This window comes from Balaenoptera acutorostrata, chromosome 2, assembly GCF_949987535.1.
Source record: "Balaenoptera acutorostrata chromosome 2, mBalAcu1.1, whole genome shotgun sequence".
NCBI classification, from domain to species: Eukaryota; Metazoa; Chordata; class Mammalia; order Artiodactyla; family Balaenopteridae; genus Balaenoptera; species Balaenoptera acutorostrata.
Window position 1 is genome coordinate 111,548,412 of NC_080065.1, and position 72,089 is coordinate 111,620,500.

The 72,089-nt window shown below is 39.4% G+C and overlaps 1 pseudogene; it reads left to right on the top strand.

Moving 5' to 3' along the window:
• Positions 1-11,771: 11,771 nt before the first annotated feature.
• Positions 11,772-43,499, top strand: LOC103016931 (40S ribosomal protein S6-like; annotated as a pseudogene).
• Positions 43,500-72,089: the final 28,590 nt, after the last annotated feature.

The window sequence follows — 72,089 nt, forward strand, 5'->3', positions numbered from 1 at the left end:
TGAAATAGCTTCTTAATCGGTCTCACTGTTGCTTCTCTTGCCCACCTATAACCTATTCTTAACATAGCAGATGGCATGACCCTTTTAAACAGAAATCATGTCCTGTCAGGTTTTTGTTCTGACCCCTCTAATGATTTCCCATCTCATCTAAAATAAAACACAAAGTCCTTATAGTGTTCTACGTACCATACAGAATCCTTCAACTCAGCTCATTAGAAAGGCCTTCAGTGGCCGCCGTTTACAAAATGGTATCTCACCATGACCTTGCCCTATCACTCTGTAACTTCATATTTTTCTTTATAGCACTTATCATCACCTGACATAGAATTACCCCTATTGGAAAGTAAGTACCAAGAAGGCAGGGATTTTATTTGTATAGTTTACTATTTTAAAAAACAGCTTTATTGAGATATAATTCACATGTTATATAATTCACCCACTTAAAGTGCACAATTCAATGGCTTTTAGTATATTCACAGAGCTGTGCACCCATCATTACAAATTTAGAACACTGTCGTTTCCCCTAAAAGAAATCCCATTTATCCTAGCCATCACCCCCATTCTTCCTGTTTCCTCCAGCCCAAGGCAACCACTCAACTGGCTGTATAGATTTGCCTATTCTGGACATTTCTTGTAAATGGAATCATACATGGTTCTTTGTGACTAGCTTCTTTGACTTAACACAGTGATTTTTTAAAAAACAAATTTATTTATTTATTTATTTTTGGCTGCATTGGGTCTTCGTTGCTGTGCATGGGCTTTCTGTAGTTGCAGCGAGCGGGAGCTACTCTTCGTTGTGGTGCGCGGGCTGCTCATTGCAGTGGCTTCTCTTTGTTGCAAAGCAGGGGCTCTAGGTGCATGGGCCTTCAGTAGTTGTGGCACGTGGGCTCAGTAGTTGTGGTGCACGGGCTTATTTGCTCCGCGGCATGTGGGATCTTCCAGGACCAGGGCTCGAACCCTTGTCCCCTCCATTGGCAGGCAGATTCTTAACCACTGCACCACCTGCAAAGTCCCTAACACAGTGTTTTAAAATTTCATCTATGTTACAGCATGTATCAATACTTCATTTTTTTGTGTGTGTGCCAAACAATATTCCACTGTAAGGATAAACCACACTTTGTTTATTCATCAGTTGATGAACATTTGGGTTGTTTCCACTTTGGGTTCTTTTGCTATTATGAATAGTGCTGCTATGAACATTCATGTACCAGTTTTTGTGTGGCCATTTTTAAAAATTCTTGTAGGTATATACCTAGGAGTAGAATTGTTAGATCATATGGCAACTTTATACTTAACTGTTTGAGAAACTGCTAGACTGTTTTCCAAAGCAGTGGCAACATTTTACATTCCCAACAGCACTGTGTGAGAGTTCTGGTTTCTTCTCATCCTTGCCAACATATTTTAAAAAATTCTCGCCATCCTAATGAGTGTGAAATGGTATATCATTGTGGTTTTGATTTGAATTTCTCTGATGGATAATCATGTCAAGTATTTTTTTCATGAGCTTATTGACCACTTGAATATCTTTTTCAGAGAAATGTCTATTCAGATCCCTTGCTCCTTTTAATTGGATTATTTGTCTTATTATTGAGCTGTAAGAGCTCCTTATATATTCTAGATATAAGCCCCTTATCAGAAATATGATTTGCAAATATCTTCTTCCATTTGGTGAACTGTCTTTACACTTTCTTAATGTTGTCATTTGAAACAAAATTTTTAATTTTGATGATGTCCAGATTATCTATTTTTTTCTTTTGTTACTTGTGCCTTGTTGTCATATCTAAGAAAATCATCAACTAATCCAAGGTCATGAAGGTTTACATCTATGCTTTCAACCAAGAGTTTCATAGTTTAGCCTTTATATTAGGTCTTTCATCTATTTGGGGTTAATTTCTGTATGTGGTGTGAACTATGAGGTAGGGGTCCAACTTCATTCTTTTGCATGTGGATATCCAGTTGTCCTGGCACCATTTTTTGAAAAGACCATTCTTTCCCTAGTGAATTGTCTTGATACCTTGTTGAAAATCAGTTGACTAATTATGAGGGTTTATTTCTATATCTCAAGTCTGTTCCATTGGTCTACATGCTTATCCTTATGCCATTTCCATACTGTCTTGATAGCTGCAGGTTTGTAGTTAAGTTTGACATCAAGAAGTGTGAGTCTTCCAACTTTATTCTTTTTCAAGATTGTTTTGCTATTGTTTAGAGAGTACTGCAGAGCTGTTATTAAAATACCATCTTGGCTTGGTTAAGACCCCAAAATTGTTGCAAACCTTTACTTTTGGTTTAGGATACAAATTAAAGGAAAAATAATGATCGAAATAGAGAATCAGTAATATTACCAGTATTACCTCTCAGGTGGAAATTCAATTTGAAGTGAATGAATCAACACTCATCTGCACCAGAAAGCACAGGATTTTAGATTTGCATCTCATCTAATAAGATGTATAATACAAGGAGATTGAAGAAATAGGTAGTGTGAATGTCTTGGCTATTATATATATTGGTCAATCCATTTCAAATTCTTTGGGACTCCTCATTTAACATCCCTTAAGAAGAAAAAAATCTCCTTACTTAGCATCCTTAAAGAAAGAGGCAAGAGGTGGTGTAGTATATTGGTTAAGAGGATCAACTCTAGGCTAATGTTTCCTGGGCTCAAGTCCTAACTCTGTTGCTTCTTAGCTCTATAAGTTTTGTGGCCCAGTTCATCCCCTTTAAGGATAAGTGATAATACCCGTTTCATAGAGTTGTTTGTTTACTATATTTATAAAATGCCTTGAATAGTGCCTATATTTTTGCATGAAATGAGATAAATAAAATTCAATAAAAACTGTAAAGTAAATGCAAGTCATGCCATTACAAAATACTCAGCTTATCTAGTTTCCTTTACCTTTTGCATGATCTCCCTTCAATCTCAAACAGTTATCAATCAATAATCATGGTTTTTCCACTCCTACCCAGAAAAGTCCTATTTAGGTTGTTACGGAAAAATTGCCAGATGAATGGACATGTACTTATTCTGCAGAATACCTACTACGCGCAAGAAAAATGTGCTAACGACCCAGATTTAAGTGTGCTTCAGTTTGGTGCCATCTACTTTAAAAATAAGGGCTCTTTGCTTTTGTTTCAGTTTATAGACTCAGTGGTGAATCAGCTCATTTAATGAGCTATAGATGAGAGCAAGTACTCAGGGAACATCAAGTGCTAAAAGTTCGGAGGATCTGATTTTTTTTCAGTCCAGTAACCAAAAGCATTTGATCTTTTATTGACTGAATATGGTTGCTGTAAAAAAGAAATGAAATGTCCTAAGTATTCAGGGTTGAATAACTACAAATGCTTTCCATTTCCACTGTCCAAACACCCTTAACTTTATGCTGTGTATAATAATATATTAGCATGTTCAGGCTTTATTAAGAAAATAGACTTTTTTTCCTGACCGTATTAAAACGGTCTCTTTAAAATGTAGATTTCAAAGGAATGAAATTCTCTCCAGGCTGTAGTTCTTTGTATTAGCAATTATTTTTCCAGATTAGTCTTCTGTTTTACCTGGGTAAAACAAGTCAAGGGAAAGTAACATAGACGGATGCTTCTTATTTGAAAGAGTAGGGAATGCAGTTTTCTTCCGAATTGTGATTTCCTTTGGTAAATGTGCTGTAACTAGATCCTGGGGGCTACTCGAAGTGCACTAAGGAACAACATAGAGTTCGTTGGGCAAATCCTCCCAGGAGGCCCTGGGGACAGTCCCACTGGGCTAGAATAACAGTTCCATTATTCAGCCCAGCAAGTCTATCACCCTACTTATTAGCATAGTTTGGAGGTTAAACAATGGTATCTCCTCCTACTTATTCATTATCAAATTACTTCACGATGTTTATTTAGACTACTATCACTGAATCAATGTCACCAGTTATAAAAACACGACTTTCTGAGAAGACTTCATTAAAGTGAACACTCCAACAGAAAAGGTCTCTGGGTAGGAACACAGGAAATGTGTTCCTCTGCACTCAACGAAAACAATTCCGATATGTTTCAACTATCTCAAAATTACTATGGGGGACATATCAGTTACTTTAATAAAAAAATAATACTTAGAATAATATCATTTAAATATTAATGTAATTAATGCCACATCACAGTTAATTGAAAATCACTAACACTTGTTAATAATAAATGGAAAAATATGCTTCACAGCCAATGCCAGCGAGTAAAATGCGTATTTTGCACATGGCCGTTTAGAAATACATAAGCAAACCAAGAGGTGTCAGTTTTTAGCGGGTAAGACTGAATTGGTCTCTTTTACATTTATATTTGAAAGCAACACTTATTTAATTTTTATAAAGTCTTTGTGATGAATCAGAGGAGGAAGGATGATCTGTGGGTTAAGTCTGGGGGTTTGGAACAGAGAACTCACTTTTCACTTTCAGTCACTGAAAAACCGATAAACTGGTTAATCTTTTACTAGGAAAATGTCCACTGATTAGGTAACTTGGAAACATGCTCGTATTTCCTAGCTAGGAGGGTAGATCTGCCAGGTCAATTTACACGTTAAGTCTGGGAAGTGGAAACTGTTGATCCTGGATGTAGGTCTACCCAAAGCTATTTGGTGTCCAGCCCTCCTTCCTTCGCCCCCAGACATGGTTTCCCTAGAGGAAGCAGCCGTTGGGGCGGGTATGTGAGGGGGCGCCCTGCTCACCAGCACACACGGACAGTCCGCTCTCTCAGCACCATCTGATAATGAAGTGAGCACCTAGGCAAGCCCAGATCCTGAGCAAATTCTGTTTGAAACGCAAGCAGCTGTGTAATCATTCACCTAGGCTTGGGAGGAAATGGCTTATTTTCCATCATTTTTTCAAAAGCAAACTTGAAGTTCTCGTTGTAATGTGACACCTTGCCTATCCTCAAAGTGGAGTGAGGAAAGGAAAATTTAATATGGGTGTCAGCTTTCCCCCTCTCCCCCTTACTAACAGTATGCTAAAATTTGGGAAGAGCTGAGGTCACCTTTTTTGGGTATTTTCATATTACAGTTGGTTGTCAGCGCTAAACTGAATTACATTAAGCTCCATGAAGTTAAGGAAGATAAGAATTGTGTTAACTGCAGAATAAACCCACCAACCATTAGATTGTTTACAGTGAAAAGGACCCTCAGTTTTTTCATAGACCCTTGATATTTACAGCCTTCTAACCATCCACCTTCTCCAATTATAAATGTTAAGGCAATTTCAAAATCGGAAGGACTATAGTCAATCCGTGAATTTAGGAAGAGAAAAATTTCTTTACGTGCTTACTTTGCATTTCAAGTCTTCCAGAAAGAAGGCTCTGGCACATCTGAAAATATCTTGGGAGTTAGTTACACAAAGGTATGCAAGGCATCTCAGATTTATCTTCGGCATCTCTGCCATTTATTTAGAAGCTGCACACAAACAGAATTCCTCCTGTCCTGGCAGCCCTTGCATCACACTAGGAATACATCAGCGTGCTTCTGTTTCTCATGCAGAAGGGAGCAACAGATATGGTCCAGTTATACTTTTATAGCCTCCAGTTTACATTTGAGCACTATGCCTTTTTAGGGCTGACTAGGAAATAAGATTGGATGAATCTGGGAACACAGCTTCACAATGTGCATAATCCTGACTGCAATGGAGGAAAATCAATGAGGGGAAGGAAGCATTGATCTCCTTGCAGAGTGCAAATGTAGTTGGCTCAGAAACACTCTGCCCAGGGATTTTGTTATTCAAGTCATTCCGTTGCACATGTTTCAAACCAAGCTCTTATCATGCAGCAGCTCTCTGGATTCAGCTTAGCTCCAGTTATACATGCATAAAACCCACGGCTTCTAGAAGGGAAAGGAACTCTGCGTATCCACAGTTCAGCTTCTGTGTTTGCTCAAGGCTAAACGAAATAGCCTTCACTTCAGTGACATTTCACGATGTCACTCTGTCACTGGGTGGAGAAAACTCCTGCAGGAAGGTGAGAGTATGAATCACTTCAAGAAAATATTATCTTCAGCTATGATGAATTTGATGTGCGTCTGGGCTGCTTGGCCAATTTGTTTTCCTGTTTTTATTAAAGAAGTAAATGTGACCAAGAAATTACCTGGAGGGCCTACTAGAGAGATGCATATGTGTGCAAATACACACAAAAATGAAACTTATTATATACCCACATGCAGTATGTATAAAAATATATATTGCAATATTTCATACTTGTTAGTGAAAATATTTTTACAACATAGTGCCTCCCAAGTGCAGGAAATAAATCAAGCCTCTTAAAAGTGATTGTAGTTGATTCATTTAGTGCTGTCATAATATAGCGTTTTCTTTAACGAAAATTTATACCGTTTTTTTCCTGGACTCAGTGGAATAAACTTATACTGAAAGATGGAAGGGATCAATGTATTCACTATTAAACACACCCAATTCCTGACAATAAACAGGAGCTTGATCAAGTGAGGTACAGACGGACATAGCTTAAATGCACCTTTTCTGCTCTGAGCTTTTCCACATCAAAATTGTCATATAAACGTAGTAGAAACCAGTGGCTTTTGGCAATGAGACACAGCACTTTCAGATCAACCTTGTGCCGGTATCACAGTGAACTACCAACAGACTGATTCAGATTCAGATAATAGACTTATGTTTAAAGCAATTTGCAGTTGTGAACATCTGCAGTAAGAAAGAAAGGAAGTTAGCAGCTCTAGCTTAAGAGCATTTAAAAATGCAGACAGATGTAAAAAATAGTACTAGAGAAGGATGACCAATATAAAATCAGCAGGAAAAGAGAGCAGCTGAAAGATTCATATACATGCATGCCTTGTTTTACTGTGCATGTTGCTTTTTTTTTTTTTTTTAAACAAATTGAAGGTTTGTGGCAACCCTGCGCGGAGCAAGTCTATTGGTGCCATTTCCTCTAGTAGCATTCGCTCACTTTGTGTCTCTGTGTCACATATTGGTAATTCTATGTACATTGTTTTTTTTTTAGACATATTGCTATTGCACACTTAATAGACTACAGTGTAGTGTAAACATAATCTTCATATGCATTGGGAAAGCAAAAAATTTGTGTGACTTACTTCACTGTGATATTTGCTTTATTATTGTGGTCTGGAACCAAACCTACAATATCTCTGAGGTATGCCTGTGTGTGTGTATGTATGTATATATAATTTTATAGTCCTAGAATATGAAGCAAGGACTCATGATAAACAAAGAGTGGGGGCCATAAATTAGGACTGAAGATAAAAAAAATCCTTCCTGGTGTAGTAAAGGTAATCACAGAAAAGAATGTAGTTCAGGAGATAACAATCTTTTCAAGTTTTAATGATGAAATAAAAGGCTCTCCTGCCTAGGGGTGGGGGCAGGGATGGGGGAGGTTTGAAGTCGGGCTGGGTGGGAAGTGGGAGAAATGGGGTGAACCATCAGGACTGGGGTTTCACCTCAGTGTTTTGGAACATCAACTTCATAAACACTGTGAGCTGTGGTCCACCATGGACGACCAACCGTGTGCTGCAGAGTACAGAAAACAAGCCAGGCAAGGAACCCATGGTCCTGTGCTAATATTCTCCAGGACTACCAGTGTGAGAGGGAGGGTGACTTTTTATTGCCCTTGAAGTAAAAAGTGATGTTAAAATTTGATTCTTGCTCTTATGATAATCTAACTTGGAACATCAAACAAAACCTTAAGTACTGTATCAGTCAGGGTCCAATCAGGAGAGAGAATCCACACAAGAATCTCAACAGGGAAAGTTTAATATAAAAACTATTAATTTGGGGCTTCCCTGGTGGCGCAGTGGTTGAGAATCTGCCTGCTAATGCAGGGGACATGGGTTCGAGCCCTGGTCTGGGAAGATCCCACATGCCAAGGAGCAACTGGGCCCGTGAGCCACAACTACTGAGCCTGCGCGTCTGGAGCCTGTGCTCCGCAACAAGAGAGGCCGCGACAGTGAGAGGCCCGCGCACCGCGATGAAGAGTGGCCCCCACTTGCCGCAACTAGAGAAAGCCGTCGCACAGAAACAAAGACCCAACACAGCCATAAATAAATAAATAAATAAATAAATAATTAAAAAAACAAAACAAAACAAAACATTAATTTAAGAGGGGATTGGAGTAATGAAGTATTGGCTAGTAGGAAATAAGGAGAACTCTAAAGACTGTAGGAATGGCAGATAGAATAGCATGTAGTAATATATGATATGATATAATATAAAACATATAACAGAATATAATATAATATGTTACTACCCCTATGGCTGAGAGAGAAAAACCAAGGAAGAGGCCCCCAGAGCTCAGGTCTATAACTTGTTGGAGAGGGCGTAGCCATGGCTCACTCACTGGATGGAAGAAAAAGTTGCTAGTGGAATTTTCTGGAAATCCACCCTCTCAGAGGCCAGAGAAAGCTGTTCATAGGAAAGTGTCTCACTGGAGTCACTCTAGTGCAGAACCACCTGAGGCAGGTGTCGGAGGAGGTTGTAAGGACCGTGCACTGGAGAATCCGTGGGCACGTCAGGAGTCAGGTGCTGGAAAAGCCAGCCGTGCTGCAGGAGCTGGGCACTGAGGGGGCAGTGTGCCCTGCAGGCACCGGACCTGAAGAATCCACCTGTGCTGCAGTTGCCAGATGCTGAGAAAACATCTGGAGAAAATGTCCACGCTCAGGAGCGTGAGGAGCAAAGACACCTGAACAAGGAAGAACACCCTTCTCCTCCTGCAATGCCTCTCCAGTGCTCGCTACTGACCAAGCTTAATATCACGCCTGTCAGCAAAGGGAACATAGTTAAAGGGCCCAGATCCATTTTCCAAGAGCAGGCAAAAAGGTTTAATTTGGAGCTGAGAAGCAACAAATCACAACTGGCACAAGCATACACGTAGAATCATCATAATCTTTTAAGTTGAAAATTTGAACACATTGAGAGTCTTTGTACAGTGAGATGATTCTTATACTGTGAGGTGTTTTTTGTTCTCTTTTACATCTTCATGAGATGATTACTCAGAGGAATAGCACAAAGGGTAGCTGTGTAGGCAGCACAAATCACCCAACTTACAAAAGTCTAAATCAGTCCTCCTATATCATTAACATCGTATTTTGATTACAGACAATAAAGAAATAGAGCATTATCGATGCTTCTTTTTAAAATTCTTGTATACTGCAGAGCTAAATACATAAATAAGTGATCTGGGCTCAAGCCAATTCTTTTTTCTTTTCATAACATTGCTGTTAAACGAATGTTCTTCATCTCTTTTCTGTTAGCCTCGTAGGATGGTGTATTAGTTTGCTAGGGCTGCCGTAACAAATACCAGAGATTTCTTTTCTCATAGTTCTGGAAGTTCTCAAGAAGTCTGAGATCAAGGCATCAGCAGGACTGGTTTCTTCTGAGGCTTTTCTCCTTGGCTTGTAGATGGTTGTCAGCTCCCTGTATCTTCACATGGTCTTCCCTCTGTGTGTTTCTGTGTCCAAATTTCTTCTTTTTATAGGGATACCAGTCATATTGGATTAAGGCCCACCCAATTCCCTCATTTTAACATAATCACCTCTTTAAAGACCCTATCTCCCAATACAGTTAGATTCTGAAATACTGGGGGTTAGAGGCTCAACATATGAGGTTTGGGAGGAACAGAGTTCAGTCCATAACAGATGGTTAACTGCGGGGGTCGCTACCTTCAAAAACCTGGGTTCAAACTCCAGATCAGCCAGTTTGATACGTCAGTTGTGTAACATGGGGCAACTTATTCACCCACCTTGGATCTCAGTTTTCTCATCTACTTTGTAAAGCTGTTGTGAGAATTAAATTAAGTAATATAGGCAAAGTATTTAGAATAGATTCTGGAGTATACTATGAGCAAAAGTTGTTAACTATTAGTAATGGTGATATTATTTTTATCTTCACTTATTTATTTGATTATAAACACATAATGGCTACTTCCCAGATGACATAATACCTTTGCTGGTAATATGATAAGGAGGCACACAAACTAATAATTACCAAGTTAAATTTGTGCTTTCCTCAGGACCTTTGCACTTGCTGTTCCTGGTGCCTGGACCTCTGCTTTGCTGGCTTCTTCCAGCCTCTGCCCAGATGGTACCCACCCAGAGAGGCCTTCATGGACACTCTATGTAAAGTAAATGCTCACTCCTGCTCTGTGTCCATCCTATCGCCTTCTCTTTTTGTCATCATCGCCCTGAGTGCAATCTCAGATTCTCATTTATTTTCCTATTTGTTCTCTGTCTCTCCCACCATAGTGTAAACCGTCTTAGACACTGCTACATCTCAACTTCCTAGTGTACTAAACCTGGCACACAGAGCCATTCAAAAATGTTGTTTACATGAATAAAATACAAAAGACTGTGTAACACCCTATTTTGAGGTAAGTATATGGTGAAAAAAAACACACAGCCATGGGCTCAAGATCATAAATAAAAGATCTCAAAAAGGAGAAAGGGATATATTAAACACATTTTGAATACTTTTATTTTTCTAGTTCAGTGATACAATATTAATTGTTTTTATTGCTGAAAAACCTTTTGTTCCTTTCCAGGACACTAGCATTCGTGTTACTCTAACAATAAGTTGGTATCTTAAAATGTTAACTTTTAAATCTATGAATGGAGAGCTAGAAGTCTTTCAACAATCATTGTCATCCACTGAAAATGATCTAAAAATGGGAGCACTTAATGAGCTGTCTTCTCCTTTCCTTCCCAACCCACTCCAATGCATTTGTTCTGATCTTAGGGTTACCATAGACTTCAAAGGGGGCTACGGTCAGCTCCGCAGGAAGGAGAAGAAAAGTCCCAACAAACACAAAGGCCATCAAGTCTGAATACACATTTCTTTGACTGAGTCCACAGTGCATGAGTATTGCGACAATGATTGGTTCTGGCTGAGGATTGTTTTGTCAGGCCTATATGGTTAGGTAGGCCATTTAAATGGTCATATTTTATTCTGGTAGCACGAAAGAGTTATAATCAACTCAAATATATTTTGGGTACGCACAAATGAGCCTCTGTATATCTTTTTGCATGAAAATTTGAATGCAATCCTTATTCAAAATTCTAGCTAAATTATTAGATGATTTGGATTGGGAAATATTACACTTACGGACCTTTGTCTGCCATGAACCTCTTGTCTGTTGTAGTTTTATTATCAACACTTTAACGACACTGACGGAAATTTAAGCCTGTTTAAATTTGATGCCACATCTTCGTGGTGCTTTTCAAATATAAACTGAGATAATCTGAGTTTGTTAATATAGTTAGTGAAAACTTTGACTTTTAAAAATTAACTTTAAAGTGAATAAGGAAAAGACAAATTCTCTGCAATCAGTATGCCAGTCCTGGTACAACAAAGTCTACAGTCTAGCATGAATCACTGTTGGGCATGGGTCAGTATGGGACCCAGAGGGATCAGGGGGCAGCCAACAAACAAGCTTATTTTCCCCTAAACAATAGGTGGCTAAGGATTTCACCATTTTACAAGTGACATACTGACATTAATGCTAAAACCACGTACCATAGACTAAGATAAAAGTTGGGTCAACTACGTTTAGTTTATTTCACATTATGAAATTAATTCTTCCTGGCTCCTAAGTTTTGCTGCCCTTTAAAAGATATTTGTAAGGAACAACTTCATAGGCATATTAAGGGGACTTTATCTGAGTGAGTTGGACTCAGATGATTACTGCAATCATGATTCTGATGTCCAGAAACATCAGGTCCGTTGATTAGCTCCTGAATACTCAGCTTGGCAAAAAGTAGAGCCTTAGCGGCTGGTTACTCAGAAAGCATGGCGATTATTGATGCGGGTAGGGGGTAGCAGAAGTAAAATGAGAACACTTGCTTTGCCTGTCTTAGAGAATAATGTCTAAATGTGAGGTGCCATGGAGAAGCTTTTCTGCTATTATGCAATACACATGTTCCTGAAAGACTTTCTTGTTCGGAAAAATTATGCATTGAAAATAATAGGGTTCTCTGGCTAAACAGGGTTGGGTCAGATCATTCAAACATATGCAACTTCGTAACCAGAGCACCAAGAACACAACAGTAATCTTAAAATACTGACACAGTTAAAAAGATATGTCAAATTCCTACTAAATAAATATCTTAGCAAACACAGGATTTTATCTTTTGTTAAAAAAAGTAGACTACGTAAGAAAGAGGGTACAAAGAAGAGCCAAGGTTGCTAAATTACAGAGATAAGGAAAAATACACAAAGACTGAGGAAGAATCAAGCCCAAAGCACCTACATGAAGTTCAGAGTAAAGTGAGCCAAGAGGAAGACCATGCAGCAGGTGTGCACCACTGGGAGAGTTGGTGGTTTGCCGCATTCAGTGCCTAATGCTTGGTGACATAAAACAGTCAGGTGAGGAACGGTTCTTTTGTGCGCCAAATCAACTGGGCTAAGGCGTGCCCAGATAGCTGGTAAAACATCATTTCTGGGTGTGTCTGTGAGGGTGTTTCTGGAAGAGATTAGCATCTGAATCAGTAGAGGAGAAGAGAAGATGGCCCTCACCCATGTGGGTGGGCACCGGACAATCAACTGAGGGCCCGGATAGAACACAATATCAGAGGAAGGGTGGATTCATTCTCTGCTTGAGCTATCTATCTTCTCCTGCCCTCGGACATCCACACTCCTAGTTCACAGGGTTTTGAACTTGGACTGAATTACACCACTGGCTTTCCTGGGTCTCCAGCTTGTACACGGCAAACTATGGGACTTCTCACCCTACGTAATGACATGAGCCAATTCCTATAATAAATCTCTTTCTACAAAATATAAGTATAAATTAAACAGATATTTCCTATTGGTTCTGTTTCTCTAGAGAACCCTGACGAACACAATGCAGTGGGAAAAACTCACGTAAGAACTAATAGGACATCCTAGTTATGTTAGCATTGCTTTCCTACTTACAATTGCATATGAACTTGTGTCCTTCAGAGAGGCGTGTGTGGTACCAGAACAGACTGTATTTCACTTTGAAGTGTGTGTACTTATTTCTATCATCATTTACTGATTTGGATCACTGCCTTTCAAACAGATTTTACTAAATTTAGCTTAAAACTCTGTATTTGTTTATCGGATATTGAGATCACTGCTATCCTGGTTTCCCTTTTTTTCTTGACTATGGTTTTCTTCTCAACTTCTCTGGTTTGTTCCAGGTGGGGTTTTCAGGTAAATTTTTTCTTCTTCCTTTCTTTTTTTGTTATTGCCCTTTTGTCTTATTCTTTGTTAATCATCCTTGTTCTTAAAGTACCTGTGTTTCGATGGTAAGATACCTCATATACCTATTTGAAGCAAACAGCGCATAAACAAGCAGTAACACATATTTAAAGAAGTTGATACTACAGACACACCTCATGCAACATATCACCAGTCCACTTTTCCACCAGCTTGTTCTCTCCTCTCTCACACAAGCATAATGCTCTCAGTCAAGCATATTACTGTCCCAGGACTGCTTCGACACGTTACCACAACCTGAGTGACAGTTTTATACTCTCACAGCTCAGGATCCCAGAAGTCCAAACTCAAGGTGTTCAGAGTGGGTTCCTTCTGGGGGCTTTGAGGGAGAATCCATTTCATTCCTCTCTCTTAGCTTCTGGTGGCTACCGGCAACCTTTGGCACTCCTTGGCCTGTAGACACATCCCTGCAACCTCTGTCTCAGTCTTCAAGCTGACTTCTTTGTGCAAGGCTGTCTTCTCCCTTCCTCTCATAAGGATACCCGTCATTGGTTTTAGGAACCACACTAATCCAGGATAACCTCATCTTGAGATACTTAGCTAAAGTACATCTTCAAATAAGGCCACATTCACAGGTATCAGAGGACAAAACTTTTCAAGGGGCACCACTCAAACCACTACAGGCATAATCAGAGCTATTGTGGGTTCAGTTCCAGACCACAACGAAGTGAATATCAAAATAAAGCAAGTCACATGAATTTTTTTGTTTCCCAGTGCATATAAAAGTTATGTTTACACTATACTATAGTCTATTAAGTGTGCAGTAGCATTGTGTTGAAAAAAAAAAACAATGTATGTACCTTAATTTAAAAATACTTTATTGCTAAAAATTGCTAACCATCATCTGAACTTTCAGTGAGTGGTGATATTTTTTTTTGCTTGTGGAGGGTGTTGCCTTGAAGTTGATGGCTGCTGACAAACCAGGGTGGTGGTTCCTGAAGGTTGGGGTGTGTGGCAATTTCTTAGAATAAGACAACAATGAAGTTTGCCACATTGATGAATTCCTCCTTTCATGAATGATTTCTCTGCAGCATGCCATGGTCTTTGATAGTATTTTATCCGTGGTGGAACTTCTTTCAGAACTGGTGCCAATCCCCTCAAACCCTGCTGCTGCTTTATCAACTAAATTTATGTCATATTCTAAATCCTTTGTTGTTATTTCAACAATCTTCATAGTATCTTCACTGGAGTAGATTTCTCTCAAGAAACCACTTTCTTTGCTCATCCATAAGAAACAACTGCTCATCCATTAAAGTTTTCTCATGACATTGAAGCAATTCAGTCACATCTTCAGGCCCCACTTCTAATTCTAGTTCTCTTCCTATTTCCACCACATCTGCAGTGACTTCCTCCACTGAATTCTTTAACCCCTCGATGTCATCCATGAGGGTTGGAATCAACTTCTTCCAAACTCCTGCTAAGGTGGATATTTGGACCTCTTCCCATGAATCATGAATGTTCTTAATGGCATCCAGAATGGTAAATCTTTTCCATAAGGTTTTCAATTTACTTTGCCAGATTCATCAGAGGAATCACCATCTATGGCCATCTATCCATCCAGAGGTGGATATTTGGACCTCTTCCCATGAATCATGAATGTTCTTAATGGCATCCAGAATGGTAAATCTTTTCCATAAGGTTTTCAATTTACTTTGCCAGATTCATCAGAGGAATCACCATTTATGGCAGCTATAGATTTATGAAGCGTGTTTCTTAAAGAATAAGACTTGAAAGTTGAAATGACTCCTTGATCCATGCCCTGCAGAATGGATGCTGTGTCAGCAGGCATGGAAACAACGTGAATCTCGTACCTCTCCATGAGAGCTCCTTGGTGACCAGGTGTATCATCAGTGAGCAGTAATATTTTGAAAGCCATCTTTTTCTGAGCAGTAGGTCTCAACAATGGGCTTAAAATATCCAGTAAACCAACAGATGTACCGCCATCCAGGCTTTGTTGTCCCATTGAGAGAGCACAGGCTGAGAAGTTTTAGCTTAATTCTTAAGGGCCCTAGGATTTTCAGAGTGGTAAAGGAGCATTGGCTTGAACTTAAAGTCAACAACTGTGTTAGCCCCTAACAAGAGGGTCAGCCTGTCTTTTGAAGCTTTGAAGCCAGGCATCGACTTCTTCTCTCTAGCTATGAAAGTCCTAGATGACATCTTCTTCCAAGATAAGGCTATTTTGTCTACATTGAAACCCTGTTGTGTAGTGAAGGCACCTTCATTCATCATCTTAGCTAGATCTTCTGGATAACTTATTACAGCTTCTACATCAGCACTTGCGGCTTCACCTTGCATTTTGATGTTTTGGAGACAACTTCTTTCCTAAAACCTCATGAATCAACCTCTGCTAGCTTCCAACTTTTGTTCTACAGCTTCTCCTCCTCTCTCGGCCTTCACAGAATTGAAGAGAGTTAGGGTCTTGCTCTGGATTAGGTTTGACTTAAGGGAATGTTATGGCTGGTTTGATCTTCTATCCAGACGACTAAAAGTTTCTCCACCTCGGCAATAAAGCAATTTTGCTTTCTTAGCATTCATATATTCACTGGAGGAGCACTTTTAATTTCCTTCAAGAACTTATCCTTTGCAATCACAACTTGGTTAACTGGCTCAAGAGGCCTACCTTTCGGCCTATCTTGGCTTTCCACATGCCTTCCTCACGAAGCTTAATCATTTCTAGCTTTTGATTTAAAGTGAGAGACGTGCAACTCTTCCCCTCACTTGAGCACCTAGAGCTGACTGTAGTGTTATTAATTGGCCTAATTATAATATTGTTGTGTCTCAGGGAATAGGGAGGCCCAAGGAGAGGGAGAGAGACGGGAACAGCCGACAGTGGAGCAGTCAGAACACACGCAATGTTTATGGATTACATGAGCCGTCTTATACGGGCATGGTACATGGTGCCCCCAAACAATTACAAACGTAACATTAAAAATCACTGATCACAGATCATCACAGCAAACTTAGTAATAATGAAAAAGTTTGAAATATTGTGAAAATTACCAAAATGTGACAGAGACACAAAGTGAGCAAATGCTGTTGGAAAAATGGCCCCGACAGACTTGCTGTACGTGGGGTCGTCGCCAATTTTCAGTTTATAAGAAACACAGTATCTGTGAAGTGCAATAAAGTGAAGCACAAGAAAACAAGGTATGTCTGGAGAGTACGGTTTAGGCAATTTTTGTTGTCTGTCATGGAATGATGATGATAGATTTTACTTAATTGTTGATAATCTCGTGTTAAATAACTGGCTTGGTTAGGACTGTGGACAGTGGCTGCGAGAGTTTTGCTCTGCTTGAAATTAACTTATTTTTATTGAATCTGTGACCTTGGCTGTGTTAGTTGAATACCCCATGAGAAAGTGCTTTGATTAGACAGGCAAGTTCAGGAAAAAATGACTCTAAAGGCCCAACAGTATTAATGTGGGCTCTCCCTCACAGGCAGTATAACTCTTAACAAGTCAATTGCTTTACAGCAACCAGAGTGTGAGATCATTCATAAATTATACAAATTCTCACCGTGGCAAAGTGAAATTTACCTGTAGGGAAAAATACAAATGTAAAAACGTTTCCTGTAGTCTAATTCTGTTTGTAGCAAGATAGAATGATTGCCCTCACCTTCTACCACTATTATACAACCCCACACCAACACACACACACGCAATACTTTGACTAAATACCCAAAGTGATTTCAAGCAACTCACAGAGTATAGACTCAGTAAGCAGTAATTAAGAGCAATGAATTTATTTCCTTTATTTCTTCCTTTTAGTACATTCTAGACTCTGTTTTTAACCTTTCAATATCGCTCACTTAATTAAGAAAAACGACCCCACACCACTCCTCAGCAAATATAAGGGGATCTTGGCATACAAGGCTATTGTTTTCCTTTTCACTGATCTTCCTCTCTAGAACCAAGGAACATGAATCGCAATTATTTTATCCACTGAGAAAGGAAAGTTTATATCAGTGGCTACATGAGGCTTTTAGATCACTATATGAAACTAAATGCCTGACTTAAAAAATAAATGAGTTTACAGATACTACCAGAATTTTACTAGCGTTTCTGTTTATCTGTGGTTTAAAAAAAAATAATGCCAGGGCTTCTGGTGAAATATAGATGACCGTTCGTAGACCTGAGTCAATGTCAAATATCTTATTTTCTCTGGAGCTTCTTGTGTGGTCAACTGTAATTGCTATTCATAGACCCACAGGGCAGGCTTCCAGGTCCAAAATGTACACATTCTACAGTTTGACCCTTCAAGGTGCTGTAAAAACATAAAATACATTTCTTTGGAGAAAACTCTCTGCTACAGCATGGTCCCTTGAACTGTCCAATTTGATCTGCGATTCCTGCTGAGATATGCATTACATCATGGTCTATTTTCGGCTTGTTACATTAATCAAAACCTATGCCATTTATTAAACAGCTTCCTGCAGCTCAGGCATTTGAAATGCAGAGCGCCAGCAAGCAGCTGCCAAACACCATGAAGGAAAGAGGTGGGCTGGATTTAAGTAATGTACAAATTGAATTTCAAGTGACTGAGCAGCCTCTTTATCTCTTGGTGACACAACCAGGGACTGTAGCAGCGTTCTTAAGGAAATGAAACCCAGAGCCATGGTTCAATCATGGGGTGGTTACCAAGCCTCTGCCCAGCAGTCTTTCCGGAACTGCTGATGAATGTGACCTTTGCAAAAATGCACAAAGCCTTGATTTCTGCACGGTTAACCTTTACAAGCTGGAACCCCTCTGTGAAACCTACCCACAGCAGAGGGAAGCTTCAGAATCAAAACAGACACATACACATTTCATGAAAGAGCGACTACAAACACGCACATGCTCACATGTATTCTCAGAGGATGAAGACATTGAACCATTTTCAATTATTCTCTCAACTGTGTGTTTCCAAGCATTTACATTCCTCTTCCTTATGAGCAGGAAAGTACCAGGACTCAATGCAGTGTCAACTCTGTACTTAAATGCATTCGCTCCATTTTAGAACTGCCTTGACCGGAATTGGTGGTGGGAATGGAAATTATATGTGTTCAGGTTTGCCAAGAGTCACTGAGACCCTTTGTTCACCATTAAATAATGATCACGTGCACATGTTGAGGAGAAGGGGGTGGGTATTAAATGGACAGCCTCGATTTCCACTGTTGGTCTACCTAGGAAAACAATTTTGCTGTGATAGCATCTCACCATGTTGTTTATTCCAAACGTATTGGATATTCATTGTGAGGATGAGGAGCACAGAGCATTATGAGAGTGACTACGGCAATATTCTTAACCTGTTACAGAAATGAATCAGACTTCCTTTCTATGGCTTCTTCCTGATTTTAATAGAATTTTGTTTTTAAACAAATCTATTTTTTCTCATTATTAATAAGTTGATTCAGATGACATTAATCATTAAGGAAAAGTAAGTTACACTAGCTTATCTAATCCTCTTTTAATGTCTAGTTCTAGTGGTAATATTTTTTATATCATACTTTTCTCTCAACTAAGCTCTTTACTACCTTATCATGTGATTTGCCTAGCAAGCCTATGAAGTAATTAGAATAGGGTAAGCTGTTATTATTGATGAGAAAACTAAAGTCCAAAGAGGTTAAAGAGCATGCCAAAGGTCAGCATGGCAAATCACTAGTAATCCTGGAACCTTAACCTCTCCTTTCTGTGATTTCTACGAACCATGAGGGCTATGGCAATAAGGATATGGGGAAACCAGTGACTTCAAAAGACACCTTGATTCATCTTTATAGGGTCTCAACCTGCAGCTTCCTGCCCACCGTATTCACTTTAGAATCCTTGTCAAAGTGCAGGAAACCCCTGATCCGCAAACACCCAGCTTAGAAATGACCCAGCCATGCAAACGCCCGCTTTCTGGCTGGCTTTTTACTGTCAACTGATCAACCGTGGGGAAATAGTGGGGAGGGTGTAGGGCCAACTTCTAGAGACGTCGTTTAGAAGTGAAAAAAAAAAAAAAAAAAAGTGGGAGGGAGGATACACTGTAAAAGAATGAAGAAAGAGCAGGTGACCTCCAAAGTCATTCATTCATTCACTCAGCCACCATGGGTCAGGCAGGAAAAATGCAAGTTACTGAAATTCATGAACGCTTTTTAGTCCTTGTGCATTGCACTAAGTATTGAGAACACAGATCCAAGATCTGCCTACAAGTAACTCTAAGCAAAGAATGAGCGAGAAGAATGGTATTTGAAAAGTACAAAGCAAATTCGAACACAGAGGTTGGAAGGTTTATTTCTGGCTGAGGTAACCAGGGAAGGCTTTGTGTCCAATGATGGGGCTGTGATGGATGAGCTGGACTCAGTAAAATCCCAGTTCTCGGAAGTCACACTAACGTGTTATTACTCCCTTGAGTCCAATTTTCAACCCAAAAGGTTTTGTGGGGATTCTAGTTACTTTCATAAAATGTAAAATACATAAAGCAATGGAAATTGTATAAGGCAAAGTCATACCAGTATGTGTTAGGCCCCTCTGTATACCAGGTGTATATTATCACTCATCTTTACAACTGTTTCCCAAGGTAGATATTCTAATATCATTTTACAGATGGAGAAACTGAGGCTCAGAAAGGCTAAGACTCTTGCCATCACCAGTAAGTGGGAAATGAATGCAGTTATTTTCGAGCAAAGTGTCAAACACACAAATGGTCTTATAGTCCTAATGTGTGCAGGTAACCTAGCCCTACCGGTTACTTAGCTGGCTACAGTGTGCTGAATCTTCCACAAAAATATTTTGAGATGGTGAGCTACCGTCAGTGTACTTGACCCCTTTAAAGCTTTCATGTATAACGCAAACCTTTCCAAAATACATGTTCTTTTCTGTAAGACAATGTCCCTTTTATTTTGGCTAAGTATGGTTTCCCTCCTTCCCTGTTCAATACGGGGGCAGCTGTCTCAAAGACATGATTTAGCTGAAGTTAAAACTAAGGGGGGAAAGGGTATAAGTAAATGTGAAGGCTGATCCTACTTGAACGAGAGGTGATTGTCCCAGGGAAAAGTAGGCGATTCTTTTTTTATTTTACGCTGTCAACTCTGGCCTATGTCTTTAGAGGCACCTAAGGCCTTAGTGTATTAACTGTTCAGACTTTTGATTTCAAAAGATTACTTCTTCCTAAAGGCTGACCCAGGGCTTGGCTGTGCTGCTTTAAATTCGGGTCTCTAAGAACTGAGCAACTTTCTTTGAGCCTTCAAAGTAAAGCCAAATGCTCCATCCTCAGCGGGAAAGTGACTTTAATTAATTCTGGACGACCTTTCCGTTGAAAAGCGAAACCCTGCCCCGAGGCTTTTTAGAAAGGTTAGGTTGTACCTTTTCCCTCTTATTGTGATGAGTTTTGAGAAACACATGTGTGTTTCTCACACAAGTCTCCGCTTCCTGCATTCTTGTGGATGAACATGTTCTTTAATAAAGGAAAAACAAAATAAAACAAACAAACGAGCCCAAAAGCCCTGTTTGTAGCCAATTAACTTCTCAATTCTAGCTAGAACTAAACCACAGTATAAAATCTTCAGTAACAATAAAATATGACTAAAGACCTCATCAATTCTCATTTAGCAGATGCTTCGTACTGGACCATCTTTTTCTAATACTTAGGAATTCCATTATTTCTTATTTCAGTGAACACGTTAGGAAAAAAAATTAAGTGAAATGGGATTAGGTTTGCCATTTGTCATTTACTCAGAGAGGAATTCTGGTCTGACATGTGGGCAACTCATACCCAGAGCTTAATGCTTTTAGTAATTATAAGGATCATGTAGAGTATGTTGATTGGTGGGGGGGGGGGGAATCTTTATTAACTGCTCAGAAATAGTTAATTCTTCATTAGTCAGAGCACTGCACTACAGGCTGCTGCCTGTGAACCATGGATTAGAGTTTATGATAGTAATAACCTCCCTGAAAAAACATTTGTTACTATACTTAATGACCAGATTTTAGTGCATTAACCTTCCTTGGGAGGTCAACTAACAAAATGGATGTTAACTGCTGGTAACAACCAATTCCTCTGAAATTAATATTTAGATGCCTTTGGTGTCAAAAAACCTTCCTTCCATATCAGGGCATTCAAAACACTTCTAAATTATTAATAGCGGGCAGGATTCAACGCCTCAAAGATTTCCATGCCAATGTTCTTTATCCTCAGCCTCTTTCTATTTTCTCAAACAGAGTTCTCTTCTGCAGGAACAAGGAAGGCATTCAGGGAAATTAGGTCTCAGAAATGCATGTGGGTCAACAATGCACTGCAGTTTGGAAAAGGTCACTCTTTAAGTTCAACAGAAATAAACATAACAGGAGTGTGAAAGGCGATGTTGAGAGCACTGGGAACCCGACGGGGACAAACTCCCCACCGGGGACAAACTCCCCACCAGGTCTGGGCTCCAGAGCCACGGCCCTCTCACCACCTGTCAGGAACTCCCTGCCGACGCATTTTTTGCATCCCTTCTGTGACTGACCTCCTGGCTCATCTCTCCAGCCCCTCCCCCTGCCCTCAAATTGGAAACAAACCACACTTATGTCAAAACAACTTCTGAACTATTTCCTTCCCAAGCAACCCCAGAATATAAAACATGTTCTGAAAAGCTGCACCATTCCCTGGAGAAATTTTATGATTTGGTTACTGCAGCGTGTGCTGCTCGTTGGCCGGGGTAGCCTTGAGTCCTTGCCAAACAATGAAGCATTGCTATTATTAGCCTTCCTATTCAATGGCCACAAAACAGTCCCTGTTGCTATTTTCAGACTGTCTTCTTCTGGTGCAATAGGGCCAACGTTGCACCAGGAGGGCAGAGTAGCTGTCTATTGCCAAAACCTGCACAGTGGCATGAACGTGAAAATGTTTTCACGGGGTTATTTTTTAGGCAGAGGTGAAATACAGATAGAGAGCCAAAGCCCAGCCTGCTGAAAGCTCTGCTAGTTTCAACAGAGACATACCTACTGGCGTTGGGAGAGCGCCCCTGGGACCTCAGTGATGAAGCTGCTGTGTTTAATAATTTCCTCAAATCCCACAAAGGCGGTGACAGTCCTGACTCAGTCATTTACATCAGCCCAGGTACAGGCACAAAATGATAAACCAATATCATACAGAGCTGCGAGGGGGATGATAAGGGTGACCATGTAAAATGCATGTACGTTATAAAAGGGCCTTTTCCGCATGGCATGGTCAGTTACAAACCCAGCAGCAGTGTTTCCAGAGGAGCCAGGCAACTTGTGGGCGTTACTCTTCTAAAAAATGAGCTGTAATTGATATACCATTGTATCAGTGTCAGGTGTACAACGTAATCATTCAATATATATTTGTGAAATGATTACCACAGTAAGTCTAGTTAATATCCATCCCCGTACAGGGTTACAATTCTTTATCCCTTGTGATGAGAACTTTTAAGATTTATTCTCTTAGCATCCCACTTCACCCATTTTGCTTACCCCCAACCCTGCCTCTGACAACCACTAATCTGTTCTCTGTATCTATGAGTTCTTCTTTTTTTTTTTAAAGACACCACATATAAGTGTGATCATACAGTATTTGTCTTTCTCTGCCTGACTTATTTCACTTAGCATAATTCTCTCAAGGTCCATCCATGTTTTCACAAATGGCACTATTTTATTCTTTTTTATGGCTGAATTACACATATATATATATATATATATATATATATATATATATATATATATATATATATACCTATATATATACACATACATATGTCTGTCTGTCTGTCTGTCTATCTATCATCTATCTCACATTTCCTTTATCCATTCACCTATCAGTGGATACTTAGGCTGTTTTCCATGTCTTGCCTACTGTAAATAATGCTGTAGTTAACATGGGGATGCATATATCTTTCCAAGTTAGTGTTTTCATTTATCTTTGGCTAAATACCCAGAAGTGGAATTGCTGGATCATATGGTAGTTCTATTTTTAGTTTTTTGAGGCACCTCCATACTGTTTTCCAGAGTGTTTGAAACAATTTTCACTCCCAGTAACAGTGTACGAGGGTTCCCTTTCCTCCACATCCTTGCCAACATTTGTTATTTCTTATCTTTTTGATAATAGCCATTCAAACAGGTATGAGAGGATATCTCATTGTGGTTTTGATTTGCATTTCCTTGATGATTAGTGAGGCTGAGCATCTTTTCATGTATCTGTTGGCCATCTGTGTATCTTCTTTGGAAAAACATCTCTTCAGATCCTCTGCCTACATTTTAATTGGGTTAGGTTTGTTCTTGTTGTTGTTGAGTTGTATGAGTTCTTTATATAATTTGGATATTAGCCTCTTATTCAATATGATTTACAAATATCTTCTCCCATTCCGTAGGTTGAGTTTTCACTTTGTTGATGGCTTCCTGGACTGTACAGAAGCTTTTCAGTTTTGATGTCTTCCCACTTGTTTGTTTTTGCTTTTGCTGCCTTTGCTTTTGGAGTCAGATCCAAAAAACCATTCCCAAGACTGATGTCAAGGAGCTTACCACCCATGTTTTCTTCTAGGAGTTTATGGTTTCAGGTCTTATGTTCAAGTCTTGAATCCATTTTGAGTTAGTTACTGTGCATGGTATAAAATAGTGGTCCAGTTTCATGCTTTTGTATGTGGCTGTCCAGTTTTCCCAACACAATTTATTGAAGAGACTGTCCTTTCCTCATTATATATTCTTGGCTCTTTTGTTATAGATTAATTGACTGTATAAACATAGGTTTATTTCTGGGTTCTCTGTTCTGTTCCATTGATTGAGTTATCTGTTTTTGTGCCAAAACAATACTGTTTTGATTACTATAGCTTTGTAATATAACTTGAAATCAGTGAATGTGATGCTTCCAGCCATCTTCCTTTCTTTTTGTTTGTTTGTTTGTTTGTTTATACTGCAGGATCTTATTAGTCATCAATTTTATACACATCAGTGTATACACATCAATCCCAATCGCCCAATTCAGCACACCACCATCCCCACCCCACTGTGGTTTTCCCTCCTTGGTGTCCATACGTTTGTTTTCTACATCTGTGTCTCAACTTCTGCCCTGCAAACCGGTTCATCTGTACCATTTTTCTAGGTTCCACATACATGCGTTAATATATGATATTTGTTTTTCTCTTTCTGACTTACTTCACTCTGTATGACAGTCTCTAGATCCATCCACGTCTCAACAAATGACTCAATTTCATTCTTTTTTATGGCTGAGTAATATTCCATTGTATATATGTACCACAACTTCTGTATCCATTCATCTGTCGATGGGCATTTAGGTTGCTTCCGTGACCTGGCTATTGTAAATAGTCCAGCAATCCTTCTTAAGATTGCTTTGGCTATATGGGGTCATTTGTGGTTCCATACACATTTTAGGATTGTTTGTTCTATTTCTGTGAAGAATGCCATTGAAATTTTGATAGGGATGGCACTGAATCTGCGGATTGCTTTGCATAGCATGGATGGGTCATTCTTGTTTCTTTCTGATGGATACTTTTGTACTATTGGAAATTTAGTACAGACAGGGGTCCATTAAAATTTTGGGCCTGTTTTCATTTGAAAACACGATTTGCTATCTGACCACTCAGCTAGGACAAGTAAATCAAGCAATTTAAATTTAATAGCTAGATTCTTCATTACTTTGGGAATAATTTCTAATCGAAAGGCTGCCATGCCATTGCATATATATTATTCCTCCTTTCAATTGTTGCTGCTTTTCACTTTTTTTATATTGTCTTAGGAAAGAAGTATTTGCAAACAGTAAATAAGCAATTCTTTCTTTTAAACCATGACAAATTTTGCAGATTCAGTTGCTAAAATTTCAGATGATGGTATCTCTCTCTTAAGGTTTGGTGTTTTACTTTTTCATTTAAAAATACAAATTAAACAATTAAACTTTTTATAAATTCAGTGAAAAAGGATGTTATTTTGGTTTTTAAAATAGTTTTTGCTAGATGTTTTTTCTTAACAGAGGCATTTAGAAAAAGATCTCTTTCCAAATATAAAACTGAAATATGAACTGTTGACATTCTCCCCTGCCACCCTTTTTCCCACGGAAATATCAGTTATATTCTGCTGGTAGCCAGCTTTCAGACATAGTGTTCTGAACGGTAGGAATGATCAAAATACAGTTATTGTCTTGGTCTACTTTATCTCTAAACTGATAAGGTTTCTGAAAGCTATTTAATTGTCCTGTGAATCATTAACTTCATTATGTTTACAGAGAATATGTTATCTCTCCTGATTCTTGGGAACTGTGGATCCTTCATCAGTGACCTGGAATGGTTGCTATGTGCAATGCAGCTAATGTACCTGTGCAATTTATTAGTACCAGGTAGAGTTTTAAATCAGCATGTTGATTGTAGTGTTGTTCACTTAATGAACTTCCATGCACTGCTTCCTGAAAACCCTTTTATGGTTTCTGTTGGCTCCATATGGCATTCTGATGAGCTTACACTTCTCCTTAAGTGCTTCTATATCAGAAAACAAGAGCAAAGCTAAAACAAAGTGAGTCATCTGGTTTTGTCTTTGCTTTCACTGCATGAGATAATGTGGAGGTGTTAATTACAAGACTTCACTGAGTCTTGACTAATAACAGTGTGCAAACAAATGTATGTCAGGCTCAGCCACAGAAATGCTTCTACTAATAAGGTAAAACTAGCAATTAGAGCTGACAATGAAGTAATACTTTCCGCTGAATATTCATTAATGAAGTTCTTGTTTGGGAGAAGGGAGGCTTCTGATTGTCCAGATGGATACCTAGAATAGGAACCCTGGTCATTCCTTTTAAATGAATTAACCACCATTTGGTGAGCCGGCACACTGGATTAATTCCCTTTTGTACTAACGCACTGACCCTTTGCTTCAAAGGCAGAGCCCTGATGACCACTGAGATCCCTCAATCCGTGACCTTGGCATAATAGGGACAAATTGAATTCCCAGAAGGAGAAAAATGATAGTGGTCACAGAACATCACAAACAGCGGGCTGGAGACACCGCATGTTTTATTTAAATTCTTCGCTACAGCTCCTAGGGTTTCAGGGAGAAAAAGTGTGATTAGCTTACCTAACCCAGTCATGTCACTTCATCTGATGTTTTCCTTTTTTTCCCTTTTCCCTTTCCCTTTCCTCCCCTCCTCTTGTCTCTCTCATTCAGAGAGCAGTTCTGACATACTTCTTTAAGCACACAAGATGCACTGTTTTCATGCCAAAAAAGACACCTCCCAGGAAAGAGAGCTTTGGGCATTGACGGCTCTTTCGTACTCTGCACCGTTATTTCTTTTTCATTTTCTTTTTTTTTTTTAGTTATTTTTTATTGGAGTACAGTTGATTTACAATGTTGTGTTAGTTTCAGGTATACAGCAAAGTGAATCAGTTACACATATACATATATCTGTGTTTTTGGTTTTTTTTTTTTAGATTCTTTCCCCATATAGGCCATTACAGGGTATTGAGTAGAGTTCCCTGTGCTATACAATAGGTCCTTATTAGTTATCAGTTTTATATATAGTAGTGTGTATATGTCAATCCCAATCTCCCAATTTATTCCTCCCCCCTGCACTGTTATTTCTGACGCCAGATCACGAGCTGTACTACCCGGGTGATATATGCCTTTTTGGCATTTCTTAGTAAAGATGCCCAAATGAGAGACTCTACTGATGAAAGCGTTTCCTTTAGGGGACCCTTTAAAAGCTCTCTATATATTTACAGAAATACAAAGGGGGATGTATATTTTTTGGATTGGGAGAATACAAAATCTTCCATTGCAATAAACCGTCAACGTATCAAAGTTTTAGAATGGACCATGACCTGGGTAAAATAAAACAACCTTCCGTTTTGACTTTCTTGACAGCCCAAATCCTAATTTGGTGGAAGTGGCTCTGTGCCCTGATTAGAAAGCCACAGTCCCAGCCTTCTTTGCAGTTAGAGGTGGTCACAGAACATACATCTGGCCAATGGTATATAAGAGGAAGTTACTCAAAGCTACTGAAAATAGGACAGAAGCTGCTGAGAGGCACACATTTTGTTCTGTGTGTTCTCCTGTAGTAGCCGGAACCAACTAGCCGGTCTGCACTAGACCATGAGAAAAAACTGAAGAGAATCATAGACCCGACAATAACAGTGCTCTGTACTTCTCCTGATGTGAGGCATCCCTCCCTCCTCCTCCACATGATGCCAGTAATTTTCAGTTCTCTGATTTGCAGAGCCAAATGTAATTCCTAATTGAAATAGACTATGGTATCAGAACCGTTGGGGGGTGTGGGCAGGAAAGGATGCTTCAAGTAATAGAACCTAAAATGTTTCATTTGCTTAATGGAAGAGGTGGGATGATGAGGGCACTACTGTGGGGGGTAAAGCTGGATGACCCATATTAAACAGGGCAAAACGTTTTTTCAGACTCTAGGAATGCTGTCTACTGACTCCTAAGTAATCCAGAATGTTGGCATGTGTTGGACCCTTCTTGCTGCTTTTAGCAAAGCCCTAAGGGACTGATGAACTAATTCAGGACACACACAGTCTACAAACAGATGCGGAAGAAAAGACAGTGCTGCTAAGAGAAGTGCTTTTCTCAAGACTTACAATCTAAGTTGTTTGAGAATCTCAAAAGCTGGAGCCTTTTGATAGCTAGGATCAATGTTTGACGGCTGGAAAAGAAACTCAAAATATAATGGAAAAGAAAAACAGAAGCTAAGTTCTCTCTCCTGTAATAGTCTGAGCGTAAGCAGGAAAGCCGTGAAGTGCGTGGCTCCAAGGTCCCTCTCTACCTTTACTGCTTCTGCATCTCCTTGTCACAGGGATCCAAGATGACTCTCAACCGCATGGGCATTTCAGCAGGCAGGAGGGGAAAGAGGGAAAGAGAGGGTACCCTCTTCCCTTTAAAGGCATACTCTGGAAGTTGCACACATTATTTCTGCACATAACTTATTTGACAGAATTTAGTTGTATGTCCACTCCCAAGCACGAGGTCTTTAACCTGGGCCACATGTGCTCAGCTAAAAGCCATGGGTTCCATGACTATGGAAGTGGGGGAAGAACTGACACTGCCTCCCTTGTAGGGTTGAATATCCAGCTTCTCCTCTACCTCAAGTGGAAACCATTCTAAGCTGAAGACCCTACTCTGTTTTCCTCCTCTGATCTCCTTCTGAAAATCCAGCTTTCAAAAGCCGCCTACACCAATCTTAAATTTTTCATGCTCCACATTGAAAAAAAAAAAGCAATGTAGCTTTAATAAGATAGCAATACTTTGTATTTATATTTCACTCTTCCATCGGGCCAAAGGGTTATAGTGTTGGAATGTTCTTTGGCAATTCCAATCAGGAAAAACAAAATCTAAAAAATCTTTTGAAGATATCTAGGATAGTGGAAATGTCTCAAGATTTAGTTCTAATTAGCCCCTGAAATAATGTTCCTGGCAACTCTATTGCATTGACTGAGTTCAGATCAGGCATCCTGGAACATTTCCTTCTGTTTTGAATGAGGTACATTGCTAATTCTCTAATCAATGAATGAACACTCCATTTGTCAAACAGCATAATTGCCATTCAATGAATATAATTCATAGCTAATTGTTAAATAGGAATAATTTGCTGTGACTTGACTAGGTTGTATTCCTTGACTTATGGGACCATCTAATTAAATAGTGGAAAAATCTTTTTTAAACCTATATTTTGGAGAAAAACTTGGCAATATGTTTTTGAAATCACACATGGGATGGATTCATTGATTCAAACATTATGTGAACAAGTAAGCTGCTACAAGGATGTTCATTGAAGCATTATCTACAATACCGAAAAATTTCAAGCAACTTACCTATCCATCTACAGGGGATTAGTTAAATAAAATATAGTATATCTATGCGAAAAAACAAAAAAGTTATGCAACCCTTAAAATAAGGAGATAGGTCCATGGGGAAAGGTATTCAAGATACAATATTAAGATTTTAAAAATTATAAAACAATATGTATAGTTCAAGTTCTTTTGTGTAATACAGAACAAATCAGGAAACATACACATATAATTGTATATGCATGGAGGTTTCCAGAAGCATATACGAGCAGCAATTAATAATGTTTACAACTAAATAGTAGACTGGTTGTCCTGGGATGAGGAATGAAAGACTCTTACCTTTTACATTATAAACCTTCTGTATTTGTTGAACTTTTTACCTTAAATGTGTATTCGTTTTAAATCTTAAACAATTATTAAAACCTCTAAAAATAATTTTGTTCCAGTGTATATGGTCTTTAAACATTTCATGGAGTATATAGCGTAAGGAAATATTGAACGAGTGTCTAAAGTGAATTCTGCTTCCCTTTGTTTTATATTGATTAAGAGCCTGCTTCCAGACAATCTACTGTATTTGTTTAGATAACATAAAACCTGATACTGATTTGTTTCATTCGTACTCTTGCCCCAGAAGCAAAGCCACTGTAAAGGCACACCATGAGATCTTTCAGTCATGGATTTAATATCTTGCAAATTATTTTCTTTTTTTCTAAAGTTTACTTTCACAAAGGGTTTCAAACTTAGTGAAGTTTGTCTTATTCAGCGGTTTTGGAATTCACTGGAGAAAAATGAGAAATGTTCTTTGTCTCAAACTAAGTTTAATCCCTTTCCTTATAACTACGAAGCCCCGGCCAGAACCTGCCAAGGAAGAAATCGTCAGTAATTTCCTACCTTATCTGCAAGGTGAAAAACAGATGAAAGGAGCTGATGCTCACTTTGACAACTCACAAATTTATTTAAAAAATTTCCCCATTTATTAAAATGAAAAGTGCTCAATCAACTGGACCTCAAATTTCAAACAAGTATGTGGTAAGTACAATTTCTGCTCATTTTAAGAAAGAGTGCATTCCTCTTAGGGGAACACAAGGCTGAAGTCTGCAGGAGCATGAATTTGAACTTGATTGTTGTATGAAATTGTATGAAATCAATAAGAAGGCCTGACTTCTCTAGCCTCAGGGGGTCATAGGTCACAGCAGAGAAATGTTTATTTCGTAGGAGCTCACGTAACAACCACACTTATCATTATGGTAAAAAAAAACCAATGATTGAGGCTATGTCCTATAAGCTACTGTGTCCTAGGCCCTCTGCCTGCAAAGGGAGAAGACAAACTCTGTCATCTGAGACTTTATCACCTAGTTGGAGGAGACCAGATTTTGCTATGGAAATTCTTCATAACGAAAAAGTTTTATGTTGCTATACCACAGTATTCATTTCTGAACTTCAGAAATTGAGAGCTTAGCTATGCTATAGAAAGACTCCTCCACATGAATGTGATAAATGCTTTTTAAATCTAATTTGCAAACAGGGAAGGGTAAGAATGGCTGAACAATAATAGCACTTATCACGATAGGCACCTACTCTGAGTTCCACCCTTCACAGACATTCTCTCTAAACTTCACATGGATCCCACAAAAATGGATACTATTCGTTTCATTTTCCAGAGGAAGAAACTGAGGTTATGCACCAGTTAGCGACTGAGTCAGGAATCAAACCCCAAGCACAGGTTCTTTGAACCTCTGAGCTCTAATGCTTTGTACTCCTAATGAAGGGAAGTGGAGATGGGGAGGGGGTAGGGAAAACCTTTACATTCTTTTTTTCCTCCTGAAACCCTTTAAAAAGACAGACAGGACAAAAGAAGAATGCGTGTTCTATATGCACGATTCTTTGCCGCCCTCTGACGAAGTACCTCAAAAGCTAAGCTTCTATCAATCCTGGAGAGATAGGATCGGTGGAGCATTAGTGATGGAATGAATGGTTGAAAAGAACGGCGGCGACCAAAGAAGTTTTTATGCAGAGAAAACCCCAAATCTGGAGCAAAGCCCTCCTGTTCATTTTATCTCACAAAAGGCAGGTAGTGCTGCCTATTAAGGTAATGCGTTACTACACTATTTGGAAAAACTACAGTTCTAATTAGACGAGCAAATAAATGTTCATTTCAATTTATTAATATAGCTGTAGGCCTTGTTCACTTTATCTCTTGGTTCTGAGACCAATCCATCTCGAGCTGGGAATCATTGTGGGGAAGTAACGGGTTTTAATAATGGATACAGGCAGTGAATTATTCAGGCAGATGGGAGCAAGCCTTGATGCCTTCACTCACTTCTTTAATTAACTGTGAGATGCTGACGAGCCTGGGCTGACTCGAGGCTTTCTAAGTTCATCTCCATCAGAACTGTGAATTTTTCTTGAGCCATGGATATGTTGTGTTCTGGCTCATCCGTATCTGAGAAAAAGGAACGCCCGTTCTCCTGTCACCATTTTGTCTTATGGTCTGAATTTCTTTGTCTGCTTCAATATTATTTTCATGCAACTTTTTTAGCAATGAACATTTTTCTTGATAAAACCCACACCTTCGTTTGACTGCACCTCTGGATACGACTTTAGCAAAAGAAAATCCAAAATATTTCAATCCTGATTTAAGTCTGGGAACTAACCCATAAACAAAACAAAATCCGGTTCTGGTCACTGAAGCCCATTTGCTTGGCTTAAAGCCACTTGTTTTAATGGCTTAGAAAGAAATGAACTGCTAGAAAAGAATTTTTACAGTCTTCATTCGACAGAGCATCAAACAAACAAAACTAAAACTCTTATGAGATGCAGACTGCATAATTTGCATGGGACAGGGTATATTAGTTATGGAGCTTTGCAATGTGCCCTAGTGGTTCCTGTAAAGAAAAGTTCTAAATGATGGAACATGGCCTTGTCCAGTGAATTTTCTCCTTTGCTTAACACAGATTTTCTGAGTGGGAAATATAGCTTGTAGACTTTGCCCCAGTGTAAATCAATGGATTTGCTCTGAACATGTTAATAACATGCTTAGATAACCGATTGCTCTTATTTGGGCAATCTACTTTGCCATTACCTGTTGCTATGAAAATTTTGTTTCAAAAGTGCTCATAAGCTGCTATACAACCATTTACTAATGCTGTGACAAGAGAGTTCCTCTTTCAGTTTTGTCACAGCAGAGAGAAAGTAAGGATCTGGGGGAGGTCTGAGCTCACCACTTCTTGGTAGAAATTGAATCACGATTTCTATAAATCAAAAGTCATGTTAAAAGCGCTGTGAAGTAAACAATGATGTATACGAATTAGCAGCATGACTGTAGTCAATACAAATCAAAGTGGCTTTATGAACGTATTGATGTTTTCGGCTCTTCTAAGGTTGAATACATTTAAGTGTTTATCCCCCAGGGCATTGTTGGTTTAAATGAATCTATTTACTCTGAGACCAGACCACAGTTGCAGCTGGAGACACAAACTATCCACACTGACCCAAAGGTGGTTCTGACCCAAACCCAGTGACCCCATCTGTGGCCAGATGCTCATGGTAAACTGAAATTAAATGAACGACGCTCGGGACAAAGACACTTGTATAAAAAAGTGGCTACGTTTGTGTTCGGTTTTCCTTATATATTAATTTCAAAGTTTGGAGTCTCTTGGAATGCAACACAAAAATGTTTTCTAAGGATTTGGCTCAATAGCACGCGTCTGGATGTGAATCCTGTATCAGGATTTAACTTAAACTATGCTTTTAAGAGACGGATTCTGTATCTTCAAGTTGCATCAATATATCCTGTTACGGGATATTGACTAACTAAGTAGGTGCCTAGACGTATCTTGCTTGTCTGAAAGGAAAGTTTATTTTTATATCCAAATGCCATATTTTAAAAATCAGATAATGCAGGCATCCTGTTAGGATTTACTAGATTAGCTAAAGAACACAAAACATCAGATTGTAATTAGATGACTACAGAGAAAAAACATAGGATGCATATTTCCACAAAATATCTGGCATCCTTCAGCATATTCAAAGTAAAGATAAGTCATCTATTTTGGCCTCTCTGTGATTTAGAAAAGGGTTCTTTGCACAATGGCTACACATTGGAATTCATCTTGCTTTTCTGAGAATATTACAGCATCTCACTATGCCTCCAAAAGGACCAGCCTCAAAATTATCAAGGGCACTTACATAGAGACAAGCAGTTAGAAAGAACACAGAAATGAAACACAGACTGATAAGTGGGTGGAAGTCATTCATCTTTTAAAGCCCATAAAAAAAAGAGAATTTTAAATTAAAACGTCTACAATAGGTTCAACACCTCTCTCTCAGCCCCTCCCCTCCCTTTGTCATGGAACAGCATTCAAGTGTGGGAATGTTTCTCTTAAACATGTGTAAATCACACATTTAGTCATGCTCCAGGCAGGAGCCCCTACCAAGGGGTCCAAGGGGAGGGAGGCAAAGGATATTAAATACTAGTCCAGCAGTGTGTTAATGAAACATTTACACAAGCATTTTGTGTGGTTATAATAAAAAGGGGGGCCTCTTTCATGACACTCTTTCATTACTTAGCACAATCTTTAAGAGGATTAATGTTGGGGGAGGTAGGGGTAAGAATGTGCTTATCAGTTGAGTCTCAGGATCAGTAATGCCAGTTCTTAATAGATTGCCTCTGGATTTGGGATTACTGCAGTGCAAATTCTTCCAGGCTTTCAATAGAATAGAGAGCAGTTTGTTTTCTCCCCTTCGATGCGGAGAGCTATTGACTTCGTGATGAAATGACCTGGGACTCAGTTTATTCATATTCCTCCTTTCTCCTCTGTCACTTCAAACAGAGAGACTTATTTATTTATTTAGGCTCCTGGTGGCTGATGCATCAATATATGCATTCATGCCACTGTTACTCTGATTAAGAAGCAGCTAAGGAAGCAAGTTTAATAGCAACCAACTGACTTTTATGACATTCATATCAAGCATCATATCGAGAAAAGGAAGTTACTGAGAAGACAGATCTGCATTTTAGAAGTTGTTTGTTCTCTGCATCTCATTTTCTGAAAGGTTTCCAAACAGCTCAGTTAAACTACATATTTTGGAGGACACTGAAGCTAGTAAGTGGCCCTTTTATTTTTCTGGGGAGTTAGAGGCAGCTTTTGTTGGCAGTCTCCTGAAAGAGTACAGCACTGATGGATCATGCTGCCTGAGGTCCCGTGGCTTCTCACTATTTTTAGCACAAGGAAGATGTTAGTTGAAACAGTGTACAATGGACTAATCAGCCATAATAGAACTCACACTGTTTTTTACTTCACATTGCACTTATTATGTGCCTTGAATGTAAACAGCTCTTTGCTCTGACAAAGATGGCAGCTTGCCATGGTGGGATTCAGTCTTCTCTAAAGCTCAGTAAACATTGAATAGAAACAAGCCTGAGGACTCTGAAAAAGCAATTGTTTGAATGTATGTCACTTGCAGCCTTAGACAAAATTATTTTTGTTCCTTCCATCCTTTACTCTCCACCTCCTTCCTCAAATTAGCAAGCATTCACATACACCAGTTATCTGTGTATGAAAAATTATTTTGATCATTTCTCCACCCACATTTAAAGAAGCAAAAAATCACATTTTACATAAAGCCTTGAATGATGACACCCTGTACAATTTACACTCATTGTGAAACATGTGCAACTTAATGTAATAATATAAAGCTTGATCACGTAAGTAAATTGAAGTCTCTTTAAAGTATGATAAGAGAGATTCCGATTCTATTTAAAATTACACCCAACACCAAAAGGAAGGTTATTTTTTTGTACCATCTGTATCTGCCATTAGCAGATTCAATAGTTTGCTCTCAAAACAGATTTAGAGCAATTTACTATAAAGTAAATGTTGTTGGCTAGCCTTCCTACATTGTTATCATCCCATGATTTTCCAGCCATGTTGGCTTATTTAAAAGTATTTTGAATTATGATCACAGTAATACATGCCTATGACATAAACAATCAAATAGCAGAAGAGGGTTTATAAAGAAAACTATCCCTTTCCCACATAGCCCTTTCCATGCTCAGGCCCATTTCCAGCAGCAATTTTTAACCTTTTTGGTTTTTTAGCTCTTCTGGGAATTACCTTCTAAACTCTAAATAAATAATAGGCTTATAATGGTTTTTCTTGACTCATTCAACGAATGATTCAACAAACATTCATTGTGGGGTGGGAATGTAAATTGGTGCAGCCACTGTGGTAAACAGTATGGAGGTTTCTCAAAAAACTGAAACTAGAACCACCGTATAACCCAGCAATTCCACTCCTGGGTATATGTCCGAAAAAAACCAAAACACTAATTTGAAGAGATATTTGCACCCCATGTTAGTAGCTGCATTAGTTACAATTGCCAAGATACGGAAGCAGCCTAAGTGTCCATCAATAAATGAATGGATAAAGAAGATGTGGTACATATATACAATGGAATGCTACTCAGCCATAAAAACAAATGAAATTTACCATTTGCAGCGACATGGATGGACCTGGAGAGCATTAATCTAAGTGAAATAAGTCAGATAGAGAAAGACAAATACCGTATGATATCACTTATATGTGGAATCTAAAAAATACAACAAACTAGTGAATATAACAAAAAAGAAGCAGACGAACAGATATAGAGAACAAACTGGTGGTGACCAGTGGGGAGAAGGAAAGGGGGAGGGGCAATATATGAGTAGGGGATTAAGAAGTACAAACTACTATGTATAAAATAAGTTAAATACAAGGATATATTGTACAACATGGTGAATATAGCCAATATTATATAATAACTATAAATGGAGTATAACCTTTAAAAACTGTGAATCACTATATTGTCCACCTGTAACTTATATAAAATTGTACAGTAACTATACTTTAATTAAAAAAACCCAAGTATTCATTGTGTGCCCACTATCTGTCAAACTCTCTTCTAAGACTGAGATACAAGAGTAAACAAAACAGACAAAAGTTCTTGTTCTCATGGAGCTTACATTCTGTTAGGGTGGTGATGAGGAGAGTTAAGTAATAAACAACATCCATGAACAACTTCTATAGTATATTCAAAAGTGAAAACTGCTACTGAATAAAAGAAATGGGAAAGGTGGGCAAAGGGAGCACTGAGGAGGAGAGGTGGTTTGCAGTTTAAAATAAGGTGGTCAGTGATGACCTAGCTGAGAATGTGATATTTGAGCAAAGACATGACAGAGGCAATTCAGTAATCCATGAGAATATCTCAAAGGAGAGTGGTCTAGGCAGAAGGAACGGCAAGTGCAAAGGCCCTGAGGCAGGAACATGCCCCCCCAAATGATACAAATGAACTTATTTACAAAACAGAAATAAAGCCACAGATGTAGAAAACAAACTTATGGTTACCAAGGTGGAACGGGCGGGGGAGAGGGATAAATTAAGAGCTTGAGATTAACACTGTTACTGTTAATCTGTTATATACTGTTATATACTGTTATACTGTTATATATAAAATAGATAACCAATAAGGACCTACTGTACAGCACAGAGAACTCTACTCAATACTCTGTAATGACCTACATGGAAAAAGCATCTGAAAAAGAGTGGATATATGTATATGTATAACTGATTCACTTTGTTGTACACCTGAAACTAACACAACATTATAAATCAACTATAGTAAGTCCCCTACATACAAATGAGTTTCATTCTGAGAGCACGTTTATAAGTCCAGTTCATTCCTAAGTCCAACAAAGTTAGCATAGGTACCCAACTAATACAATCGGCCATATATACTGTACTGTAATAGGTTTATAATACTTTTCACACAAATAATACTAAAACAACAAACACAAAAAATAAACAGTTTTAATCTTACAGTATAGTACCTTGAAAAGTACAGTAGTACAGTACAACAGCTGGCATACAGGGGCTGAACAGGCAAGAAGAGTTACTGATTGGAGGAGGGAGAGAAGGTGGGAGATGGTAGAGCTGAAGGATCGTCAGCAATAGGAGACAGAGGGCAAGATGCAATTTCACTCATGCCTGACGATGATGGAACTTTGCACGTTCACATCTTTGAAAGTTCACAACTTGAAGGTTCATATGTAGGGGGCTTACTGTATATGCCAATAAAAATTATTAAAAAAAAACAAAGAAAAGAAACAGCAAGGAGACCAGCTTGGCTGAAGCGGAGTGAACAAAGAAGACCATGAGATGGGGCCTGTGAAGGAAAGCGATTGGGAGGTCAATCATGTAAGCACCCCATTGAATTTTACCCAGCAAGAGATGGAAGTTACGGGAAGAATTTGAGTGGAGGATTGATTAAATAGTATCTAAGTTTTTGCTCTATTGAGGAAAGGATGTACGCAGACAAGAATGGAAGCAGGAAATTGTTTTGGAATGTCTATGGTGATCCAAATAAAAAGAGAAAACTCAGAATGGGCTAATGGCAGGGGAAGGGGTAAAGTGGTCAGATTCTGGGTGTACATTGAAGCGTACATGATTTTCTGACAAATTGGATTTTATAGAATGTAAGAGAAAGAAAGTCTTTGCCTGAGCTACTGTAAGGAAGGGGTGGCCCTTAACGGAGATAAGAGAGACTGAGGTAGAGTGGGTTTTGGGAGGAAGATGTGGTTATGGACATGTTCATTGTGAGATGCCTTTTAGACTTTGAAGTGATGATAACAAATAGACAAGTGGAAATAAGAAGCTGGAGTTCTGGGGTGAGATCTATAGTGTGCATTTGCATTTTTGGCCACTAGCATGTATATAGTATTTAAGGTCATATGACTGGATGAACTCACTAAGGGAATGAGACTAAAAAGCAAAGTCCCAAGACTGAGCCCTGGAACACTCCCGCAATAAAAGGTTAAATAATGAGGAGAAACCTGCAAAGAAAATGGAAAGAAGTGAGGTAGGAAGAAAACCAGGAGAATACTGGAAGAAAGGAAAGTAGAAAAGTAGACTAATAAATACATAACAGGCTCACATGATTCACAGTAATATACCCATGTTAGAGAAAGAATTATGAAGAGAAAGGAGATCTTGCAACCAAATAAAAGGTAGCACTAAAAATATTATATGAATAGTTTTTATTCAGTGATAAATAATCATATGAATAATGTTTCATTAAACATTAGAAGCATCCCCTTTAGAGCAGGGGTCCTCAACCCCCAGGCCATAGACTAGTACAGGTCCATGGCCTGTTAGGAACCAGGACACAGCAAGCAGGAGGTGAGCAGCGGGTGAGCGAGCGAAGCTTCATCTGTATTTACAGCTGCTCCCCATCACTCGCATTACCGCCTGAGCTCCTCCTCCTGTCAGATCAGCGGCGGCATTAGATTCTCATAGGAGCGCGAACCCTACTGTGAAGTGTACATGCGAGGGTGCTCCTTAAGAGAATCTAATGCCTGATGATCTGCAGTGGAGCTGAGGCAGTGACGCTAGTGCTGGGGAGCGGCTGCAAATACAGATTACCATTAGCAGAGAGGTTTGACTGCACAGAGACCATAATAAATCAATTGCTTGCAGACTCATATCAAAACCTTATCAGTGTGTGGCAAGTGAAAACAAGCTCAGGGCTCCCACTGATTCTGCATTATGGTGAGTTGTACAATTATTTCATTATACATTACAGTGTAATAATAATAGAAATAAAGTGCACAATAAATGTAATGTGCTTGAATCATCCCAAAACCATCCCCCCACCCTGGTCCGTGGAAAAATTGTCTTCCACGAAACCGGTCCCTGGTGCCACAAAGGCTGGGGACGGCTGATTTAGAGTTTAGAATCAGTATTCTAAAACCGTCTGGAATAAAAGAAAATATACGTAAGATAACATTGCTACGTACTAGTAATAATCACTTCTAAGTATTATGAAACTCAACATCAACAGAGACTATATATACCAAAGAGTAGCTTTAACAAAGAACGTGAAAGATGCGAATGGATAATATCACAATACTGTTTTGAGAGGTATAAAAGTTAAAGAGATTTAGTAGAGATACACGTTTATTTGATTATGAACTGTACCACTGGATATTGGAAAAATGTCGATTTCCCCTAAATGTGTGGGTTTATTATAATTCAAAACAGAATTTTGATGGGCAAATTTTGGGTACAATAATGATCAAAAGAGCACTATTTGTAATAGCCAACAAACTATAAACAATCCAAATGTCCATAAATAAGTAAATAAATAAATAGTATGTCCATTTAATAGAATAATATATAGCAATGAGAATGAATGAACTCTACTATAGACAATGATGGTGATGAATCTCAGTAATATAATAATGAGCAAAATAAGGCAGACACTAAAGAGTATGTACTTTATGATTCCCTTTATATAAAGTTCTGAAACAGATAAAAGTAATGTTAAGATTCCCAGAAGTGGGCTTCCCTGGTGGTGCAGTGGTTGAGAATCTGCCTGCCAATGCAGGGGACACGGGTTCGAGCCCTGGTCTGGGAAGATCCCACATGCCGCGGAGCGGCTGGGCCCGTGAGCCACAATTACTGAGCCTGCGCGTCTGGAGCCTGTGCTCCGCAACAAGAGAGGCCGCAACAGTGAGAGGCCCGCGCACCGCGATGAAGAGTGGCCCCCGCTCGCCGCAACTAGAGAAAGCCCTCGCGCAGAAACGAAGACCCAACACAGCCAAAAATAAATAAATAAATTAATTAATTAAAAAAAAAAAAAAGATTCCCAGAAGTTTTGGAAGGGAGTCTTTAGTTCTGGTGATGTTTCATTTCTTGATTTTTTGGCTGCTGGTTACAAATTGTGTCCATTTTGTAAAAATTCGTTGAAATTACATTTGTAATTTGTGTACTTTTTATATGAATATTTGACTTTGATAAAACTTTAAAAATACCAATAGTTTTAAAAAATTGGACATACTGATTTAACCATTTGCTTGTAATTGCAGACAATAAAAAAGTAGCTTCTAGTTTGTTCAGAAAGGAAAGTAATAATGAAAAACTGTATAAAATGTATAAAAAATCAGAAATGAGTGGAATATTCTGGCAACAGCTAAGGATCAATGGACAGAATACAACATTTGGTTGAGATGAAAAATAATTCAGTAGGGGAAAGGAATGATCAATAAATGATGCTGCATTTTCAAACCTCCCTATGCAACTGGGTACAGCCATGTGATCAAATTTTAGCTAATGGGATATAAGTGAAATTGAAAAATACCACTTCCAAGTCTTGCTGCTCAAAGGATTGGGCTTCTGGTCCTTCTCTCCTGTCCTTCTAATTTAGAGAAGGTGAGATTTAAACAATTGCCTGAGACTCAGCTGTTTAAATGGGAGCCACTGGTCAAGAATAGCAGAATCACCTTCCTAGGCTTGGCCTGTTAACTGTACGAGAAGTAAACTTCTAGCTTGTTAAGCAAATAAGCAAACAAACAAGAAAACAAAGAAAGCTGCAAGTGCTGGCTGTTCCTTTAGGAATATATCAGTTATCTATTGCTGTATAACCAATTACACCTAAATGTAATAGCTGAAATCTACAAACATATATCATAATTTCTTTGAATAAGGAATCTGGGGAGCAACTTAACTGGGTACATTTCACTCAATCGAGATCCCTCATGAGGTTGCAGTTGAGCTGTCGGATGGAGCTGCAGTTATGATCCAGACTCAACTGGGCCTGAAGGACCTGCTTCCAAGCTCAGTCACTTGGTGGTTGGCAGGCTTCACCTCCTCACAGGCTGTTGGCTAGACAGTCTGAGCTCCTCTTGTTCTATCGGTTTGAGGGCCTGAACTCCTCGCCACCTCACGTGGTTCTCCCATAGGGCTGCTTGCAATAGGGCTGCTTCCTCCCCGTCAGTGTAAGTGAGCCAAGAGAAAGGGAGAGAGAGAACTCAAGACAGGACCTGCAGTTATTTATAGTCTAATATTGAGCTACTGAGTCCAGCCCACACTCAAGGGGAGGGGATGACACAAAGGCGTAAAAGACAAGAGGCAGAGATATTCAATGCCACCTACCACAGGAAGAAAAATCAGGTTAGATCCTCACTTAACACCACACCAAAATAATTTGCAGATGAATACAAAATGGAAATATAAGAAGTCAAGTCCTTCTTAAAAATAGAACCAAGTCTATGTGAATGTTTCTCTAGTATCAGGATGGGAAGAACAGCTAAGCTTAAAACCATGGTAGCTCCTGTCACAGGCTGGGTTTTCTAGGAAGCAGACACTGAAATGGGTTAGAACGTGAAAGCCTTACCGGTAGGCAACACTGTGAAAGGTAGAGAGGAGGAAGCAGGATCGGGCAGGGAATGTGGATCTGAAAGAAGTCGGTTAGCCCCAAGGGGAGCTCCGGAGCCAAGATTTCCCATTAGATCAGTCCCAGTTCGGGTAGACCAGCTAGGCCCTTGAACAAGTTTCTTGTTCTATATGTGGTTAGGGCTGCCTTGAGAACAAGAGCAATCACGGTGTGAAAGCTGAGGAGGATCAAGAAGGAACTTATGGGCTTCCCCGGTGGCGCAGTGGTTGAGAATCCGCCTGCCAATGCAGGGGACATGGGTTCAATTCCTGGTCCGGGAAGATCCCACATGCCGCGGAGCGACTGAGCCCGTGCGCCACAACTACTGAGCCTATGCTCTAGAGCCCACGAGCCACAACTACTGAGCCCGCGTGCCGCAACTACTGAAGCCCACGCGCCTAGAGCCTGTGCTCCACAATGAGAGAAGCCACTGCAATGAGAAGCCCGTGCACTGCAATGAAGAGTAGCCCCCACTCGCCGCAACTAGAGGAAGCCCGCGTGCAGCAACGAAGACCCAACACAGCCAAAAAAATAAAAAATAAAAAACAAAATAAATTAAAAAAAAAAAAGAAGGAACTTATAGCTGGAGGTTGTCCACCAGCTGTGCCATTTAACTGGGCAACAAGTCCAGGTTTGGAGATCTGAGCTGAGCGCCGAGGTCTCTGCCACAGTCCGCCCCTTGCGGCATCTACACACAGTGCTTCAAACACTCGTGCAGAGCGGCGCCTCAGGGCTGGAATGGGCTGCTCTTCCTGAGGAGAAACTGCCCTCAGGCTCCTGCTCTAGGCAAAAAATACCCATTAGAGGGATCCTGCACTGGGCAGAAATGGCCAAGCTTCAGTGCCTCTTTACTGGCTGAAGATCATCCTGAAAATAGTGGGCCCTCAGCTCAAAAGCTGAGGCAAAACCTAAAAGGACTAAGAGCTAGAGGCTGAAGCTAAGCCCATGCCTGGTCACTGGGCAGGGAGCCCTTTCTAGGAGGGCAGTCTGAGCAACACACAATCACAAACGAATATATCAAAACAATTTTTTTACTTCACAGAAACATAATCCTCAACATGCAAATATATAAAACATAATAGGAAAAAACCCATGACATGTTAATATCATAATTTCATAAAAGGCTAACGCCCTATCAGAACATCAGTCTTTAGTAAAATCCATAGTGTATGTACTGTATATGATAAATTTAACATATTGTTAAACACTTAAGACATAAGTGAATACTTAGAACAAAGCCCTCAAACCCAAATAAGTATAATTAACTAATAGATATGAAAAAATATTCAGCTGGCCTCACAAGTAGTCCAATGAATGCAATAAAATTTTATTAAAGCAATAAAATCAGTTTTGGTCAGCCTATCGAATTTCCAATTTTTTTAGTAAATGATTTAGTTTTGGCAAATGAGCTTTAAGTTAGACATTTGCACATGCCTGGCAGGAGTGTCAATTCATATTTCTGTAAATCAATTTGGCATCAGGTTTTAGGAGTTGTAAAAACAAATCCTTTCACTCAGTAATTCTACTTCAAGAGTTTATCATCTCTGCTGTGTTTCAGAGGCAAGCAACTGCTTCAAGGCAAAGCTGGACATCTCTTTCCCAACCATGGGTTGCCAGAAACTCACTGAAGTGGACAGCAAAGGCAAACTTTGGAGCTTCTATGAGAAGCGTTTAGCCACAGAAGCTGCAGCAGATGCTCTGGGTGAAGAAGGGAAGGGCTATGTGGCTGGAATCAGTGGTGGGGATGCCAAACCAGGTTTCCCCACAAAGCAGGGTAGACTAGGAGGACTAGAGGAAAAAAAGCACAGATCTGTTCAGGTGATGCACTGTGGATGCCAATATGAGTGTTCTCAACTCGGTTATTATTTTAACCAATAATAATCATTGGAAAAAGATATTCTTGCACTCACTGATACTACTGCGCATTATCGCCTGGGGCCCAAAAGAGCTAGCTGAACCCACAAACTTTCCAGTCTCTCTAAAGAAGATGATGTCTGCAGTATGCTGTGGAAAGCTCCTGAACAGAGAAGGTAAGAAACCTTGGTGCCCAAGACTCAGTGTTAACGTTATTCCCTGTGTCCTGCAACGCCAAAGTCGGCTTGTTGCTCTGAAGAAACAGGGTACTAAGAAAAATTAGGAAGAGGCCACAGAATATGCTAACCATTGGCCCAGAGGATGAAGGACACCAAAGAAAAACTCCAGAAACAGACTTCCAAGAGATGGAGGCTGTCCTGTCTGACAGCTTCTACCTCTAAGTCTGAGTCCAGTCAAAAATAAGGTTTTCTAAGAGTAAGAAATAAATAAGGTCAGACTTAAAAAAAAAAAAAAGTTTATCTTAAGGAAATAATCAGAAATGTGGACAAAGATTTATACATAAAGATATTCATCTTAGCATTATTTGTTATATCAAAAGCCAGAAGCAACCCAAGGGCTCAAACTTAGGCAAAGTGTTAGATAAACTACATCGTATCTGTAGGATAGTGTGTTGTGCAACCATTAAAATGAAAATGGGTGATGAATCTTTAATGTCAAAAGATAATGCTTATGATGGATGTGTGAAATGAAAATAAAAAGAATTGCATAGATAGCATTACCCCAAGTATGTAAAAATCCATAAAAAGATGCGTGGAAGAAGATATGCCAAAACTATAAACATGGATTTGATTATCTTTGGTTGGGTGGTTTTATTTTCTTCTTTTTACTTTCAATTTTTACAAGCTAAACATCCTTGGAGTCGTCTCAAGAGATAATTGCTAGAAGCTTTCCTTGTCCTTAGAGAAAGGGCTGGGTCACGTGCTTCTCCCTGTGTGCCTCCTGCACTTTCTCAGTGCACACCCCTCTCTTAGCATTTCCTCGTGGTGCTCAAGTTTTCCGTGCATATATCTGCCATGCAGTCCTGACACTAACTATGTGGAATTGGGTCAGATTTCACAGGTCGAGAGCACAGAGCTCTACAATATACCCCTCACTTCAGACACCAGCTGCAAGCTCTAGAGTTCTCAGGCCACTCACACTTCTGACCAACCAGCTACAAATCTGGAGCTTCCCACTACCTCCCCAGGTTCTATAATTTGCTAGAATGACTCCAAGAATTCAGGAAAGCATTATACTTAGGATTATAATTTTATCATAGAGCACACAAATTAGAACCAACCAAATGAAGAGACACACAGGGTGAGGTCTGAGAGGATCCCAAACAAAAATGTTCCCTGTCCTCAGGATGTATGACCCTCCTGGCACATTGATAAGTATCACTAACCTGGAAGCTCACCAGAGCTTCCGATACACAGAGTTTTTATTGGGGTTTCATGACATAGGTTTGATTGATTGAATCCTTGGCCATGTGATTAAACTCAATCTTGAGCCCCCGTCCCCTTCTCAGAACTTGGATTTATAAATGCGTGGCTCAAAACCTTAACCCTCTAATCATGCAGTATCGTCTCTCCAGCACGGAAGCTCCATCCTGAAATTATCTAGGGGCTCACCAGGAGTCACCTCATTGGCATAAATCCCAGTGTGGTCCAAGGGACCCACAATGAATAACAAAGACACTCCTTTCACTTTGGAAATTCCAAGGGTTTAGAGGCTCCCTCCGAGGAAGTGGGGCAAAGATCAGCCGAATTCTTTCTTATACAACGGCATCTGTCTCACCCATTGGCTATGGCCTCCAATATGGAGGGACCATGCCTATGCCTGGGATTGGCACCCAGCAGATTTTTTTTTAGTAAATCTGGCACTTTAGGAAAGTTAGCCTAAGGCCCATTAGTAAATTAGAGAAGGTCCTTTCTGTCTGTGAGTCCCAGGTTGACACTTTCTCTGTTACCTTCCACCACAGTATCCTCAGAAGGTCATTTTTCCAGGAATTAGTAATTAACTGATGTTTTGGTCCTTTGATTATTTAATCCATCATTGAGAACAGTAATACGACAGCAATGACCATGAAACAGTTTTTTCTTTCACCATCTTTTTTCCCCCCTCCTGGGTGATAGCTATCTATAGAAACACGTTAGCTAGTCTTGAATTAACTAGGAAATTAATAGAGAATGTATTAGCTTTGTACGAGAAAAGGCAACAAATAGAAGCACAGGATTGACAATTTCATGGCTGTGTTTATGAGTGTTTAAGACTGTCAATATTAAGTAAGTTATAGAAGTAAGTGCTGGTATTTCCATTTTTGTTCTTAATCTAAAGATGGCCTGGGGATGGGCTTTTAGAACATCAATATGGTGTTTGGTGAATTTAACAACTTAGTTGATTGTATTTATGTTTGCTCGTTTATTCCAAAAGTTATTTACTTCTGGTAGGTTATATAGTCAATGCTGAGTATTGAATATTTAACTTAGTTCTCCAAGTCTTTCATAATTTCTATTTCACAATTTACTAGATTAAAACTAGGACTACTGCCTAGAGTTTTTTTGTTTTACTTCATAAGACTATGTACTCAAAATTAAGTCCCTTAAAATTAAGTCAGCTTTTTATTGAGGCAAAATAATACATATCCTAATTTTAAATGTTTTACACAAAGACAACGGCAGAAGTTTCTGGGCATCACAATTCACTAAGTTTTTCCTCTAAGCACATGGAGACGCCTTGCTGGCGTCCTAGGACAGTGGCCCTGGGTGTTGCTTCACTTTCTCCAGGCCCCTGACTGGTCTGAACTCGTATTTTTTCTCTTCCTATCTGAGCAGACTTAATTCCAAGCTTGTGCGAGAAGACAGGACTTTTTGTAAATTAGGATGAACAGAGAGCCTTCTGTCTTTATTGGATTTTTTATAGTCTCCTGTTCTTGCCTGAGGGTAGGGGTCTCCTGTGACTATATTCACAGTAATTCCTAGGTATCATCCAATACCTGGTCCATATTTAAATTTTCCTATTAAAATCAAGGGTTGATTTTACTTTATTTAAAACTGGGGAGAATAACAGCATGTTTGTATTTAACAGGATGATGCAGCCAAGAAGGGAAAACGGACGACGCAGGGTTGAGTAGAGACCTTTGCAGGGTGATGCCCTTAACCAGGGCCATGCACCTCACTCAGCTCCAAGCAAGACTGTCACGTGGCCTTCTCTGTGCATGGTTGTCCCAAGAGGGTGCATCAAGGGGGCCTGTCTGTGCAGGCTACAGGGGATGGGACTGAAGGAATTAGCAGCCCACCAAAGTGGTCTGAAGATTATTTTAAACTGAAAACATCTGAACAGACAGTAGCCACAGAAAGACATTATCTCAAAAAGAAAAACCTCCCGAAAATATAGCTGCCACTGACTGCCCCCATCTACCCTGCCTCCCGCCCCCCAGGGAGTTTCCTGTTTGAAAGAAGACAGACCTTCAGCCCTGAGAAATATGAATTCAGCTGCCATACTCCCTACCCCCCACCAGGAGGAAATTTCCACCCAGGAAGAAAATAGTCTGCCCATTTCCATTAGCATCTAAACACTCAATAAGGGCTTCCCTGGTGGCGCAGTCATTGAGAATCCGCCTGCCAATGCAGGGGACACGGGTTCGAGCCCTGGTCCGGGAAGATCCCACATGCCGCGGAGCAACTAAGCCCATGAGCCACAACTACTGAGCCTGTGCTGTAGAGCCCACGAGCCATAACTACTGAAGCCCGAGTGCCTAGAGCCCGTGCTCTGCAACAAGAGAAGCCACCGCAATGAGAGGCCCACGCACCGCAATGAAGAGTAGCCCCCGCTCGACGCAACTAGAGAAAGCCCATGTGCAGCAACAAAGACCCAATGCAGCCAAAAAATAAATAAATAAAATAAATAAATTTAAAAAAAAAACACCCAATAAAAGCTTCCATACATTCCCACTGAAACCCTAAGCCCTGCTCTTTGTTAAGCTGGTATATAAAACTTTATCTCTATCCATTCCCTGAGTTACTCATCACTGAGCAACTCCTGTGTGCTCCTGTTAAAGAGATCTTGTCTTTTCTCTAGCTAATCTGTTTATTTTCGGTTAATTTTCAGGCCTCTGACTATTTGGACCTAAGCTGGTAGAAAAAAACTTTTTCCTTCCCACAAGATCGTAGGTACATGTGGAGAGTTGGCCTTAGTTAAGAGCATGGACGCTTAATCTATAGTAACAGGAGAGAAGGCAGAAGGATTTATGTATATTCAGACTCTCTCTCATTCGCAAACACACTAGAAGTGTCATCTCTTCTCACTGACTCATGTCCTCACTTCCCATTCACTACTCTACCTATTCCAATAAGGCTGCCAGGCTTAACACATATTCATTCAATTATTCATTCATCAAATGTTTCTTGAATCCTACTAGATAGTCTAGGCCCTGAAGATACAGCATTGAACAAAATCCAAAATTCCCCTGCCCCTGTGGAGCTAGATCTCTGGTGGGGGAAAACAGATGTGAAACAAACTACATAGTACTTTCAGTGGTAATAAGTGTGATGGATAAAAATACACACACACGCACGCACACACGACAGGCAGGAAAGAGAGTGATGGAGTGTTGGCTGCCTCACCAAGAAGGAAGCACTTGAATAAAGACCTGAGGAGGTAACGAGCAAGCACTATGGATACAGTGGGAAGTCTTTTCCAGGAAGAGGGAGCGGATAAGCGGTGGGAGTGTTCCTGGTATATACAAGAAAGAGCAAAGAGATAAGTAGGGAATAAACAAGGGGAGGAGGCACAGCAGGAGATAAAACCAATGAGGTCATATGGGGCCAGATTGTGTGGGAGCTTGTAATCACTGCAAGTGCTTCGGCTTTACTCTGACTCAGCTGAGGACCCAGTGGAGGGATGTGCGCAGACAAAATGGACTGTGGGGAGCAAGGATGGAAACAAGGACAGCAGTAACAATGTTGATGAGATAATTCCACCAAGAAATAATGGACACTGCTTTGGAAAGCAATCTGGCAGCTCCTTAAAAGGTAAAACATAGAGTTACCCGGTGATCCAGTGATCCAGCAATTGCACTCCTAGGTACACACCCAAGAGAAAGGAAAACAAATGTTTAAACAAAACATGCATATGTATAGCATCATTATTCCTAAGAGCCAAAAGGTGGAAATAACCGAAATGTCCATCAACTGATAAATGGATAAACAAAGTGTGCTATATCCATACAATGGAATATTATTCAGTCATAAAATGAATGAAGTACTGATATATCCTACAACATGGATAAACCTTGAAAACATTATACTATACGAAAGAAGCCATTCACAAAAGACCTCATCGTGTACAATACCATATGTATGAAAAGTCCAGAATAGACAACTCCATACGGATACAAAGTAGATTAGTGACTGCCAGGGACTAGGGGAAAGAGGGAATGAGGAATGACTGTTAAATTTTTTTTTTCTTTTTAAATATATCTTTATTTCTCAAACTCAAAGCTTTATTTCATCAAGTTCTAACACATTTTGCATTGACGAGTGATTTCACCTGCATCCCATAAGAAGGTCAGTGGCCATTACACCAAAGAGGAAACCTCACATATCCTAGGAAATTAATATTTGAAAGGCTATGCAAGTATAGAATAACAAAACAGCTTCCAATTTAGTCTAATTTGTATCTTTTCATCTATAGTAATTTGGAAATTAATGGATAAAAACTTAATTTTCCTAAAGCAATGATTTTTTTAAAAATTCATGAAAAAAAAAAAGACCAGATTGCTTGAGTTTTAAAACATCCACAGATCCATATTATTTAACGACTTCCTCTTTAGTGGATGGTCTTCTCACCTTCCTATGCAAACACAGGAAATTTTGGAACTAAATGTTCCAAAATTAACTGTGGTGATGGATGTACAACTATGCAAATACAATAAAAACCACTGAGTTGGGCACTTTAAATGGATAAACGACATGGTACATGAATTATATTTCAATACAGCTATAATTAAAAATAAGAAGAAACAATGGAGTTTAGCATAGGGAGGTGGTGACATGTGGTTAGGGGTCGGAATACTTTGAAGGTAGAGTTAATAGAATTTGGTGAAGACTGGATGAGTTGTAGGAAAGTAAACTAAGAGTCAAGGATGTGGCACTGACACTAAGTGAGATGAGGGAGAATGCAGGGGGAAGAAATTTGGGGAAGAAAATCAGGAACTTTCTTTGGAATGCGTTAAGCTTGTGATGCCAAGTAGACATTCAATATGCAACTGGAGATATGAGTCTGGGGTTCAGGAAAGAGATGGACTGGAATTTTACATTTGGGAGTTATCAGCATATGAATGGTACTTAACTGGTTAGAGTCATCAGTTACCTCGAGGGAGCCAAATCTTCACCTTGACTTCTCAATAGCACTGGACATTATTGACCACTGTCTTCATGTAAAATTGTCTCTTCCCTTACTTTTAGTAGAGAAATTTTTGCTGTTTTCTTCCTTCCTTTCTTGTCTCTCCCAATTTGTTTCATTTGCAGGCTCATCGTCCTCTACCTAATCTCCAGTTCAGACTTGTTCAAATTTTGCTCCTGTATCGTTTCCTTCATGATACTGTATATTCTCTGAGAGATTGTATCCACATCTTAATTTCAACTATTTCTTATACATAAACTTGTAAGTGAGCTTCAGATCCTTCACATAACCACTAAATATATATCGAAAACATCTCTAATTCAACCTGTGCAATATTGAATTCATTTCTACCTCTACTCCCAATCCAAAACCAGTTCTCTTCCAACATCCCTCATTTCAATGAGTGAGTTATGTATTTACGTAAACCACAAGCCAGAAGCCATCCTTGGTATCTCTCGCCCCAGCATATCTAATCCATCATCAAATTCTGAGACTTTCATCTCCTAAAATATTCTCTAAATGTCTCTACTTTTCTTTATTTTTACTGGTGAGCAATGCAAATACATTTCTACTCTATAATTTTTCACACAACAACCCCTACTGATAACCAGCATTTCTACCATTCTTATGCCCTGGAGGCAGACTAATTACAAAATATTGTGGACTTAAAAAAGGGGACAATGGGGGCATGGGTTCCCTTTACATGTTGAGGATTTCTCCTCCTCAATGTTCTCTATAACTTTCCTTTTCGATTTTCCTACTTCTTGTCTCTTTTAAATCCAAATCATTCCACCAGTTATCACCAGACTAATTCTCGTAACATGTAGTTCCATTAATTTCCCAGCTAAAAATTCAAAACTGCATTTTGCCTATGAATTTAAGAGTGAACTCCTAATACTAGCATTATAGTTCCATCATAACAAAGTCTAAATACTCTTCTTCTCTATGTCCCAGTGTTGCGGGTTGAATAGTGTCCCCCAATTCATGTCCTTCCTAGAACCTCAGAATGTGACCTTATTTGAAAATAAGAGTCTTTGCAGATATAATCAAGTTGAGATGAAGTCATCAGGGTGGGCTCTAATCCAAATGACTGGTGTCCTAATAAGAAGAGAGAGATTTGGAAACTGACCCACAGAGAGAACACCATGTGACCACAGAGGCAGAGACAGGAAGGATGCATCTCTAAGCCAAGAAATGCCAAAGATTGATGGCTTCCACTAGAAGTTAGGGAAAGGTAAGGTAAAGTTCTCCCCTACAAGTTACAGAGGGAGCGTGGCTTTTCAATGTCTTAATTTTGGACTTCTATCTTCCAGAACTATGAGACAGTAAATTTCTGTTATTTCAAGCCACTCAGTTTGTGGTATTTTGTAATGGTAGCCCTAGGAAACTAATACATGCAGTTACTTTGGAAAATTCAGTGTTCTCCTAAACCTGCACTCTGTTTTTTAAAAAATTCAGGTATAATTCATGCACTATAACATTTATCCCTTTTAAGTATACAGTTCAGTGATTTTTAAAATATTTTCACAAGGTTGTATAACCAACACCACTATCTAATTTTAGGACATTTTCCTCAGCCTTAAAATACATCCCATTCTGTTAGAAATATAGTTCCCCAATCCCCCCTCCTCCCGGCCCCTGGCAACCATACATCTTTCTCTATGGACTTGCCTGTTCTAGACTGCACTAATTTTATTTGTTTCCATGCCTTTTTCTCATGTCCTCTCTCCATTACTCCTATTTGTGTCTTATAACTATTATGTCATTCACTCACTCACTAAACTGGTTCTACCTGAGGACAGGGGATGTGTATCCCTGTTCCTAGTACATATGAAGCATTATAACATGCTTCCTGATTGAAAATACGAATCAATGAATGCCCATCTCAAAGGCCATCCTCTTTCTATCATCTATCTTTTCTCATTTGGTTCAAATCTATGTTTCTAACTCATGTGGTTCTCCTTGGAATCAGATTGGTTTTGATGTATGAAATATAAACACACAGCAATGTGTGCTACAATATTCAGTGGACAAAATTCATTGAATAAACTACTCTGCAAGTAGCATTGAACAAGACTCTCTACTGGGCAAAATAATCACGATCATGAAATAGACATAAATGAATGGTTGAGTTTCTTGTTTTTTAAGGCCATCTGCACCCTTTACTTTAAAGATATTACAGTCTGAATGGGGCTGTCCGAGACTAGAAATGCTATGAAATACAAGAGATCAGCACGTGGAATCTTGGTCTAAGTATGAATTGCTGATAGAAGACAAATGATGTTGCTTGAAATTGTGACTTGAAAAGCAAGTACCATGAATCATCCCCATGTATAAGGTTGTAATCATAACAATGGAGAAGTGATACGTGAATAGTTGTTATTTACTATGTTGTTGGCAGAACACTGGCCAATTCATGGCTATGCATGTAGCTTAAATGTTGCAACGCGAATACACTTCATATTATCTGGAACAGGAGACACTTCTGTTTCCAATTATTATTATTTTTTTTTTACCGTGTATTTAGAAAAAAGAAGATATCTTAAATTAACTAAAGCTAGGACAGCACGTTGTGCTTCTCTGTTTTTTTTTAAATAATTAATTTATTTTTATTATTTATATTTTTATTTTTGGCTGTGTTGGGTCTTTGTTGCTGTGTGCGGGCTTTCTCTAGTTGAGGCGAGCTGGGGCTACTCTTCGTTGCAGTGTGTGGGCTTCTCTTTGTGGTGGCTTCTCTTGCTGCAGAGCACGGGCTCTAGGCACGCGGGCTTCAGTAGTTATGGCTCGAGGGCTCTAGAGCGCAGGCTCAGTAGTTGTGGCGCACGGGCTTAGTTGCCCCGCGGCATGTGGGATCTTCCCAGACCAGGGCTCGAACCCGTGTCCCCTGCATTGGCAAGCGGATTCTTAACCACTGGACCACCAGGGAAGTCCCTGGGCTTCTCCATTGAAGGACACCATATTAAAAGAATAGGACTAAGTATGTACAGTACTGCATAGCACTTTAAGATATTCACAATATTTAAAACACTCTTGTGACTTAAGCATTATTATTGTCCCACATTTACAAATGAGGAAGTGTCCTTGGTAAAATGAGATGATTCGCTTATGAATCTATCAAGGTAGTACATGGTAGGGAGGCAGGACACAAACCCACATCTTTACCTTCAAACTTCAAACTCACTGTGTCCACAATCCAAATGTTAAGCACGCACTAATAGGCAAAGTTGCTCTATTTAATCATGATGATGATGACGATGTAATAAAAATACCAATAGTAAATCTATTGATTTATTTGTCTCCATTAGAATGTGAGTGCTATGAAGAGAGAGATTTAGTCTTGTTCACTGCTGTATCCCAGTGCCTAGAACAGTCCCTGGCACATAAACCGTCTAATAAAACTTCTTTGTAAATCAAAATAATACATCACGTTTTCAAAGACATTTCACAAATATTACTTCATTGTTGTCATAGCAATTTCTAAGATTTCTGACTCTGCTCCAATATTCTTCTTATTACTCCCCATTGTATAAAAGAGGACTTAAAATATCAGCACTGAGATATTACGAATAGGATATATTAGTCATCAAGACCAGTACCATAATAGGATCCCAGCCGATCTTACCTCAAGGATGACAAGTACTGACTTGAATAGGTTGGCTTCTCTATGGATGGAAGGTGTTGAAAGGCACGTAGAGAAATTCATCGGTGAGGAACACACACATCTGTCAAGATTAAAAAACAAAAAATTCTGTTAAAGTTCTGAAATGTGGGAGAAGGTTGGCTTCCCTTCATAAGGAAGGTAGTGTTCAAGAGCATTGCCTGTTAGAGCTACTAAAATGACTTTCTCTACTATTATCCTGGTTTTTTACATTCATTATGGAGAATCAAAATGTGAGTAATTGAGTTTAGAAATGAGTATTCTGTTTTCGAATAGAAAGGTAGTAAGACCCTGGGCTCTGAGTAGTCTCCTCTTAAGGGGCCCAATTGTTTTGACAGGAGGAGATGCCGAGTAAGTGGGATGTAGCTCTGCTTCACTTTCTTTAACACAGGAAGTGGGAAAAGGGATTCTGCTGTCAAAGCAAGTTTGAAAACCACTTTTATTTAAAGTATAATGCCGTCTGTATCCAGAAAAGATGATTACTCTAATTGGAAAAGATACATGCACCCCAATGTTCATAGCAGCATTATTTACAATAGCCAAGACATGGAAGCACCTAAATGTGCATCGACAGAGGAATGGATAGAGAACATGTGGTACATATATACAATGGAATAGTACTCAGCCATAAAAAAGAATGAAATAATGCCATTTGCAGCAACGTGGATGGACCTAGAGATTATCATACTAAGCAAAGTAAGTCAGACAGAGAAAGACAAATATCACATATCTCTTAAATGTGGAATCTAAAAAAATGATACAAATGAACTTATTTGCAAAGCAGAAATAGACTCACAGACATAGAAAACAAATTTATGGTTACCAAAGGGGAAAGGGGGGTGGGGGAGGGATAAATTAAGAGTTTGGGATTAACAGATACACACTACTATATGTACACTAGATAAACAACAAGGACCTACTGTACAGCACAGGGAACTATATTCAATATCTTGTAATAACCTATAATGGAAAAGAATCTGAAAAAGAATATATATATCTTAATCACTGTGCTGTACACCTGAAACTAACACGACATTGCAAATCAACTATACTTAATTTTAAAAACCCCAATGTGGAAATCAATGTGCAAATCAGAAAAAAAATAAGGATTTAAAAAAAAAAAAGGTATAATGCCATCAACACCATTTTGTATGGTCTTATTTATGTTTTACTCTCCATCCAGAAGCAATATCCAATCAAAGGTAGGGCAAGGTATTTTGAATGTAAACATTGCTTATCCAGCTCTCTCAGAAAACTGGAGCTCAATTAAGAAGCTGAAAGGGGCTTCCCTGGTGGCGCAGTGGTTGAGAATCTGCCTGCCAATACGGGGGACACGGGTTCGAGCCCTGGTCCGGGAAGATCCCACATGCCGCGGAGCGGCTAGGCCCGTGAGCCACAGCTACTGAGCCTGCGCGTCTGGAGCCTGTGCTCTGCAACAAGAGAGGCCGCGATAGTGAGAGGCCCGCGCACCGCGATGAAGAGTGGCCCCCGCTTGCCGCAACTAGAGAAAGCCCTCGCACAGAAACGAAGACCCAACACAGCCGTAAATAAATAAATAAATAATTAAAAAAAAAAAAAAAAAAAAGAAGCTGAAAGGTCATGAAGAACCTAGGGGCAGGACGGGAATAAAGACGCAGACCTACTAGAGAATGGACTTGAGGACACGGGGAGGGGGAAGGGTAAGCTGGGACGAAGTGAGAGAGTGGCATGGACATATATACACTACCAAACGTAAAATAGATAGCTAGTGGGAAGCAGCCGCATAGCACAGGGAGATCAGCTCGGTGCTTTGTGACCACCTAGAGGGGTGGGATAGGGAGGGTGGGAGGGAGGGAGACGCAAGAGGGAAGAGATATGGGGATATATGTATATGTAAAGCTGATTCACTTTGTTATAAAGCAGAAACTAACACACCATTGTAAAGCAATTATGCTCCAATAAAGATGTTAAAAAAAAAAAAAAAAAAGGAAAGGCTCACAATAAGCATAGGCCTCCCTGACACCACAACACCATCCTCAAAACTATTAAGCTGTTTACTCACAGGCAAGTCTTCAGTCTTCATCAGGACCCGCTCCCCGGAATGCTAAGAGCCTCAGCTCTCTGGTTTCTCAACCCCTAACAGGAATACAACACCCAAGGAAGGACGAGAGGCACCAGGAGGGTGATGGGGCTCTTAGAAGTAAGTTCTACTCGCCGCAAAACGGAAGTGGGAGAGATTGGTTAGGAGGACAGAGCCCCTCCTCCGCACCCCCTCCGATTTTGTAGAGGAGACAGGTGTGCATTGTGAGCGACTCTGAGACTAAATAACTTTATAAGCCTCAGCTGACTCACAGGACCCGCAGATAGAGAGGTGGAGTCAGTAATGTTTATAACAGTGATGTATTTTAAAAATATTTAAAACACTCTTGCAAATTAAGTGTTATCAGTATCCCACGTTTACAAAGGGGGGGTTAATTTACATTTAAAAGATTAAATTATGTTTAATACTGCTCTTAAAAACAAAGAGAGACCTATGTGGTACAATTTTAAGGAAATATTTGAAAAATCTTGGTAGGTTAAAGGGAAAAGCCTCAGTTACCTGGAAAAAATCCCAGTGTTTGCAACAGTGAATCCCTAAGGGATTTCCAATAAAGGAAGTGTTACTTTACTTAGATGTAACCATATGTTCAATTACAGGAAGGCACATTTGTGGAAAATCAACAAAATATCCACAGTTTTATTTCACAAAGCATAGATGATAATGTGGGTTTCTGTAATAGTTTCCTTGATATCTAAATTATTTTGAATAAATGTTTTTAAAATTAGTTTGTGGAAAGTAAGTCTGTTCTTTAAGTTTGGTGTTTTGTAAATAAATACATTATTTTAAAAAATGCATTCCTACCGGAAAAATGAATGGTACTGTCTACTGTTTTGCAAAGAAATATGTATAAAGATAATTGCTCTGCTTTTAAAAACTAAACAGATAGTGTTTAGGCTTTTTAGTCACCTATTATATTAAAGTGCTTTATTGTCATTAAAATTACTTGTGCCCTTAATTCACCTAAAAATTTGTGGTCTCAATTCACCAGAGAAATCATTCATCCAATAACATGAGTGAAGAGAACTGATCAGGTACACACACACACACACACACACACACACGCACATCTTGTGACACCACCCAAAACCCACAGCAATGGTGTCAGCCCAGAAATACAACAGCTATTGAGAAACAAATATTCTTTTGAAGAAATATTTCCTTTGTGTCTATCCTACTTTTCTTTTTTAAAAAATCACTTATTTCATTGTGAAAAATGAAATCAAATGAGGTATGCTTGAAAAATGAAAGCTCTGTACACTCCATATGCAGGAACTAAATCAGGACATGTGAAAAAGTGTAGATGTGCTACGATATAATGCACTTGGAAAAAGAATTAGTTTTTTCTCTGCTTTCTGATGGAGAACTCCATGAAAGTGTGCCAGCAAGAACAAGTTCCTCTAAGTGACATTTCATTTCTTAGCAGCTAGATAGATTAATGCTTGCTTCTCTGCAGCTCATGCATTACTAGCCCTAGTACTTCAGAAATGAAAAATCATGTACTCAATTTATTCTTTATTGCATAAATGTTATACAAAGAGAATGGAAATTTGCATTTGGGTCTTCATTCCTGATAAAATATTGTGGTCTTGATAATAGGTTAAGAAATACTATAGTACCACTGTCCTTTCATACTTAGCCTCTATAAAACAGCCTAATGGATTATATGTCTAAGATGAGGAGAGATGAAAGTAGAATTATGTTAAATTGTGTAGCCTCTAAATAGATTACAAAAAAATTTATCACCTTTTCAGGGCATGGCTAAAGAGACCCACCTGTAAATCTTCTGAAGAGCCGAGTCACAGAGAACCAGAGACATTTTCAAATTATCAGCAACAAAACTCAACCGAAGGGCAACTGAACTACAAAATTCAAAAGGAATGTCTAAAGGAATACACAGTGAAGGACTGACAGACTCCTGAACAAAATGCTTGAAAGCAGGTCTAAGAGTCTGATCTCTTCTCCTCCAGACAAGAGAAAGTAATTTTCAGTCAAGCAAGTCCAAGGAGCAAACTTGGACTTTCATTTGTGGTGCCCACACTATTCTGCCTTTATAAGAGTCCATGAGCTACGGAGGTTTAGTACTTTGGTTAAGCTTGAGCTTTTGTTCTTCAGATCTCTATTTTTTGCCTTAGTTAGAACCTGAGTGTTTGAGTTGGGATGGGATGGGGGTGGAGGAGGACTGGGGTGAGGAAAGATATTAAGCTTTTGCTGCTTCTCTCCAATGGTGAGTTTATCCAAGTAATCTTCAGTGCTTTGGAAAAATATTGTTTGAAAAAATTAAGTAGAATTAAAACAATTACGGCTGGTAGACTTGTATACATGACAGATCATTAAGTCTGTTATAAATATATTTGGAGGGTGAAATAAATTCTGGGCAAGTGCAGATGTTTCCAACTTAATGAATCAGCATGCGAATCTTCAATTCTGAATCATTTCTTTAACACATATGATCTGATCAATGTTTTAACCTTGAATAAATTTTTGGATAATAATTCTACACAGCTGCCTAAAATTCCTTTCCAGCCATGCAAAACTTTGGAAAACAGCACTTCTCTTCCCCCCCAGAACCTTCACGATGCACCCTCAACCCCTTCTCTATCCACAAACACTCTGGCCTCCAGTGTGTTCCTACACTCAGCTGAACATGGGAGCTGTGTTGAACATATAAACGACAGATCCTAGCAGCATCTTTCAAGGTCAAAGTTTGAATTTCTGCTCCCTGTGGTCTTGTGGACTGCTTCTAGAAACTTGCTGAGTTAAACTTGAGTCTAACACTCAGAGGAAGGCATTGTTTGTGGTGCTAAGGAAGAGAAAGGGAACCACTTGGGGGTTTAATTTAAAGTAATTATGGCATTGGACTACTGCCAATGGAAATTTTTCAGAAAGCCCTTCTTTTGTGAGAAAGTCAACTCCTGAATAGTTGCAGGAGTAAAACCATTTTTCTGAGGAAAAAAACACCCTAAGAACCAAGTAATTATTTAAAGCAGTTTTTTCCCCCCATGGGTAAGATCTTTGTACTTTCCAAAACTTTCCTAAAACACAATGTAGAGGAAATATAAAATACAGAGAAATGCAATAAAACGGAATATGAAGTCTTTATCTTAGGAGAGTCATAGCCATTTACGTAGTTCCATGGGCCCTGGGCTTCAAGAAAATCATAACAATGCAGCGTAAGCCTGAGGGAAATGAAATGTGGCCTTCACATCCTTTCTGCTCTGTTTCTGTCTACTTCAGGAATTCAGGTAGCCAGACAGAGAAACTGAACATTGTGGATATCCAAGTGTTCCTGTTTTTTGATTCAGTGGGGGAGCAGTAAAACAAAGTTGGGATGTGTTGAATTACTCATGTGTTGGTCAAAGGAGTGAGGGGGAGCTTAAAATGAATTTAGAAACTATTTGTTTAAAAAAAAAAAGTAAAAGTGGGGCTTCCCTGGTGGCGCAGTGGTTGAGAATCTGCCTGCTAATGCAGGGGACACGGGTTCGAGCCCTGGTCTGGGAAGATCCCACATGCCACGGAGCAGCTGGGCCCGTGAGCCACAATTGCTGAGCCTGCGCGTCTGGAGCCTGTGCCCCGCGACGGGAGGGGCCGCGATAGAGAAAGGCCCGCGCACCGCGATGAAGAGCGGTCCCCGCACCGCGATGAAGAGTGGCCCCCGCTTGCCCCAACTGGAGAAAGCCCTCGCACGAACCGAAGACCCAATACAGACAAAAATAATAAATAAATAAATAAATAAATAAAAAAGAAAATCCTTTAAAAAAAAATAAAAAAAATAAAAAATAAAAAAAAAATTAAAAAAAAAAAAAAAAAGTAAAAGCCTCTTGCATGTCTGGGGTATAAAGGTGCCCAGAGGCAAAATAATTTCTGATGACTTTTCCTAAATGCATTTTGAGAAAGAATTTTCATGTTTAGAGACCAATGGGCAGACAGGGTAGGTTCGGTTGGCACAGAGAATATTATTGTTAATAGTGTCAGTGTGGGCTTCCCTGGTGGCGCAGTGGTTAAGAATCTGCCTGCTAAAGCAGGGGACACAGGTTCGAGCCCTGGTCTGGGAAGATCCCACATGCCGCGGAGCAGCTGGGCCCGTGAGCCACAACTACTGAGCCTGCGCGTCTGGAGCCTGTGCTCCGCAACAAGAGAGGCCGCGATAGCGAGAGGCCCGCGCACCGCGATGAAGAGTGGCCCCCACTTGCCGCAACTAGAGAAAGCCCTCGCATAGAAACGAAGACCCAACACAGCCAAAAAAAAAAAAAAAAAAAAATAGTGTCAGTGTGATTGTGTAGCTGCTTTTGTTTTTGAATGTCTTTAGGCAGGTTCTGCATTGCCCAGCTGACTGCTCCCCATCATCTTCTACATAATTGTTTTCATATGTTTATCCTCATTAGCCTTTAAGTTAGCAATTATAGAAGAAGACTGGTGTTAGATAATAATAATAAAAGCTATCCTTTTAATGAATGCCTGCAATATGTCAGACACTTAACATTCACCATTAACCTTTACAGCAGTCCCAAAAGATAGATATTATTATCCCACTTTAAGACTAGGAGCCTCATAAGTGGTAAAGCTGAAATTTGAACACAGGTAAGTTAGGCTCCTACACACCTCTTTCCATTAAGCCTCAACTTTGTTGTGATACAGAATTAATGTTGTGCACCAATTTTGAGGATACGCCACTTCAGATAATACACAGGATAAATGACACCTATATCCTGTTAAGTTCCAGTATAAAAGAGTGCAAGAGCATTTGGACCTCAACTGAGATTCATAACAGAAAGAATGATGCATTTGTTCTGCATAAGATCAGACCAGAAAGAACAGATTTTTCTCTTTTTCCTTTTGGTAATACGGCCCCAGGGCTCAAAGTGGTCAACCATTGTCATAATTCATTTGGCAGTCCTGTCAAAGATAGCTCAGTCATTTAGTCTAACAAAATATTTTTTAACAGTCAGGGTACATATTTGATTTGGATCCAGGGACAAATTGCTCTCCAAAGGCTTCCTGGCAGGTTGATGATGCGATGCATCAACCGGATGTATCAGGACTTAATAGCACTGAACCATGGAGTACATTTTAAAAGCTCACATACATTCTCAAATATTACAGTATATAACAAATTTCATTGCCTTTGACTCAATGATATTTAGCATATGTGATATATCAGTCTTTCTGCTCTGGGATTTAGTCATATTCCAAGGTTGTTGTCTTCTGTTCAAATGGAAAAAGCTTAACTTGAAATATAGGTCATTTATCTTGGGCTTGGTTTGAAATGGCATATATTCAATCATGTTGTAATGTATAATAGCTTATAATTTAACCAAGGAGGAAGTTACAGTCACACATCATTTATCCAGAATCACTAAGAATGGAGATGTTACACATAAGGACATTTTCCTGAATACCTTAAGAGTATTTTCAAAACCACAAAATCTGTACTTATTTTTATCCATTCAGACTTGATTTAAACAGGGTCATCATCACAATTTGACTTCTTGATAACTTAGAGTTTTTATATTACTAGCTTTTTTATTAAAAAAAAAGAGAGAGAGAGCACTAAAGAAAAACTCATGAATCTATGTCTGGACCCACATTAAACCTTCAGCACTGCAGAGATGAAGGTGCTGTTTTTGCTTTGCTTTCTTGCCAGTTATCATGCTTTCTTCATCCTCTTCTTCTCCATCTTCCTCTTCCTCCTTTTCTAATTCCTTTTGTTCTTCTTCAGCCCATTTCTAATCAAATTGTTTTCTTATTGTTGAGTTTTAAGAGTTCTTTGTATATTTTGGATAACAGTCTTTTATCTGATACGTCTTCTGCAAATATTTTTTCCCAATCTGTGGCTTGTCTTCTTCTTCTCTTGACATTGTCTTTTGCAGAGCACAAGTTTTAAATTATAATAAGTTTTGATGTCAGGAAGTGTCAGTCCTCCAACTTTGTTCTCCTCCAATATTGTGTTGAATATTCCAGGTCTTTTGTCTCCATAAAACTTTAGAATCAGTTTCTTTATATCCATAAAATAACATGCTGAGGTTTTGATCAGGATTGTATTGAGTCTATAGATCAAGTTGGGAAGAACTGACATCTTGACAATATTGAGTGTTCCATCCATGAACATGGAATATCTCTCCATTTATCTGATCCTTCTTTGATTTTGTTCATCAGAGTTTTATAGTTTTTCTCATATAGATCTTATACATATTTTGTTCGATTTATACCAAGCAGTTCGTTTAGGGGGGTGCTAATGTAAATAGTATGGCGTTTTAAATTTCAAATTGTACTTTTTCATTACTGATAGGAAAGGGATTGACTTTTGTATATTAAACTTGTATCCTGCAACCTTGCTATAATTGCTTATTAGTTCCAGGAGTGTTTTTTGTCAATTCTTTTGGATTTTCTATGTAGCTTACCATGTTTCCTGTAAACGTAGAGTGTTTTATGTGTTCTTTCCTTGTTAGATTAATTGAAGAGATTCCCATTAGCCAATTTGGGCATAAATAAGAATATAACTGGAATGGATATAAAATATGGTTAAATTTAGAAGTGTATACTGATCTTAAAAAAACAAAACAAAATCTCACTGCTTTCCTTCAGAAGATGCCAGAGAAACAACTCATTATCTTTTAAACTTGTAAATATAGGGAAACGTTCAAGCATTTATTCTGCCTTTCTTATATATCTATACTGCAGGATAAACAAAAGAGTTTGCAAGGGGAAGTTACTGTTTATAGAAGTACTCCAGCTGGTAAATGTAGAAGCCATGCTAGAATTATCATATCACCATTTTGCAACACTTTATGAAATAATGGATCTACACAATGATTATCAAAGAGTCCTAGCAACTCAAAAGGAGAAACAACTTGACATTATATACTTCATGATGGAAGTACACAATACCACCTAATAAGCATTACTACAAAAAATTGGCACTTGAAATGACCAAGCTTCTAGAATTACAGGAAATATACGGGGCAGAGGAATATATTAAATATTAGTATTACAAGGATACAATTAGCAAAGTCCAGACTGAGAAACTCTACAGGACAAACGATCTAGTTTTTTTCCCCCTAAATAAGTTTTAGGACAGAGAGAGAGAGAAACAGAGAGAGGGAGAGAATGAGAATATAGTTTAAAGTAGATTTAAGAAACATTTCAACAATTAAATTTTATGAACCTCATTTGGATCCTTTAAAAAAAGAGCATTTTGAAAAATTTGCCAATCAGGACAATTTGAACACTGTCTGGATTTTTAAAAATATTGCTAAATTATTATCGTTTTTAGTATCTAATATTGTTATCGAACCAAACTTGGGTCTGCTTGCTCGTGAGTGGTAAAGTCAATCTACTGACACCTGTTTAGGGTGAAGGAAAGTGCAGTGTTTATTGTAAGGCATCCCAGGAATTCTGGGACAGCTAATGCTCAAAAAGCCTGAACTCTCCAATGGGTTTCAGCAAAGCATTTTTAAAGGCCAGGTGATGGAGGGGAGTCTCAGGATAAGTGATCAGCTTGTGAATAATTCTCTGATTGGTTGATGGTGAGGTAACAGGGAGGTGTCATAGGGGTTAAAATTATCAATCCTTAGGCTCCAGTAGGCCTGGGGGCCTGGGGGTCATCAAGTAGTTAACGTCTTCCATTTGGTGGGCGTTTTTTGGAATCCGTAAAACAACACAGGAAATGTGCATCAGATACTTTTCTCTAGGTTCTTCAGAGTGGAGCTGAAATCGAGGGTATGGGGGAGGGGTCTGTCCTGGGAAGGCCCCATAGGGTCCTGCTGGGTTATAATGTTAGTGTGATTTTTTTGTTAGTGTGATTTTTTAAAAAGTTATTTTAATAGATCTTTATTGGAGTATAAAATTGCTTCACAATACTGTGTTAGCTTCTGTTGTACACCAAAACTGAATCAGCCATATCCCACCCCTCTAGGTCATCGCAAACACCGATCTGATCTCCCTGTGCTACGCGGCTGCTTCCCACTAGCTATCTACTTTACATTTGGGCGGAAGACCTAAGTAGACTTTTCACCAAGGAAGACATACAGATGGCCAAGAGGCACATGAAAAGATGCTCAATATCACTAATTATTAGAGAAATGCAAATCAAAACTACCATGAGGTATCACCTCACACCAGTCAGAATGGGCATCATCAGAAAATCTGGAAACAATAAATGCTGGAAAGGGTGTGGTGAAAAGGGAACCCTCCTGCGCTATTGATGGAATTGTTAGTGTGATTTTTAAAAACAAAATAGTTTCTAATCTTTTGGAGATACACTCTGAAATAGTTATGGATATAATATGAGGTCTGGGGTTTGTTTTACAATAATCTAGTAGGTAAGGCAGGGTATAGACAAATCAAAATGAGTAATTGTTGAAGTAGAGGATAGGTATGTGGGACTCATTATATTATTCTTTCTGCTTTTGTCTATGTTTGAATTTCCCATAATAAAATGTTAACAACAACAACAAAATGAAAAAACACCTAAAGCTCTGATACATTAAATTATTTGCCCAATGCCATATAGGTAATTAGGGATAGTTCAAACCTGAAACTGGACTCTTGACTTCCCATCAAATACTCTCTCCCTTATAACAAGCTATTCTGCAGAGAAGCCAAACTTATGGGGTACCAGATATCTGCTCAAAGCTTGACAAGCCAATGGGTGAACTAGGGAATACACTCTGGGGCTATCAGACACTGGTACAAGCAGCCCATCAGTAAGCAGCCAAGTGGCAAATTGGGATTGACTGGGAGTGCAGAGCAGCTGTTGACTTTTGAAGTACTGCCCAGAGATCTTGGCATCCCCCCATTTGGTCTTTAAGGGAGCCATTTCAAAATCAGACCAGCCTTAAAAATGCCCAAACAGAGTTGAAAAGCTGCTTAGTCTGTACCTAGACTTTTAATTGCATCACAAGAATACGTTTTTGCTGAAAACTATATAGTCAGACCAACATGGAGTTGTGAGGTGACAGCTGAGGTTACATTGCCTGGGCACCAAGGATTAGAGAACAGTTAGATTGGAGTGTCATTTCCACATTGATGAAGATGGCTGTTTTATGAGACACTAAAACTCAGTGGCCATTGCTTTAGGTTTGGCATGGTTGAGACACTGGGCTCGTGAATAGATCTGTGCGTAGATGGAGAAATTACGAAAATAAGATGGAAAATCAGAAAGGGGATACAGTGGTGGTGGCAGCAGTACAAAACCAGGAAAGGGCATTCAAATCCTCCAAAGGAGGCCAATACTGACCCAATGTTACCAACCAGACCCAACAGCAAGGTGCAGCAAGGCTAATCTACTGATACCTGGTTGTGGTGAAGGAAAGCACAGCGTTTATTGCAGGGTGCCAAGCAGGGAAGTGGGAGATAGGCCTCAGATCCACCTTTACTTGGTTTTTGAGTTCAGGGTTTTTTTAAAGGGGAAAACAAAGAGGCTAGAATTAATCATTGTCTTTTGACATTTCTGTGACATTTCTTAATCCTAGTTTTGGGAGTCAGGAAGCCTCTGGTTTATGATTGTCTCACCAGGTGGTCCATGGCTTGGAGGTCTGTTAGCTCATCTTGCCCTGGAGAAACAACCTGAGTTTGTACATTAATAATGATATCTATAGTAGCAATTTTAGTACATTAACAATGTTTCCGACAACAACAATTTTAGTCATCTGATCTGGTTGATTAGTGTTCAGTTAGCACAGGATTGAAGTCAGAGGGGACAAGACAGGGAATAAAGTTTTGGATAGAGAGATTAATCATAAACTTGGTAAGGGAACGTGTTTTTAAGGGGACTCGGTTTCACCAATATTTAAATGCAGCTAGCTAGGCAGACATTCCCTGCCATTACACAGCACCCTTATTTCCGGATTTTATTACTATGTATTAAGAGATTGAGGATCTCCTTGGAGGTCATTTTTGGGAAAGAAAGGCAGCAAGAACTTTTTCTGTTGCCACTGCTTATACTCTCACCTCTCACCTTTCCCTAATCAACACTCAACACAGGTATATTTCAGGCAGCTGCTCCTAGTAGATATCTGTTGCGTTTTCCTGTCCAGTGTTCATTCTCATTTTTCTAATAGCATGCATGCTTTCCTTGAAAACCTATTACTTCCTCATCATGTGTGGTCTTAGTGGACTTGTTAATCAAATGGGCACCTGACCCAAGTTTTGCTAACCTGATCCTTTTTAGTTTAAGTTTGGATATTGAGGCTGTTATTTATCCCAATAGTGGTTTCCTAAAAAGAGTGGCTATTGGGTTATGCTCTCTAGAACCCTAAAACTTACTCTGCATCTTGTCCTTTCAAAGATCAGGAACTTGTGTTTAATTCTGTGACTTTTCTCTTTTCATCTAACAGTCCCTTTTTGCTTAAGTCAGAATTGGTTTATATTGCCACAACCCAGTCTAAATGCCACATTGTCCACAGATGATAGGCAGCCACTAAAACAGAACAAATCAAGGCTACTGAATATTCCTTTAGCATGTGGCGGGGCAGTATTTTTGAGCCACATCACTCAGGTTATTGGCAAACATGAAAATCAAATCTTCTATGCTCCTTGACTTGTTCTTAGAGAAAGATGAATTGTGTACTGAAATTTTGTTGTATTTTTGGTTTTCTGTTTCTTTGGAAAAAAAATATTTAAAGTTATGGTATTTTTATCCACCCATAATGCAATACACTGACATCACATTCATATTTTTATTCCTCTGCCTTCTGAAGAATTAGATGCAATAGATAGCAATAGCATGACACTGAGATAAAACACACCTTCTTAAAGTGGAAGAACATTCATGATGGTCAGAATTCACACCCTGTTTAAATTATTTTCATCGGTGTAGGTGAAGTGACAAATACTTCTTTTGGTTAAATACCCACTAGACTAGGGGGTGAATCAAGACCGTTTCTTGGAAACTCTGAGAGAGGGGAGTAATGGGTTTTTACTTCCTGCAACAGGACTTTCTCATCTACAGGTCATATACAAACCCTTGAAGATGGACGATCATCTTTAGCTCGCAGGTAGGAACAAGGCAGAACTCATAATCTTTTCCATTTCTTAGGTTCAGTCATGCAAAGTCCATCCTGGCTCTTTGTTATGGACTGAATTCTGTCTTCCCACATTCACATGTTGCAGCCCTTATCCCCAGTGTGACTATATTTAAAGACAGGGTCTTTAAAGAGGTGATTAAGGTTAAATGAGGTCGTAAAGGTGAGGTTCCTCAGGAAAGTAAGTCTTTGTCCTAATGTTATGAACTGTGTCTCCCCAAAAATCATATGTTGAAGTCCTAATGCCCAGTAACTTAGTAGGTGATTGTACTTGGAGATAGATCTTTAAAGAAGTAATTAAGGGAACATGAGATCATTAGGGAGACCCCTAATCCCATAGGACTCGTGTCCTTATAAGAAGAAGAGACATCAGAGCTCACCCCCTCTCTGTGTGAACACAGAGGAAAGGCCATGTGAGGGTACCAAGAAGGCAGCCATCTGCAGGCCAGGAAGAGAGTCCAAAACAAGACATCATTGATGGCACTGTGATCTTGGACTTCCAGCCTCAAGAATGAGAAAATAAATTTCTGTTGTGTAAGCCACCCAGTCTGTGGTATTTTGTTATGGCAACCCTAGCAGACTAATACACTCCCTGTCTGTTCTCCAGAATACACCGTATGTCCATATAAAAACCTCCCTTAGGCCTTAATAACCTGTGATTCTTAGGTAAAGTCAACTTAACATTTTGATCAATAACTCCAACTTGACTGAATCTTAACTCCCTCCCTTTCTTTATATCACTACCTTTATGCCACTACCAGCCCCCTGCCGTTCCTAGGCTCCGTTGCTGCTCAGATCGACCCCAGCGGTGCTTCTGGCACTGTCCCAGCCCATTACCACTGCTGTGTTCAGGCCACCCAAATCATGGTGCTTATCAGCTTTTAACCTCCAAAACTTTAGGCACCCTGGTCTCTGTGCTTGACCCTGAGTTCCTTGACATTCTTGTATACTTTTGGACCAAAAACACATCTACCTCTTCTCCTTTTCTTATCCCACAACCACATATGGCTTTCTTTTCCCCAGCATATCCAGGGGATCTCTGAGGATTAGGTCAGGATGGAGTCAAGGTCAGTTTCACTCCGTACCTGAGTCCACTGTTCCCCGGTTGTTAGACCTGTTTTTGCATCTGGTCCACAATGTAGAACTTCTTTCTCATTATGGTTTTTCTTCTAAGGGATGCCATTGTTTCTTCTGCAGTCCAACCCCTCTTGCCCTCACTTATGCCCATCAATGTATGTCTGAACACACACTGCAGAGTTCAAGATCTTTCCCTTGAATCTGCTGAGACTCATGCAAATCACTGCTAGATAGGGAGTGAAGGGTTGCCTCAGCTTATAAGCTATCATATCCAAGCCTCACCAAGCCAAGCCAAATCCCTGTGGCAGTTTCACCAGTTGGAGTTTTTATGTTTCATTCCATTTTAGCTCAGTTCTTAGGACAGAATCTATGATACAGAGATGAGCAATTTATTCAAATGAATGAGGGAAACAGCAGTGTCACAGCCCAGAGGATCCTCCACAGTGTCTCCTCCCCCCTCACGCTTTCCGTGGATTCCTGCTGCCACCCAGCCTGCAGTGTCTTTCCCTAACACCACCTAAGCATCTTTAGGGTCCTTACCACTCCAGTACCACCCCAACTTACTTCTACTGTTGGATGTTTTGACAAGTGCTTTTCCTCTGTTTGCCTCCAATATAAAGAGGATATGTTCATACGATCTCTTATTCTCCTTCCCTGTTCTCTCTCTTCATTTTTTCTGAACATTCTAGAAAGCTGCTGGGAACAGAGACAGCCCGCATCCCTCCATCCCTTGCTTTCCTTCATCAGACCAAATAACACTGCAGAGTAGACTCTTGATCACTCTTCGGTTTGTTCAGACCTCACCAGACCCAGGCCAGAATGTATCCCTTCTACAGGGAACTGGTTGGTTTTCCAAAAGGAAAAATGCTGTGTACAATTGCATACCTCACATAGGTGTCTTGCTTTTTTTAGGTTAAAACCTAAAGGAGATGGTTACTTAAAAACCTTCATTCATTATCTGACATTTCTTCTCTTTTCAGAGAACAGATATATCACTGAAAAGAGTCAGCAGATAAACCAGAGATTACTTAAAATGACTCTCCTAGCTTATGCTGGCTAAGTCTTTAGAATCAGATACGGAGGTTATCAACCAAGAAAGTGAGCAGTCAATCAATAGCTTCCAAAGAAGTTCAAACAACAAAAAAATAATAGCCTGGGTGTCCCGTAAATAAACAGGGGATTCCCATTTGGCTAATTTGTTACAAATTCCCTAAAGTGAGAAATTTCAATGCACAAAACAAATATATATAAGTGGTTTCTCCTCATCACCTTATTATGCCAGTTACTACAGGAAGCGGCACATCTTACTGTTAATTTGTTGATGTTAAATTAGCACTTACATGCCTTTTTCTTTGTAAACTGCAACAGAAATGATTATTACAGGGGATTTTAGGTCATTGTTATTTGAACTGTATGTTTAAACTCAGGAATGTTTTGCCTTAAACTCTACTCCTACTAAGTGTTCTACTCTTGTCCATAGGTTTTCTCCTAATTTGTATTGCTTGGCTGTTGTGTTTTGACCACATAAGGAACTTGCATAAATTAAATAAATTTGTATAGTCAAAAGAGTGCTTTCCAAAGTCAATTCTAGATTTTTTCCATATTAATATTTATATAACTTTTATTTTTTAAGTCAGTATGGTTTTTTTTTTAAATTTTTATTTATTTATGGCTGTGTTGGGTCTTCGTTTCTGTGCGAGGGCTTTCTCTAGTTGTGGCAAGTGGGGGCCACTCTTCATCGCGGTGCGCGGGCCTCTCACTATCGTGGCCTCTCTTGTTGCAGAGCACAGGCTCCAGACGCGCAGGCTCAGTAATTGCGGCTCACGGGCCCAGTTGCTCCGCGGCATGTGGGATCTTCCCAGACCAGGGCTCGAACCCGTGTCCCCTGCATTGGCAGGAGATTCTCAACCACTGCGCCACCAGGGAAGCCCTTATATAACTTTTGAAATTTCAGTCTTCAAAGTGTTGATCCACGAATGTAAATTGGTACAGCCACTGTGGAAAACAGTGTGGAGGTTCCTCAAAAAAACTAAAAATAGAGCTACCATATGATCCAGCAATCCTGAGGCAAGAGACAGATGGGCCCTGGGGCAAACGGTCGGAGTTCGTTCCCTGTGGACCGATACTCCGATACTCCCGAGATGAGACGGGAATAACAGGACAATTAAGAGAGGAGGCTGTGCCCCACCCAGATAGAAGATAAGAGACCACATATTCCTCATTCTCAAAGTCAGGAGACCTCCCCGACAACACATGCGCAGAAAGTCTCCTTGGAAGTCAAAAGGGGAGTGATGCTAGGTGGCCAAACCTACCCATAGGCCTCTCTGGTAGAATCCATCTTGGCTAAGAGATGCACGCACACACGGGAAAACCCTGAGATAGACCAAATATGGACTCTGAACCAGGTAAATCAAAATGATTGGTCAAAAGAAACATGGAAGAAATGCCCATGTAAGTGATTTAAACTGCCACAAGGGCACGACTCTGAGTCCACACATACTGTACTCTTTTTTCTCCTAATAAGTACTTTATTTGTTTCACTACTTTCCGTCTTTGTGGGAATTCTTTTTCTGCAAAGCTGTAGGGCCAGGGCCTTGTCACTGACCACTGGTCTAGTGGCTAGGATTCGATGCTCTCACTGCTGTGAACCAACCTCAAACTCTGGCCGGGAACTGAAACCCTGGTTCGGGCCGCTGCAGGCCGAGGCCATTTGAGATCAATCCCACTGCTGGGCATATACCCAGACAAAACTGTAATTCAAAAAGATACATGCACCCCTATGTTTATAGCAGCACTATTTACAATAGTCAGGACATGGAAACAATCTAAGTGTCCATCAACAGATGAATGGATAAAGAAGATGTGGTACAGATATACAATGGAATATAACTCAGCCATAAAAAAGAATGAAATAATGCCATTTGCAGCAACATGGATGGACCTAGAGATTATCATATTAAGTGAAGTAAGTCAGAAAGAGAAAGACAAATACCATATGATACCACTTATATGTGGAATCTAAAATACGACACAAATGAACATACCTACAAAACAAAAACAGACTCACAGACCATAAAGAACAGACTTGTGGTTGCCAAGGGGGAGGCGGGGGGAGGGAAATACTGGGAGTTTTGATTAACAGATGCAAACTAGTATATGTAGGATGGATAAACAACAAGGTCCTACTGTACAGCACAGGGAACTATATTCAATATCGTGTGATAAACCATAATGGAAAAGAATATGAAGAAGAATATTTATATGTATAACTGAATCACTTTGCTGTACAGAAATTAACACAATATTGTAAGTCAACTATACTTCAATAAAATTTTTAAAAAGTATTGATCCATGAGAGAATCCCAGGGGTTTCTTCTGAGAGATGCCACATCAAGACCTGTCTCCTCATCAAGTTATCCACTTAACAGTTAGCCCACAATAACATGCGGTGCGGAATCATCAGGATTATTTTTACTCCAGGTCTCAAGATAAATGTATATTTTGTGGACATGGAAAGAGTTAATTTCCTTTCCATCTGTTCCTCAAACTTAACATGCACCCCCTGCCTCCCAATACCTATGCTTGATTTTCAAGAGTCATTACTACAAATGCTTAATTTTGTGGGGAAAATTTTCACAGACAGTGATGGCACAAAAAAATAACGTATGAATTACCATAAAGCAGTCCTCCTTTTTTTTTTTTTAACATCTTTATTGGAGTATAATTGCTTTATAATGGTGTGTTAGTCTCTGCTTTATAATGAAGTGAATCAGCTATACATATACATATATCCCCATATCTCCTCCCTCTTGTGTCTTCCTCCCACCCTCCTTATCCCACCCCTCTAGGTGGTCACAAAGCCCTGAGCTGATCTCCCTGTGCTATGCGGCTGCTTCCCACTAGCTATCTATTTTACATTTGGTAGCGCATATATGTCCATGCCACTCTCTCACTTCGTCCCAGCTTACCCTTCTCCCTCCCTGTGTCCTCAAGTCCATTCTCTACGTCTGCGTCTTTATTCCTGTCCTGCCCCTAGGTTCTTCAGAACCATTTCTTTTTTCTTAGACTCCATACATATGTGTTAGCATACAGTATTTGTTTTTCTCTTTCTGACTTACTTCGCTCTGTATGACAGACTCTAGGTCCATCCACCTCACTACAAATAACTCAATTTCGTTTCTTTTTATGGCTGAGTAATATTGCATTGTATATATGTGCCACATGTTCTTTATCCATTCCTCTGTCGATGGACACTTAGGTTGCTTCCATGTCCTGGCTATTGTAAATAGAGCTGCAATGAACATTGTGGTACATGACTCTTTTTGAATTATGGTTTTCTCAGGGTATATGCCCAGTAGTGGGATTAAAGCAGTCCTGCTTAACTCTGCTTGGGTTAACAACTGGTTAGTCTTCCCAAAGAGGTTAAATCCCACTGGTACCTCTCAACCTAGGAGAGGTGGGCCAAATCAACACTCGTGTGTGTGTGTGTGTGTGTGTGTGTGTGTGTGTGTGTGTGTGTGAAGAAAGTACCATATCAGTGTATTTTAAAATTCCAGTTTGTTTAATGTCTGCAGAGGATGTGGGGTCTTTCTCAGAAACTGAAGCAATAACAAACAAATTTAAAAATACCCAAACATGAGTGGCTTTCATTATTTTCTATGATTTTCAGTATTTTCTCATTTTGATCAGGTGAACACATATGATTCTCACGATAGCAATCATTAAGAAAAATATTTAATAATGTACTTAAAAACAATAGCAACAGGGCTTCC